General features: G+C 40.2%; 4 protein-coding genes across 4 annotated transcripts; all 4 read left to right on the forward strand.

Moving 5' to 3' along the window:
• Positions 1 to 10563: 10563 nt before the first annotated feature.
• On the forward strand, positions 10564 to 12323 carry LOC135843330 (uncharacterized). Its single transcript, XM_065361171.1, has 2 exons — positions 10564 to 12048; positions 12143 to 12323. The coding sequence occupies exons 1-2, from the start codon at positions 10602 to 10604 to the stop codon at positions 12145 to 12147; spliced, it is 1452 nt and encodes a 483-aa protein (XP_065217243.1). The 5' UTR covers positions 10564 to 10601; the 3' UTR covers positions 12148 to 12323.
• Positions 12324 to 12956: 633 nt separating this feature from the next.
• LOC135843198 (uncharacterized) lies at positions 12957 to 23483 on the forward strand. Its single transcript, XM_065360991.1, has 2 exons — positions 12957 to 15728; positions 22866 to 23483. The coding sequence occupies exons 1-2, from the start codon at positions 12957 to 12959 to the stop codon at positions 23481 to 23483; spliced, it is 3390 nt and encodes a 1129-aa protein (XP_065217063.1).
• A 9872-nt stretch (positions 23484 to 33355) lies between these two features.
• Positions 33356 to 35115, forward strand: LOC135843336 (uncharacterized). Its single transcript, XM_065361183.1, has 2 exons — positions 33356 to 34840; positions 34935 to 35115. The coding sequence occupies exons 1-2, from the start codon at positions 33394 to 33396 to the stop codon at positions 34937 to 34939; spliced, it is 1452 nt and encodes a 483-aa protein (XP_065217255.1). The 5' UTR covers positions 33356 to 33393; the 3' UTR covers positions 34940 to 35115.
• Positions 35116 to 35748: 633 nt separating this feature from the next.
• LOC135843205 (uncharacterized) lies at positions 35749 to 46275 on the forward strand. Its single transcript, XM_065361004.1, has 2 exons — positions 35749 to 38520; positions 45658 to 46275. The coding sequence occupies exons 1-2, from the start codon at positions 35749 to 35751 to the stop codon at positions 46273 to 46275; spliced, it is 3390 nt and encodes a 1129-aa protein (XP_065217076.1).
• Positions 46276 to 71843: the final 25568 nt, after the last annotated feature.

The raw sequence follows: 71843 nt of genomic DNA on the forward strand, positions 1-71843 counted from the left end.
GATGGCCCACATCCCACATCCAACGAACCCTGATGTCCGCAAAAGCGACCTACATCCAATGAACCCTGGTGTCCGCAAAAGCAACCTACATCCAACGAACCTTGGTGTCCGCAAAAGCGACCTACATCCAACGAACCTTGGTGTTCGCAAAAGCGACCTACATCCAACAAACCTTGGTGTCTGCAAAAGTGACCTACATGCAATGAACCCTGGTGTCCGAAAAAGCGGCCTACATCCAACGAACCATGATGTACGCAAAAGTGGCCTACATACAGTAGACCCTAGCCAACACAAAATCCTCACAACCTCAATTCCCTTGTGACCTACAGTTGTGCATCTTGTAGTTCAAGTGTACATACTTTTTCCTAAAATTTCTCTTTTTTTCCAGAAAAAAAAATATACATATATATAGGTATACAGGGTGACCCACCTTGGAGTGTGCTGATTTTTTTTTCTTTTTTTTTCTACAGATAGCACGTGTTTTTTCCTAAAATTTCTCTTTTTATCCAGGAAAAAAAGTATACATATATATTCAGGGTGACCCACCTTGAAGTATGCTGATTTTTTTTTCTTTTTTTTTCTACAGATAGCCGGTGTACAGTTGTAATTCAAATATATTTTGTAACTTTTTTTTTTTGTGTCAGAAAATGTAATTTAGGGTAGTCTCAAAAAAAAGGTAAAAATCATGTACATGGCAAATTTCTCATAAGTTTTTAGCATGAAATTTTATTTTTTGGGGGGGGTCAATTCAATTCAAAGATCATTTCCAACACATCACAAATGTCCTTCGACTTGGCTGTCACATACCATAAAGCGTAATGAACTTCGTTTTTTTAAAGGAGCATTTCAATGTAGCCGTAACCTCAGTTAGCACCGCATGACTGCACTTTGCGCATGAGTGTGGACTTACCATAATGTCCTTCCTCGTGTATGAGTTTATTTTCGTATTTTTTCAGTTTTTTTTACTTTGATGATCATTTTTCTGCAAGATGTTTTTAAAATGTAAGTATTTTTCTATTTTTCACAAAAAATCACGTTTTTTTTCAAATTTTTCAGTCAGGGTTTGCTTGTAACGTGTTGTGTAAGTAGGTATTTTGTATTTCAATACTTTTATGAAAAAAAAATTCAAGGTTTCAATATGGAACAGAATTCGGATGTTTTAATAAGCGATACTTGAAATTTGAAAGGAAACTGTTTTAAATAAAACAGAATCGAGTGTTACAAACACCAAAAACACGAAATGAGTTTCAACTTTTAAACAATAAAAAAGGTATTCAATTTTAAAACATAGGTAGGTACAAGTCCTGTTAAAATTTTTTTTCATTTTTTTCATAAAATTATTGAAATACCTACTTACGCAACACGTTACAAGCAAACCCTGTCTGAAAAATTTGAAAAAAGTGATTTTTTGTGAAAAATAAAAAAATACTTAAGGCCTTTTTATAATGCTACGTTTTTTTCTATGGCAAAAATTTCAAAGTGCTTTTTTTATGGCAAAGTAAAATTTTACTTTGCCATAGCTTCTTTCGATTATTATTAGATGGAAAAACGTGGGGCAAAGTAAAATTAATTTTACTTTAGAGGACTTTGAAATTTTTGCAGTAGAAAAAAACGTACTTAGCATTATAAAAAGGCCTTTACATTTTTTTTTCTTGTATTGTTGTTTTTTTTCATTTGCCATTTTTTCCCAATTTTTTTTTATTTTCTTTCGTCAACTTTTTCACTTTTTTTTCAACTTTTATTTATCATTTTTTTTTTGGACTTTCTTATTCAATTTTTCTTTTTTGGAAACACCTTTTTTTTCTATTTTTATTTTTTTACTTACAATTTTTTTTTCTTTTTTTTTCCTCTTTCAAAAACATAATTTTTTTTCTATTGTTTTTCATTATTTGACAGTTTTTTTTCAAATTTTCTTTTTTTTTTCTTTCTGTAAACTTTTTTTTACATTTTTTCAAATTTTTTTCTTTTCTTTTTAAAATTTCAAATGTTTTTTCCTACTAGTAGAATAAAACGCAACTTTATACACAAAAGCTAGTTGCTTGAGTGATCAAATGCACGTTTTCTTCCCACATTTGCATATAATATGTTATTCAACAAGTAAAACAAAGTGATTTTTGACGATTTTCAATTACTTCCCTCACTCTGCTTGGGAAATAAACCTCAACAACTGTAAAACATCACTTCATTTTACTAGTAGGATAAAATACCATTATTGTCAATTTTTTTCCGATTGAATTTTTTTTTATAAATCTTTTTTTTCTGTGTTTACTTTCAAATGTTTTTTTTTATCAGTTCATTTCTTGTTTCGATTTTTTTTGGAGCTTTTAAATTTTTTTTCAAGTTTTTTTTCAATTTTTTTTTGTTGAGTTTTAAAATTTTTTTTTCAAGTTTGTTTTTTATAACAACTTTTTTTACGATTCTTTTTCCTGAACGGTGGGAGAAAAAATTGGAACCCAATCAAAAACTACCATAAAACAAAAAATTCAGAAGATTTTTTCGTTTTAAGTTTTGAGATTTTTGATTTTTGGAATTTCCCAGAAATTTTCCAGAAGGAAAATTTTTGATTTCTTTGAAGATATGAGAGCCGACAATACACAACTTAATTGTAACTAATAACCTCATACCCACTTAGTTGTACTGGATATCCTATTATGCACTCTCCTGGTTTTAATGGATGTAGTTGTGCATATAATTAATATCTCTCACGATTCGTACACTAGCTCAGTGCAATGATCTTAGGGTCGTATGAATCGCGGACGAGGAATTATTCCTAATTCCCACCGGAATATTTAAATTTATTTATATTTGTCGTGGGGACACGATAAAATACTGTGTGTGTTGAACGAGTCTTTGAAGTCTCGAACGCCAAAATACCATATTTACTTCATACCGTAGAAATACTTACTTTATTCGTGGAAATACTTACTTTTGTCGTAGATGGAATGATTTACCAAGAATAATAATTCGACGATTCGACAATCGTCGATAAATAAGAAAAGAACTCGAGAAATAACTTATATATTATAATTATGCCAAGAATTAAAAGGTGGACATTTTGATACAAAATTGTCCTTTTTGATTTGTGTACTTATCAGAATAACTTATCAGAATAAAGGGATTTTTATTGGGAAAGGGAGAACTTATCAGAATAAAACTTATCAGAATAACTTATCAAAATAAAGGGATTTTTATTGGGAAAGGGAGAACTTATCAGAATAAAACTTATCAGAATAAACTTATCAAAATAACTTATCAGAATAAAGGAAATTTTGGAAAAAAAGGAAAAGAAAAGCCCTAAAGTGCCTACCTCTGTACTAAATTGTCAGAAACCGATACGAGACAGACGAGTGTCACCAATGGTGAGGCTTACATATAGGGAGGTTAAGGATAGACTGAGAAAGCATACGATCCGGCTGTGGCAGAAGGACTGGGACAAATACGACGCTTTTATGAAGACTATGTTTCCTAACATCTCAGATAGGCTACAAGCACCAGACGTTGCATGCAACTATTGGTCCTCCCAAATCCTGACAGGGCATGGCGAGTTTAGGTATTATCTACACACCATTAATCGCACATTCAGTCGAGAATGCCCGTGTGGGTATCTAGAACAGAAAAATGAACACATTGTGTACGATTGTCCTGAATCCTTGTTCATCACTTCTAAGTACGATTTCATCGACCGTACAAATAGGAAGATAGCCATCAGCAAAGAGTTCGACACTTTTGCCAAGGAGCTGATCGAATGGCTAAAAAGATTCAACATGGAGTACGAAGCTCGCCGCCGCCGCATTGCTGGTAATGATGGGTAAACCCCCCTTGTAGGGTTTGCCAGAATCCTTTCTTCACTTCAGGCCACGTGTGTCGCCTGTGGTTTCTCTTGAGTTCCTTCCCTTTTCCCTCAGTGTGATGTATCATCCAGTTGTCTTGCAGGCTGGTGCCTTGGATCGTTGCGCGAAAGAACAAGCATTCTTTTTATCCTGAGGGGGAGACTGGGCAAGAGATCTCTGTAGTGGAGTCACTCTTGGTTGGTGGTCCTTGGCTAGGCACGTTGTGATAGCTGGGACTACCCTTGGTATTCAGAGGGATAGTCTTGTGCTATTCAGCATATAGTTAAGCCCAGGGAACCCAAACTTGACTGATGACCTTACGAAAGTACATCGAACAGCAAAGGTGACGAAACACCGCATAAAAGATCATAGACCGCAAATGAAGTGTTCAGCTTTATTTGTACACATCTCTGATATAAAACCGAATAGATTAAATACAAAAAAGACACACTAATCATTATAAAAAGACACTTGCGATATCGATTGCAAGTGGAAGCTCTGAAATGCATCCGAACCGGAACACCAGTGAAAAAATACTTAACGTTTTGTAACGTCTCTAATGGCGGAGTGGCTCAGCTCGAACTAATCCGACAGAGTGCACTACTTAGTCAGTGCAGCCACTCCGAGGGAACACATCTTCCCTTTAGGTGGAAGCTGCGGGCGCAACCCCTCCTAGTACATTGCCTCGCTTCCATGAACAGCGCAGACAGGAGCAGGAGATGCTGGATCATTGAAGCTTAAACGGCTCTCTGACGACTGATGGGAGGGGGAGGGCCCCTTGCCCCGCTTCCATGAACCCGCAGCTTCTCGATGTTGAATAGCTAGGTCCTTCGGAATCCATCCATCAGCCTCCATCATGCTGAATTTTAAACATCTCTGCTATTTTCACTGCACTAGCAACTTAAAATTATCTTAGATGCGAACAATTTCGAAAAAATAAATTAATAAATTCACATCTTAGTCACTAGGTGCTACATAAATTCACAAACATAAATATTTAACGAAAATAGCATACGGGTCATTCCATGCCAAATCGGCGGATTTTTGCACGAGGGGTCTTCGATTTTTTTCAAAATCAGATCATTTGTAGAGGTCATCAAACGATGACGAATGACGCAAACCGGACATTTTTTCGATTTTTTTTGACGGAGCTGTGGCGCTTCAAAGTTCTCCAAAATGGCCGAAAATGGAAAATTTCAGTTACAAATTGCTCCGGTTGTACGTGGTATAGAATTTTGAACTTTTTTTCAAATTGTAGTACTTTGAGAGGGTAATCGACGAGTGATGTCAAAATCAGTGTTGCCACTTTCAAAAACCTAAAAAAATCGATTTTAAAACTTATAATTTAAATATAACCACGATCTCGGCGAGTAAAAATTCTGAAAAAATTCTCAGTTTTAGTCCTTTTTATGTAGAATAACATATCAAAAAATTAGACTGGCATCTTTTTTCATTTTCGAGAAAAAAAAATTACAAGTTTTACAATTGCTGCAAAAGTACCATCCGAAACCTAAAAAATGAAAATTTTTGCATTTTTGAAATATTTTACCAATGTGTAGACGATAATGTGAAAAAAATCCCCCTCCCCCCAATTTGTCGACAAATTGACGAAAAATGCATTAATTTCACTCTTGAAATAAAAATTTATAGCACGAAAAATGCCAATTCGTTGACAAATGGGGGGAGGGGGATTTTTTTCATATTATCGTCTACACATTGGTAAAATATTTCAAAAATGCAAAAATTTTCATTTTTTAGGTTTCGGATGGTACTTTTGCAGCAATTGTAAAACTTGTAATTTTTTTTTCTCGAAAATGAAAAAAGATGCCAGTCTAATTTTTTGATATGTTATTCTACATAAAAAGGACTAAAACTGAGAATTTTTTCAGAATTTTTACTCGCCGAGATCGTGGTTATATTTAAATTATAAGTTTTAAAATCGATTTTTTTAGGTTTTTGAAAGTGGCAACACTGATTTTGACATCACTCGTCGATTACCCTCTCAAAGTACTACAATTTGAAAAAAAGTTCAAAATTCTATACCACGTACAACCGGAGCAATTTGCAACTGAAATTTTCCATTTTCGGCCATTTTGGAGAACTTTGAAGCGCCACAGCTCCGTCAAAAAAAATCGAAAAAATGTCCGGTTTGCGTCATTCGTCATCGTTTGATGACCTCTACAAATCATCTGATTTTGAAAAAAATCGAAGACCCCTCGTGCAAAAATCCGCCGATTTGGCATGGAATGACCCATACAAAAATTCAACAACATAACAATAAACGTAATTATGTGAGAAATTACAGCAGTCTAACACATTTTTGAAAAAAAACTCTGCTTTTACAAGATATTTCTCACTCAATCTCTCTCACCACATTTCACTCATGTCAAACTCCACTTTCAATAACAATTTAAGAAACATGGTCATCTGAATAAAATTACAACATATCAAGATAATTCATAAATGTCTAAAAAAAACAATAAGTCATAAATAAAGAATTAAAAAAAAAAAAATAAATAAATAAAATGAGATATAAATTCACTATTCCAACCTAGATTACGGCAATTACCAATCTTTTTTAAAAAAATCTCTGCTCTTTCCTGTGTTGTTCTGCCCCACTAAACTGAATTTCACGTAATGTTGGTTGATTCGGCATGTTTTACTCTGCTTATAAATAGCCAATTCTTCATTTTCACATTTAGTAGGATGTGTTATCAGGTACTTCGGAGCAGATAACGTGCAGCTAGGTTGGCTCTATTCTTTTCACCAACGCAGATAAATGCATGCAAACACAATCACGTTGAAATTTATCTGTAGCCTTGTTTTAACTGGCATTCGCTTCTTGCAGCACTAGTAGGTGTGTGATGGAACACACTCGTTTCCATTTTCCAAAATAGATTCAAAACTGCCCCACTATCCAGGCAAAATGGGTTTTCTTTTTCACAGGGCTGCTGTTGTGCCACTGTAACCTGATTTACGATCATTTCAGGTTGCCTGTTGCCCCATTCACGTGATTAACGCTATTTTTCATCTTCTCTGTTTGGTTTTATTTCGACTCAAAAAACCATTTCAAAAATCTTCTTGGGCTGTTGTTTTGCCCCTGCAACATGATTGACGATGATTTTATTTATCTCTGTTGCCCCTGTGGTCTTAACAGCATCAGTTGATTTTTTTATCTCTGTTTGGTTTTATTTTGACTCAAAAAACCATTTCAAAAATCTTCTTGGGCTGTTGTTTTGCCCCAGCAACATGATTTTATTCATCTCTGTTATCAGCAAGCTGACGTCTCCAAATAAAATTCGAAAAACATTGGAACAGGAATCCTTTTTATTTCGTCTCTGTTGTAGTAAGTGCCTCGTGAGTTAGCTTCTAATTAAACATCACACTATTGTCACGGACAGCTGGCTACTCGTTGCTATGCTCACACACAGCTGGGAAGATTTGCGCTATTCCCACTGACAGCTGACCACTCGTTGCTATGCTCCCACACAGCTGGGAAGATTCGCGCTATTCCCACTGACAGCTGGCCACTTGTTGCTATGCTCACACACAGCTGGGAAGATTGGCGCTATTCCCACTGACAGCTGGCCACTCGTTGCTATGCTCACACACAGCTGGGAACATCAAGTTAATTTCACAGACAGCTGGCCATCTCTGATATTTACGAGCTTCAAAGTTACGTGTTCTCTGATTTTATCGCGCATGTTTTGACCTTTTATCGAACCTGAATTTTAAACTTCTCTGTTTGAGCTTGAAGAGCTTTGTCAAACTTATTAATCTCTGCTCAAATTTTCCAAACCAAAGCTTGTCGAACTTGGTAAGAAAGCTCTATTTTTACGCAATTTTTCGGCACATTTTCGCGATTTTTTCGAGAATAAAAATTGTTCAGAAGTTCTAATTACATACGCGATTTTTCAGCCACTCTTTCGCGATTTTTTTCAAAATTAAAATTCACGTACCTGTGATTAAAATGTCCAGATCATTGTCTCATTCCTTGAGGTAAAAATTCGAGAAATTCTTCTGATAAAATTCAGGAAGATTCACAGCCATATTGGAGTTTGTAACTTCTCTATTTCAGGTACATAGTGCAAGCTTTTACAAACTTTCACGCTTGACCTTGAGCTTTGACACGAGCTTGTTCAACTGTGCTCGGATTTTCCAAACCAAAGCTTGTCAAACTTGGTATGAAAGCTCTATTTACGCGACTTTTCGGCACGTTTTCACGAATTTTTTCGATAGTAAAATTGTTTAGAAGGTCTAAATTACATGCACGAATTTTCGGCCACTTTTTCGCGAATTTTTTTCGATATTAAAATTCACATACCTGTGATTGTCTCGTTCACCACTTTGACACATAAAACTGCTTATCTGGTAACACACTCGTTGGTTTCGTATGTTGCTCTGAACTTTTGACCTCGAAAATCCACTTATGACAAGTCTAACTATGCTCGTTTTTTCCAAACTCAAACTTGCACAAGTGTGCACAAAAGCTCAAAATTGGCACTTTTTGATCGGAATTTTTTGCTGCAAATGGTGAGCTGTCCGAGATGTCACAATATTATCACTTTTTAGGGTATCTGAGCTACCACTAAAAAGATTGTCAGGTCGCCAGGTTGACCTTATCCAAGCTGGGTGATTTCTCACTTGAATACTTCTGTCGCCAGGTTGACAGGGTGTTCCAAAAATAATCCCACGAAGACTAAAGATGCCGCTAAAGATGATTAGAGATGATCCCACGATGATTAAAGATGATTCCACGTTTATTAAAGATGATCCCACGTTGACTATAGATGATGAATCGCCGAAGTCGCCAAGTTGACCAAATTTTGACTGGAATTCTGGGGTTTGTAAGACTCTGATGAGTAAAAACTCAGGTTGGAATACACGATTCCGTCTGTACTAGGTACAGTTTGCCTCTCGCGATGGCAGATAGAAAGTAGGCTAGAGGTCGCGTCACACGTGACTTTGCCCTATTTTGTGACACAAAAAGTGCACTGAAAAGCCCTGGGTACAGTTTTTACCACGTTGGGCGCCAAATATGTGATAGCTGGGACTACCCTTGGTATTCAGAGGGATAGTCTTGTGCTATTCAGCATATAGTTAAGCCCAGGGAACCCAAACTTGACTGATGACCTTACGAAAGTACATCGAACAGCAAAGGTGACGAAACACCGCATAAAAGATCATAGACCGCAAATGAAGTGTTCAGCTTTATTTGTACACATCTCTGATATAAAACCGAATAGATTAAATACAAAAAAGACACACTAATCATTATAAAAAGACACTTGCGATATCGATTGCAAGTGGAAGCTCTGAAATGCATCCGAACCGGAACACCAGTGAAAAAATACTTAACGTTTTGTAACGTCTCTAATGGCGGAGTGGCTCAGCTCGAACTAATCCGACAGAGTGCACTACTTAGTCAGTGCAGCCACTCTGAGGGAACACATCTTCCCTTTAGGTGGGAGCTGCGGGCGCAACCCCTCCCGGTACAACGTGACGGTCCATTTACTCCGGTTGGCAGGACTTCCCTTTCATTTCTCTTGTTATTGGTCTGGTCAGTGACCCACGGTGATGGAGCCCTTGGCTGTTCGGGGTCACGTTGGTCAAGTCTTCGTGGCAGTTAGTGGGCATTTGGGTCCACTCTCGGGTTTCGCGATGCTTTTCCAGCGTTCCTGTTCCGGCATGCTGATCTGCGACAGGGGTCATCTGTGCGGTGGGAGTAGTCACTGTCCAAGGCACAGTCCGGTGCCCTAGGGAAGCTTTACCATGTACGAAGTCTCTTGTTGTTTTTATATATGCTTATGCCTTATGCTTTATGTGATATGTACTTAACGATATGTGATCTGCTGCTTAACTGTTCCAGGTAGAACCACACTCCGCTGCAAACCTGCTGTCTGGAGGCAAGACACCGTTCGTCGGTAGCCACCGAGTTTGGCCCGCTGCTGGGTGCCTCTACCACGGGGCAGAATTGAATAAACAAATAATAATAAATGCAAATTCTCGGCACCTTCTCCCGGGGCCGTGGATCCCTTGTGTGAGTTGTCCCGTGTTCGGAATTCTAGAGCAAGTGGGATCAAGCAGGTGTTTTTATTTCGGACCCCCTGCTGATCATTGTTCATCAGTTTATTTGTTACCTGCCGAACCCATTATTTAGTCACGTATTGATCTTATCAGGGTCATAAAATAACCCTTATTTCACTCCATTGTTCTCCCGATCTTTCCAACACCTGCAGGTTAAGGGATTTACGACATTTACTACCTGCTTGGTTAAGGGGTTGGTAGAGGGAGAAGCAGGTGGGATTTTCCCCCTCTACAAACGTCGTTAACCTCCTGAATCAATTTCGAATTTGGGTTCAGTGCGATTAGAACTTTCATTGGGGTAACATCTCAATTAACTATTTTCTTCTCGCACATTTGGGCATTCAGCATTTATTGCTATACATATTCAATATATTTAATCAACTATCTATTGTTTATAATTATTGCTATTAATTATAGCGATTAATTTATTTCATGGTCCTATTCGAGCCGGATATACTGGCACAACGCAAGTATTAAATAAAATTAATTCATACTTGCATAAGGTTATTAATTTGGATAAATTGGTCACACTGCAATGGTGTTAGGTGTTTGAAAGTTTATTAGAGGGCGTTCCTGTTCTCATCAAACTTATTTTGCACACAGGTTGTGCACTTATCAGTCTATTTACGTTTGTAGTGTGATTAACTTGTGAAATACAGTCCTTTAATAAAAGTTTAATTAATTATGGATAGCGATTTAAATAGTGGTGATTTAAATAAAGCAAGTTTGGATGAAGATGATTTGTTGAAATCTCCTCGTGATGAAGTGACATCTCCTTCCTTCCAATCACCAAGGGATCAATCGCCGAATAAAGTGCATTCAAAGGTCCGATCTCCGAGTGATATTACTGAAGAAAGTGTTCACTCAATTCCTTTGGACAAGGTATCGAAAAAGATAGCAAGATGCCTAAGTGAGTTAGATTATTTATATGAGGATTTATTATCAGAGGGCGAGGTAGCGGACACCTTTGATGTTAATGAGGCCGAAGCTGTTATAAAAGCACAGTTGGAATCAATCAAGGCCATCAAGGTTAAATATACTCACGTACATCAGAAGCTACGCTCGTACCTAGATCCTGATAACACCACAGCTTTAGATGAAGCTAATGATAATCGTTTAGTTTTTCTATCCTCATATCGGAAATTCCAGTTTCATTTATTGAGGTTACTCAAGCCTGAAGGAAGTTCAAACCGGTCAGATGTGGAAAAATCCAATTCAGGCTCTAGTTATTTGCATCTTAAATTCCCTAAATTTGACTTGAATAATTTTGATGGAACTGCTGATGAGTGGTTAGATTGGTCTCGGATGTACCTGTCAACAGTGCATAATAAAAACGATATTTCTACACTGGACAAGCACAGGCTTCTACGTTCAAAGCTTACTGGCGAGGCGCAAATACTCATAAAGGCATTTCCCATTGATGAAGGTTCATATAAAGAAGTTTGGGACCTCTTAAATATTACGTACGGAGAGCCAGTGAAGAGTATCACTAAATATTTAAAGGCGCTTGATAATGTGAAGCCAGTTTCCGAGGACGATCCTACTGGCTCATTAAGAAGCCTAATAACGAACTTCCGCGCTAACCATACAGCCATTGACCTCACGTTGAAGGAGCATCCTGAAATTGATGGATTATCGCTCATATTCTCCTACTTGTTCCTTAAAAAAGCTGATCAGGACACCAAAGTGGACTGGCAACGTGAGGTGGCTCGGAAAAAGGAGTATGCTTCCTTTAATGCTTTTTTGGACTACATGAACGAGCGTTGCGGTGCGTTGGAGAGGGGAGCCGATGAACAGGTACCTACAAAGGGAACCAAAAGAGGCCACCAACCACACCCTTCTGGTGTTAAAAAATCGCTTGTAGTTCCGGAGAAAAAAGCGAAAATGAATCGAAAATGTGGCTTTTGTTCCGAGGAGCATGAAAATCATACATGCAAAACCTTCCTAGATATGAACGCGGAAGATCGGCTGCAGTTAGTTAAGAAGAAGGTGCTTTGTTTCCGTTGTTTGCGTCCATTTCAAAAGGGACACAACAAGAAATGCAAATTTTACTGCAAAACCTGCAAGAAAGGGCATAACCCATTATTACACAACTCGTTTGTTAAAAAAGATGACGATTCTACGAATCAAGGTAAGATTTCGTTTCCCTTTCCTTCTACCTCTCCCCAGGTCAATTCTACACCAATGGACGTATCTAATTCTATTTCGGATTTATCTGTTGATAGGTTGAAAGATCGAGCTGATAATGGTATCGGAGATGCGGACGTTGGTGAAAATATTTCTGTGGATGCGGTTAATGTACAGATAAACGTTACGGAGCAGTCTAGTCCAAGTGTGATTGATTTTGTTAAAGATACAAATATTACTTTTTCCTCTGTTGATAATAATAAATATTCTTACACGTTATCTGCGTTATCTCGTATTGATGGATGGGTTTGTACCTTATCAAACACGGAGGTGTATGAATTATTAGCCACAGCTGTTATTGAGATAAATGGTATTCATGTACGTGCGTTATTAGACTCTTGCAGTCAGTTCAATATCATTACTGCTGAAATGGCAAATAGGTTAAATTTGAAACGAGAAAGAAATCGTAATTTGGTTGGAGGGGTAGGAAATTCTACCACCACTTCACTTGGTACAGTTGAAATTTTTATTCAATCATTACACTCGAAATTCAGATGTAAAATTAATTGCATTATTTTGGACGAAATTGTCTCCGAGGTACCCTGTAAATATTTTTCTATTGACCATTGGAAATTGCCCAATAACATTAAATTAGCTGACCCTCTTTTCAATCAACCTCAACCAGTTGATTTATTACTAGGTACAGGGGTATTTTGGAATATTTTGTTACCTGAACATTTCAAGTCTTCTCATCTCTGTCCTAGATATCAAAACACCAAATTTGGGTGGATTGTGACAGGTAATTTTAATGTTATCACTTGCAACGCTGTAAGCAAGTCCTGTCTGGTTAACATTGACTCGTTAGATCGTTTATCTCGAACAATTGAACAACTTTGGTTGATGGATGAGTCAATGAATAAAACGTTATCAGAAGAAGACAGAGACTGCGAAGCTCATTTTGTATCTATGACTACGCGAAATTCAGATGGACGATTTGTGTTACGGTTACCATTAAAAATAGATCGCGAATCATTAGGCCATTCGAAAACCCAAGCTTTGCAGCGTTTACATGGTTTGGAATTGAGGTTTTCTAGGAATAAACAATTTCGTGAAGATTATATTAAGTCTATCAACGACATGATTAGTCAAGGTCAATTGAGGCGAGCGGTGGAAAAGCCTGGTGAAATTAGTTATTATATTCCTCACCATGCAGTAATTAAAGAATCGTCTAGTACTACCAAATTAAGAGTAGTTTTGGACCCTACCATGAAGTCTTCCTCTGGTCTATCTTTGAGCGATTGTTTGATGAAAGGCCCTACAGTGCAAGCTCCTTTAATGAGCATTTTATTCAGATCACATTTCCAACGTTATGTTTTTACATCTGATATTCGTAAAATGTATTTACAATTTTTAAGGCATTCTGATGACATTCCACTTCAAAGAATTCTTTGGCGAGAGTCTCAAAATGATCCGATTATGATCCTAGAGTACACAGTAGTTGTATTTGGGTTTCCTTCTTCACCTTTTGAAGCTACAAGGTGTTTAATTGAATTGGCAAGAAAACATCGCGATCAATTCCCTCTTGCAAGTAAAATTTTAGAGGAAGATACTTACGTTGATGACATTTACACAGGTGCAGATACGGTTGCAGAAGCGATCGAAAAACGGAATCAATTAATTGCTCTGTTAAAATTGGCTTGTCTAGGTTTGAGTAAATGGTGCGCAAATGCGAATGAAATTATTAGTGACGTCATGTCGTCTGACGAAATGTCAAATCTTCCCATTCAACTAGATAAAGAAATTTCTGTAAAAACGTTAGGCCTTATTTGGATACCTCGTGAAGATGTGTATAAAGTTTGGGTAGGCCAAATAGATATTCAAGCTAAATTTACCAAAAAGAAGGTTCTTTCCATTATCTCTTCAATTTATGATCCACTTGGATTTTTAGGTCCAGTTACAGTATCATGTAAAATAATCATGCAATCTTTATGGAGAGATAAACTATCTTGGGATTCTCCTCTTCCTGAGGAAATCAAAAAACAATGGATAAAACTCATTTCTACTCTCCATGAATTAAACAAAATAACGATTCCAAGGCACCTATTTTCAATGTCTGAAAGGTATCAATTTTTAGAATTACACGGTTTTGCGGATGCCTCAAAGGATGCCTATGGAGCAGTGGTTTATTTGAGAGCTGTTTATGAAAATCATTCGGTGGTAAGAGTATTACTTTCAAAATCTAGAGTAGCACCTTTGAAAAAATTTGATATCTCAAGGCTAGAATTGTGTGCTGCTGAGTTATTATCCAGTTTGATGAAAAATGTTCTTGAGATGTTTAGTGATAAATTTACATTCTCGGCAATACGTTTATGGACGGATAATACCATTACTCTTTATTGGATTCGTTCTCCTTCTAGTAAGTGGGAAATTTTTGTCTCTAACAGAGTTAGGCGAATTCAATTATTAACTAAGGAATACACATGGGATTACATAAATACTAAGGAAAATCCTGCAGATCCATTATCGAGAGGTGTAAAACCTCAAGAAATGAAAGATCTTTCCCTTTGGTGGAATGGTCCCCCCTTCCTATCTTCTACCAAACCTATGGATCCCGGTAGTAAATTCAAGTTCACTCAGTCAGTTACGCTAGAGTTAAAACGACCTTCCACAAAATCAAAAAAGGCCCTTGTGTTAATACAGAATAATTCATGGATGGACGAATATGTATCGTTAAATGAGATTGTAAAGGTAACAGGGTATCAATGTAGGTTCTTTTGGAATGCTCATTGGTATGGTCCTCGATTATATGGCCCTTTGCAACTTTTTGAATACAATCATTCGTTATTATTACTCATTAAATTGGTACAAAAAGAAGCTTTTTCTGATGAGATTTTATGTTTCCAGCATAATAAAGCTATTCCTGTGAGAAGTATCATATCAAAACTTTCTCATTTCATGGATGCAATGGGTATTATCCGCGTGGGGGGAAGGCTTCAGAATTCGTCGCTTTCTTTCGACCAATGCCATCCTATTTTGTTACCCTCCTCCTCCCACCATTTAACTCGACTTATTGTCAAAAGAGAGCATGCAAGGACATTACATGGTGGTCCTACAGCTCTGAAAGCCACATTGAGGCGTAAGTACTGGATTATACACATAAACAGTACAGTTCGTAACTGTATTACAAATTGTCGAATTTGCACTCTTGATAAAGCTCATATTCGTACTCAGCTAATGGCTGCGTTACCAAAGGCAAGAGTTACTCCTCAACGACCTTTCACAGTTACTGGCGTTGACTATGCGGGTCCTATAAATTTGTTGGTCAAAAAAAGGCCACATACGACAACAAAGGCTTATATAGCAGTGTTTGTATGTTTTTCAACTAAGGCTATTCATATAGAATTGGTTTCTGATCTTACGAGTGAAGCTTTTATAGCTGCATTCAACAGATTTATCAGCAGACGTGGCCTACCTGCTGAAATGAATTCAGACAATGGGTCCACATTCGTAGGCGCAAAACGAATACTTTCCGAATTAGGCAAAGGCTTAATTGATATGTGGAGTGCCTTATCCTCCTTTTGGACTTCTTCCGGTGTAAATTGGAAATTTATTCCGCCGTATGCCCCACACTTCGGCGGTTTATGGGAAGCAGGAGTAAAATCAGTCAAATCCCATTTAAGTAAGGTAATAGGCGATCGCGAGCTTACGTATGAGCAATATGAAACGACATTAATACAAATTGAAGCGTGTCTAAATTCACGTCCATTATGTCCTGAATCAACTGATCCCAGTGATTTAAATGCTCTTACACCTGGTCATTTTTTGATTGGCGGACCAATAACAGCTCTTCCCAACCCTGACCTTTCCAACGTACCTGTAAATCGTTTAAAATATTGGGAACAGACAAAACAACTTACTCAACAATTCTGGAAACGTTGGCATACCGAATATTTGCAAACCCTCCAAGAAAGAAATAAATGGCGGTTTAAGAAAAACGAGGTCAAAGTTGGCGACCTCGTAGCAATCAATGACGATTCGCTACCCCCTACTCGGTGGTCACTTGGTCGGATTGCGGAGCTTCACCGAGGCCCTGATGGGTTGACACGGGTCGTTTCGGTAAACACCGAGGGGAACAAGTTAATTACAAGAACAATCGGAAAAGTAACCCTCCTTCCCTCACATTCGGATGTGGTAAATGACTAAAAAATATTCCTGCTACACTGGAGCTCACCCGGTTGCATCCTTTCTAAATTGGTACCAAAATTTGTTCGGACTGCACTGGCTCGGTGCCTGAAGAGCTCAAAATTTTTCAATCTTTATTCACAGGTGAGTTTATTAAACTTGGCTTCGACGCGAGCCATTGAAGTCTTCCAGGATTGCAACCACCCTAAACACGTCATTGTAAATAGTTTATAATATAATTAGTTCTTGTTCTTTAGCATTTTTGCTCAATTTGAAATCCTGTTATATATGTAATGTAGAGATGATGTTCTACATCCTCTCCGAGGGGGAGCATGTTCGGAATTCTAGAGCAAGTGGGATCAAGCAGGTGTTTTTATTTCGGACCCCCTGCTGATCATTGTTCATCAGTTTATTTGTTACCTGTCGAACCCATTATTTAGTCACGTATTGATCTTATCAGGGTCATAAAATAACCCTTATTTCACTCCATTGTTCTCCCGATCTTTCCAACACCTGCAGGTTAAGGGATTTACGACATTTACTACCTGCTTGGTTAAGGGGTTGGTAGAGGGAGAAGCAGGTGGGATTTTCCCCCTCTACAAACATCGTTAACCTCCTAAATCAATTTCGAATTTGGGTTCAGTGCGATTAGAACTTTCATTGGGGTAACATCTCAATTAACTATTTTCTTCTCGCACATTTGGGCATTCAGCATTTATTGCTATACATATTCAATATATTTAATCAACTATCTATTGTTTATAATTATTGCTATTAATTATAGCGATTAATTTATTTCATCCCGCGTGAGTTGTGGGTTTCAGGTTTTTGGGCTTGGGACTTTCGGCCATGTTGGGCAGAGTGAGCGCGAGGTAGTCTGAGCGGTAGGTGAGGTTGGTGTTTAGGAGAAATGAGCAGTTTCAAAGTGCAGTATGATAGGGTTACCAAAAAAAAAAAAAAAAGAAAAAAAAAAGACAGACGAGAATCGATAACTTATCCTCAATGGAAACAGTGCTAAGGACATAAAATCATCTATGACGATGAAAATGCCAGAGTCGTGGATGTCTAATCCATTTAGTATCGTAGGTTTCGTATGACCGAATTGCCTACTTAACTTGAACACGAACTGTACTGGATTTAATTCATCTTTTGGATTAAGCTGCAGATTAATCCAAGTAGATGATGATGACGACATCGGAAGTTGTAGTACTTACCAACTAACAACCTGTAACTTGACATTACAGATTCTTGAAGAACGACTCATTGATAGCTAACCGAAGCTATGGCGCTTGTGTGCCGGTTAGCGGATATCATTCCTAGCTATGGCGCTAATAGAACGAATATCAATGATTTCGTCTCGGATCGGCGTATTTATAACCTTCAGTAGTCGAAAATCGTGCAGTAGCTGGGTGGGGTAAGTGGCGCAAGCGTATATCGCGTCTAGCAGCGCTAACGTAGGCGACCGGCGCTTGTATTACGTCATATTCGCGTATATTCGGCGAAAATCGTGAAAAACTTGCTTGTTATTGGTTAATATATCGGAAGTGAAGGTAAACTTGGCACCACCACCGGGAATACGAAGCTATAATCGTGTATAATCGTCGATATTCGATAATCTCGCGATCGCGATTGGTCGTAGGCGCCACCACCACTAAATAGGTTGGGAAAAATGTCGTATTTGGTCACTGACGTCATAAATGGTCATTAAAATAGTCGAATGTTCGTCGCTCAGGGGACAGAAAAATATTCATTCGCCTAAAAAGATCGGAGAAAATCCATTCCATATTGAGATGGAATCATTTTCTCCCACGTAGGTAGACAGAAATACGACGAAATAAATTTCTCCCAGTATATAGGTGATAGAAAAATATAAAATTAGGCTTCTCCCAGCTTAAGTGACAGAAGAAAATTATTTTCTCCCACCAAAGTGGAAGAAATTGCTGTAATTTTCTCCCACTACAAACTACATAATTTTACACCCAGTAGACCCTACAAGCTCCAAAGTGAACTACATCCACAAACCACAGTATCCTCAAAAGCGGCCCAAATCCAGTGGACCCTTATGGCCAAAAATGGTGGTTTACATCAACCAACCCCAACAATCTCTAATGCGGCCTACATCCAGTACACCATGCTGCCACCAGGTGGCCCACATCCATAAACCTATCGTAATTACGAATAATTTCGGAAATTACCAAAAATCATAGATTTATGGTTTTCGAAATTTGGATCTGTGAAAATTTGGAAACGTAGAATAGACTAATCCATATTTTCTTTGTTGTCTGGATATCTTTTCAAGCACTGGGTTGATCAGTTATGGATGTGATTAATTATAAGATGATATCTCTCGCGATCTGGTTGTTAGCTCAGTGAATCTTCAGGGTCGTGATAGATCGCGGACGAATTTGGGGGTTCCCTCCTGGAACATAATTCAGTTATGACGAGTCATAACAGTTTAAATTTAACGTGAGGTCGTATAAGATGAATCCATGATACGATTTGGGCGTAAATCCCCGCTGGAATATAAGGTGAGGCGTGGATTAGTTTTCTGGAACGGCTATAAGATGAAAATTAAATCGATTCTTTGATCGATGTGTCGATTTGATGTCGAAAATGAGTATTCTCGACATGGATATTTATTAGTCGACATATTATTAGATGGAAATACTTTGACGATTCAATGGTCTATATGCACGGGACCATTATATTAACTCGACTTATACACTGGAACTATTATAGAGCGAAATAAATCGAGAACACACAAATAACTTCGAAACACGTTTATATTGGATTGAAACGCATCGCAATACCAATAATCAGTCGCCATTTAAGGGATGAAAATTGAAGGTTATTTGACTTATTATTTCGAGGAAAAAATAGATTTTAGGATACTTAGGTCAATAACACGAGGGTACTTATCAGAATAAACCTAGGACTGTTGGATACACGGGTTGCTTAGGTCAATAAAGGATTCACGGGTTGCTTAGGTCAATAAACTTAGGTCAATAACACGAGGATGCTTAGGTCAATAAGGAAATAATAAGGAACAATTAGGATACGAAACAGAAATAATAAATCGATCTCCACGATAAACTTACAGAAGGCGATCCGAGGTCGATGAGCAATCTCCAACTGTCCCCTAGGGGACGTGAAATACGTAATTATTCAATTACAGACTCTCTTCAGTTCTGGGGGTTATTTCGCTGGTCCATATGAGATGATTATAAGATGAAGGGTCGCCAAGTTGACCTAGACTGGAAACATTACTAGTCCAGAAGTGAAATATTTCTAAGTCGAAAAGGCGACACTTGGAAAAATACGGCATCGAAACGAACTTAGAAAGAACGGCCACTGGGTTGGGAGCAAGTCCCAAGCCCATAAATGAACATCGATCTCATACTTAACACAGGAACCGAACCAGAACTTGCACTTAACCGAACGAACAGTACAGTAGAAGAAACGAAAGAAGAATACGTGAGTGAGTTGTTGCTCGGATCGCTTCTTATAAAATTGTGAATTTTAGGAAAAAGAGAGGGTAAGTTGTGCGCGCGCCATGAATTATGATTGGCTAAGCGTTACCCCCGGAAGTATTAAGGAGCGAATAGGAAGTCGAGAATATGACGTAATATCTAGTCGATTGCATCATCTCGGAAGTAATATTTCCGGAAGTTGCGTCATATTCGATAATAAATAGGTAAAATCGATTAGGTAGGTATACGGGGTGGCAGGTAGGGTCGATCTATAGATGAGTGGTCATTAAAGTCGCATGATTTCAGTGATGGAAAAATTCGACGTCGATCAAATGGGAAAAATACCATGTATTTTTCTCCCACTTATTAGTTGATGGATTGTGTCGTAATATTTCTCCCATTTAGGTGGTAGGAAATCGATATAATTACACACGATGTAGGTCGATTTTTTCTCCCAGTATAGACGCAAGAAAAATGATATTTTTCTCCCAGTATAAGATGGTATAAAATGTTTTCTCCCAGTATAGACGACTGGTTTCTAACAGCTTTCTGTCACTATAAGTGGGAGAAATCAGTTAGTTTTCTCCCAGTATAGGTGACATAAATGTGATCATTTTCTACCATTACAAGACCCTACTGGCACCAAAATGGCCTACATCCAAAAGTTTGTGTGCAATGTTATAAAACACTTTCATCTAAGAGTTGCCTGAACCATCATCAAAGAGAGCAACATCCTGGGGTGCATTCAATTTGCATGTTGAAATCGGGTATACTCGCTTTCATTATGTATAAAGAAACCTTACGATGCGCAAATTATAGTTCTTTTGTTTCAAGAAATTGGAAAATTAATCCGCTAATAATATGCAAATTTCTCTACATGAAATTATTAAAATCGCCATCAGGAGTCTGAACATGGAAAATGAACATGCATCATGTACATTGTCAAGCACATAGATAGGTGTAAAGTTGTGGAGCAAAGCAGTTCTTACCCACAGAATTCCACCCATTTTTGGGTCAGTTATGCAATTCCTAACATTTTTTATAAGATCTGAGAAATCACTCATAAAATATAAATTACGTTCAGGATCAGTAGGTAATATGTTGAACGAATGTTTTTCGTTCGTTGACGTGAAACAAGGTCCACATACGCCTATTCCAGGTGGCACCATTGCAGATTATGGCATCGACCTTCAGTGTGCAGTTTTCAAGCAATGAAATTGCCTCAATTACGAGTTTATGGAGAATATCTCCTTTTGTGGCACCATTGCTTAAAAAACTGCCAATGCATGATACCATTTACCTCGAAAAGGTCGATACAAACTGTCAATAAAAATACGTCAATATTAGTGTTTCTGTAATATTATACTATTTTCATTTTTCTGCCAGGAAGTATGTTGTTTTATTGTAGGTACGTACCTCTTCTATCACTTTCACTCATTTTGAGTGATTTCTTTTTTAAGTTTCAAAAATCTCATTTAAAAATCCATAAACTGGTCACACTTTTTTCAGGTACTTGGAAATAGTGACGATTGATGGCAAAACTAAAATCTTATGATTCCGCAGGTGGTTGTAGGCCTTACGACTTTTTATACGAAGCAAAATGCACTCATATATCCACATGGTCGTATATCTTAAACCCTTGGTGTTTTTTATTTTTGCAGCTTTCAGGATCATGAGTACGGCGTGTTTCCCCGTGTAGGGACGGGTTAAGAATATCCTTATGGTACCCTCTGCCTGTCGTAAAAGGCGACTAAAAGAGGACCAGGCAAGCACGGAGGCCTAGATAGCAGCCCTATCACCGTGATATATCTGGCATGGCTGGTAACTAAGTCAGACGAAAATTAACCTTACTCAAAATACACAAACAACAAGAAACGGATGGAACTAACAAAGACTTCAGAAAAGTATGATATGAGAACATCATCAGAGAAAACAAAAACAATGGCCTTCAAAGGAAAGGAACCAGTAAGAAGCAAGATTGTAATAAACGGAAAAATCATTGAACAGGTCAATAATTTCAAATACCTGGGAAACATGATATCATACCAGGGAGAAGTAGATGTTGGTGGGAAAATTGCAAAGTTCCTGAGAGTCACAGGACTGATAAATAGGACCCTGAGAAGCAGTAAGGTGCGAAAAGAAACAAGATTGAAGGTGTACAATACCCTAGCAATACCAATGATGACTTATGGAAGCGAGGTTTGGGCACTGAAGAAATCTGATAAAAGAAGAATAACGGCAGCTGAGATGAAGTTCATGAGGAGAACGGCAGGGGTGACTCTCAGAGACAGTCCCATCTGAGAAAATAACAGCAGATCTCGGAGTGATGCCAGTCATGAAAAAGATAAAAAAGTATAGGAAAGATTGGAGAAATCATGTCAAAAGGATGGAGGAAACAAGATCACTAAAACAGGTCCTCCAATATACACCAACGGGGAAAAGAAGCCGAGGGAGACCAAGGAGGAAACTCACTGATACCTCAGGCTCATCCTCAACAGGTTCCACACCACAGCAGACAGGCCAATAGGCCTACCGCTTATAAGGAAACGACGATGACGACGAGTACGGTGTGTTGCTGCGAGTCTGGAAATTTGGATATTTGATTCTCGAGTGCTTTAGTTGATTTCTTAGCACATTTTTCACTCAGATTTTTAACTGCATTTTTCAATTTGGTAACCTGTAATAGTAAGTGTAACAAAGTAGATACTTAGTAATGAATTTCTGTTTTTCGGAGATAGGTACCCAACTCAAACGGTAAAATGCTTACTTTATTCAACAGTCGTATGTTCTTCCTCATAAGGAGGCAACTTCCTGTTGCAAGGGAGTTGATACTGCTAGCATAGAGAAAATTGTAACTTCTACATTGGTCAAGGCTGGTATTATTGATCCAAAAGGCAAGCCTAGGACTCAAATTACACAAAATGCTACACAGCAAGCCCCCCCACAGAGTACTGTCCAAAGATCTCAGCCTTCTGGTTACTACAATGCCCAAGGACCACGGTCTAATCCTTATGCTGATACTTCCTACGGGTCCATCCAACCCACGTCCTACGCAGGAGCTGCAGCGTTTGGTGCTTTCCCTCCACTCCCCCCTCCAAGTACTAAGGTAACTGTAAAACCGAAGAGCGATGGGTCAGCGGTAAATGTAATTGCAGATATTCGGTCACAGTTTCCAGACTGTGCGTCTACTGGTGCGAAAAATGTCCGAGTGTTGAGAGGGGGCGCTGTTGAGATTCAAGTGTCATCTCAGAGTGAGGCCCAGAAACTGGTGGAGAATTTGAATGGTGAGAGCTTGGTTGCAAGCATCAGAGATAAGATCAAACCGCAAATCGTTATCCATGGAGTCACACTGGACGTTACAGCGGAAATGGTAGCAGAGGCTATTCATCAGGAGACTGGTACTAGGGCGATTCGTATTTCTGAAGCTAACTATAAAAAGGTCAATGCTAATGAGAAGATGGTGTTTGTTGAGCTGGAACCTTCGGCGTGGCAGCAGCTTACTTCTGCGGGGTATCTGTTGTTGAGCTGGAAGAATTGCAGAGTAGCAGACAACATTCCACTTCAGAAGTGTACCAACTGTCTAAGGATCGGTCATCGTGCCAAGTTCTGTAAGTTTCCAAAGCTCGCGCCAAGGCCAGGTATTTGTTGGAACTGTTCAGAATACAATAGAACAACCAAGAACTATGCTTTAGGTCTTTTGCCGATCGATCACGATACTCATGCTGCTTGCTGTCCGTTATTTAGGAAACATATTATAAATGTGCAGTCTAACATCAATTATGGGTAGTCAGTCTCAGGTTATTGGTACTGATGCTCTGCGTGTCTTGCAAATCAACACGAATCACTCTGTCAAAGGTAATGACACTATGTTTAAGACGGCTGAGCTCGTACATGCCAACGTCATATGTGTTCAAGAGCCGTACATCGTAGATGGCAGAATCCCACTCAGTGGTGTTAGAGGTTGGGTGCAGGTTGTCAGTGGTAGGGCCGCAGTCTTGGTTGATATTCAGATAGGATTTGAACAGCGTTTTGCTAACAATGATGTGATCTGCTTGGATATATCAGGTATTGCTCTTATCAATGTATATATTGCCCCTCCGGCGGATTTCGATTTTATGCCATACATTGTTGTTTTAAATACCTTGTGTAATAAGTGCAACAAAGTTATACTGGTAGGCGACTTCAACTCGAGGATAATTAGCAAATATCCAGCAGACAAAAGGACAACTGAATTAGATGCAATGTTTTCTGCCAACAAATTGATAATCCTTAACGATGGATCGCCAACCTTCTCCAGGGTAAGAATGGTGGATGGGGGTGTGACAGTGCAGGAGTCTTCGCCTGACTTGTCTTTGGTGTCACCAACACTGTTGCAGTGTGTTGGCTCTTGGGAGGTGTTGGAGCAGGAGTCTGCTTCTGATCACCTCAACATCTTCTTTACAGTCTCTTGGAAAATTAATTCTTCTGCAGCCAGCAAACATTATCGAAAAATCAACTATGAAAAATTAGATCAGGCCATTGGGGATGAAAATTTCCCGCTTCTCAAAACTACCTGTTCTGACAATGAGATTGACTTGTATGTTGATCGATTGACAACCCGTCTCATCCAGTTACAGGAAGCATGTACAACTCAACGTCCCAAACCCTTACATCCTTGGTGGAACGATAAGTTGGAAAAAATGAGGACAGCTGTGGGCAATCTGCGCAGCATACTCCGTCGAAAACGTAACAGGGCTTACAAGCAAGTCATTTTGGTTCTATATAAATGTTTGAATAAGCATTACCGCTATACTCTTGACAAGGCTAGGGAAAACTCTTGGAGGATCTTTTGTAGTCCGACCCGCCCGTGGGGACCAGTGTATAACTGGGCCCGCGCAAGGCGTTCTTCTTCTGAGATCCCCGAGTTAGTTGATAGCTTAGGAAACACGTACTCTGGTAGTTTAAAATACAAACATCTCCTTGAATCTAAGTTTCCTAGGGAACCAGGTCGAATTACGGAAGATCAGAACAGGCTCTATGAAGAATTTGTGAACCACATAAGGACACCAGTGGAGTACAACGAGTATGTAACCTATGAATCGTTAAATGGTATAATTCGTAAGTTGAAAAGAAAAAAAGTGGCGGGTGTAGATGGAATTACTACAACTACTGTCAGGTTGCTCTTCTATAATCACTCGTTACTTCTTATGAGATTGTTTGATTGTTGTATTTCTCGTCGGTACTTTCCAAAGGCGTGGAAAGTGGGTAAAGTGGTGTTCATTCCAAAGCCTGGTAAGCCAAGGAATAAGGCTGATGGGTACAGACCCATAACCTTGCTTCCTATTCTGGGGAAAGTGTTTGAGAAGGTGATCAACTACCAATACTGGGAGACAATCGAACAAAAAGGCTTGATAAGTGAGTTCCAATTTGGCTTTCGCAAGGGCAAATCATGCGAGGATGCAATCCATGCTCTTTTACATAACTTGGCAGTGATGAGAAACAAGTTTGCCTTTGTTGCGATTGTTTCATTAGATGTCCAGGCAGCTTTTGACACTGTCTGGTGGCCAATGATAATGAAGGTTCTTGGAGAGCTTGGTTTTCCCCTGGTAATTATCGATCTGTTCCATAGTTATTGTCAAGATAGGGTAGTCAAAGCCGGCTTAGAGGGAGTTTTGGAGGAGCTAATGGTAATGTTAGGATGTCCTCAGGGTTCTATCTCGGGGCCAACTATTTGGTTACTTTTTTACAACCGGATACTTACTATAGCAAGGGAGTATCTCTATATACAAGCATTTGCTGATGATACAGTCTATATTGTGGGTGCGAACTCCCAGGTACAGTTGGATAGCAGAGTGAACGAGGTAATGGAAGAGATAGCGACAATGCTTGAAGAGGGCTTTGTTAAGCTGAATGCTGCCAAGACACAGATTATGGTTTTCTACAAAAAAGCAGACCCAAGTGCTGACCACTTCTTTATACACCGAGGGACGTACTTGGTAGTCTCCAAGCAGATTAAATATTTAGGTGTAATTATAGACAATGATTTGAGTTGGGAGCCCCATATCGACAACATGGTGTCAAAAGCAAAAGCAGTGTCTAATTCTCTTGAGGTTATTATGAGAAACGTCTACGGGTATTCAAATACACTGAGGCGCATAATGTATAGGGGACTGGTTGTGGCCTTCTTCAGTTATTGTGCTTCTGTTTGTCTGAAAAAAATTGCTCAGAAAGGTACCCAAAAGAAATTACTTTCGGCTCAAAGGGGTTTTGCCCTCAGGATAGCTAGGGCCTATCGCACTGCTGCTACTGAAAAAGTCTTGGTTGTCACAGGTATTCCTCCTCTATACTTGGAAGTCATTGAAAATGGTGTAACATATTTCGCTAAGAAAGGTATCCAGACTAGGAAGTATCCATTCAACTATCCAGAGTTATATAAGGTAGAGCCAAAGAAGTTTACATATGTCATGTCACCAAGGGTGAGGCTTACATATAGGGAGGTTAAGGATAGGCTGAGAAAGCATACGATTAGGCTGTGGCAGAAGGACTGGGACAAATACGACGCATTTATGAAGACAATGTTTCCTAATATCTCGGATAGGCTACAAGCACCAGACGTTGCATGCAACTATTGGTCCTCCCAAATCCTGACAGGGCATGGCGAGTTTAGGTATTATCTACACACCATTAATCGCACATTCAGTCGAGAATGCCCGTGTGGGTATCTAGAACAGAAAAATGAACACATTGTGTACGATTGTCCTGAATCCTTGTTCATCACTTCTAAGTACGATTTCATCGACCGTACAAATAGGAAGATAGCCATCAGCAAAGAGTTCGACACTTTTGCCAAGGAGCTGATCGAATGGCTAAAAAGATTCAACATGGAGTACGAAGCTCGCCGCCGCCGCATTGCTGGTAATGATGGGTAAACCCCCCTTGTAGGGTTTGCCAGAATCCTTTCTTCACTTCAGGCCACGTGTGTCGCCTGTGGTTTCTCTTGAGTTCCTTCCCTTTTCCCTCAGTGTGATGTATCATCCAGTTGTCTTGCAGGCTGGTGCCTTGGATCGTTGCGCGAAAGAACAAGCATTCTTTTTATCCTGAGGGGGAGACTGGGCAAGAGATCTCTGTAGTGGAGTCACTCTTGGTTGGTGGTCCTTGGCTAGGCACGTTGTGATAGCTGGGACTACCCTTGGTATTCAGAGGGATAGTCTTGTGCTATTCAGCATATAGTTAAGCCCAGGGAACCCAAACTTGACTGATGACCTTACGAAAGTACATCGAACAGCAAAGGTGACGAAACACCGCATAAAAGATCATAGACCGCAAATGAAGTGTTCAGCTTTATTTGTACACATCTCTGATATAAAACCGAATAGATTAAATACAAAAAAGACACACTAATCATTATAAAAAGACACTTGCGATATCGATTGCAAGTGGAAGCTCTGAAATGCATCCGAACCGGAACACCAGTGAAAAAATACTTAACGTTTTGTAACGTCTCTAATGGCGGAGTGGCTCAGCTCGAACTAATCCGACAGAGTGCACTACTTAGTCAGTGCAGCCACTCCGAGGGAACACATCTTCCCTTTAGGTGGAAGCTGCGGGCGCAACCCCTCCTAGTACATTGCCTCGCTTCCATGAACAGCGCAGACAGGAGCAGGAGATGCTGGATCATTGAAGCTTAAACGGCTCTCTGACGACTGATGGGAGGGGGAGGGCCCCTTGCCCCGCTTCCATGAACCCGCAGCTTCTCGATGTTGAATAGCTAGGTCCTTCGGAATCCATCCATCAGCCTCCATCATGCTGAATTTTAAACATCTCTGCTATTTTCACTGCACTAGCAACTTAAAATTATCTTAGATGCGAACAATTTCGAAAAAATAAATTAATAAATTCACATCTTAGTCACTAGGTGCTACATAAATTCACAAACATAAATATTTAACGAAAATAGCATACGGGTCATTCCATGCCAAATCGGCGGATTTTTGCACGAGGGGTCTTCGATTTTTTTCAAAATCAGATCATTTGTAGAGGTCATCAAACGATGACGAATGACGCAAACCGGACATTTTTTCGATTTTTTTTGACGGAGCTGTGGCGCTTCAAAGTTCTCCAAAATGGCCGAAAATGGAAAATTTCAGTTACAAATTGCTCCGGTTGTACGTGGTATAGAATTTTGAACTTTTTTTCAAATTGTAGTACTTTGAGAGGGTAATCGACGAGTGATGTCAAAATCAGTGTTGCCACTTTCAAAAACCTAAAAAAATCGATTTTAAAACTTATAATTTAAATATAACCACGATCTCGGCGAGTAAAAATTCTGAAAAAATTCTCAGTTTTAGTCCTTTTTATGTAGAATAACATATCAAAAAATTAGACTGGCATCTTTTTTCATTTTCGAGAAAAAAAAATTACAAGTTTTACAATTGCTGCAAAAGTACCATCCGAAACCTAAAAAATGAAAATTTTTGCATTTTTGAAATATTTTACCAATGTGTAGACGATAATGTGAAAAAAATCCCCCTCCCCCCAATTTGTCGACAAATTGACGAAAAATGCATTAATTTCACTCTTGAAATAAAAATTTATAGCACGAAAAATGCCAATTCGTTGACAAATGGGGGGAGGGGGATTTTTTTCATATTATCGTCTACACATTGGTAAAATATTTCAAAAATGCAAAAATTTTCATTTTTTAGGTTTCGGATGGTACTTTTGCAGCAATTGTAAAACTTGTAATTTTTTTTTCTCGAAAATGAAAAAAGATGCCAGTCTAATTTTTTGATATGTTATTCTACATAAAAAGGACTAAAACTGAGAATTTTTTCAGAATTTTTACTCGCCGAGATCGTGGTTATATTTAAATTATAAGTTTTAAAATCGATTTTTTTAGGTTTTTGAAAGTGGCAACACTGATTTTGACATCACTCGTCGATTACCCTCTCAAAGTACTACAATTTGAAAAAAAGTTCAAAATTCTATACCACGTACAACCGGAGCAATTTGCAACTGAAATTTTCCATTTTCGGCCATTTTGGAGAACTTTGAAGCGCCACAGCTCCGTCAAAAAAAATCGAAAAAATGTCCGGTTTGCGTCATTCGTCATCGTTTGATGACCTCTACAAATCATCTGATTTTGAAAAAAATCGAAGACCCCTCGTGCAAAAATCCGCCGATTTGGCATGGAATGACCCATACAAAAATTCAACAACATAACAATAAACGTAATTATGTGAGAAATTACAGCAGTCTAACACATTTTTGAAAAAAAACTCTGCTTTTACAAGATATTTCTCACTCAATCTCTCTCACCACATTTCACTCATGTCAAACTCCACTTTCAATAACAATTTAAGAAACATGGTCATCTGAATAAAATTACAACATATCAAGATAATTCATAAATGTCTAAAAAAAACAATAAGTCATAAATAAAGAATTAAAAAAAAAAAAATAAATAAATAAAATGAGATATAAATTCACTATTCCAACCTAGATTACGGCAATTACCAATCTTTTTTAAAAAAATCTCTGCTCTTTCCTGTGTTGTTCTGCCCCACTAAACTGAATTTCACGTAATGTTGGTTGATTCGGCATGTTTTACTCTGCTTATAAATAGCCAATTCTTCATTTTCACATTTAGTAGGATGTGTTATCAGGTACTTCGGAGCAGATAACGTGCAGCTAGGTTGGCTCTATTCTTTTCACCAACGCAGATAAATGCATGCAAACACAATCACGTTGAAATTTATCTGTAGCCTTGTTTTAACTGGCATTCGCTTCTTGCAGCACTAGTAGGTGTGTGATGGAACACACTCGTTTCCATTTTCCAAAATAGATTCAAAACTGCCCCACTATCCAGGCAAAATGGGTTTTCTTTTTCACAGGGCTGCTGTTGTGCCACTGTAACCTGATTTACGATCATTTCAGGTTGCCTGTTGCCCCATTCACGTGATTAACGCTATTTTTCATCTTCTCTGTTTGGTTTTATTTCGACTCAAAAAACCATTTCAAAAATCTTCTTGGGCTGTTGTTTTGCCCCTGCAACATGATTGACGATGATTTTATTTATCTCTGTTGCCCCTGTGGTCTTAACAGCATCAGTTGATTTTTTTATCTCTGTTTGGTTTTATTTTGACTCAAAAAACCATTTCAAAAATCTTCTTGGGCTGTTGTTTTGCCCCAGCAACATGATTTTATTCATCTCTGTTATCAGCAAGCTGACGTCTCCAAATAAAATTCGAAAAACATTGGAACAGGAATCCTTTTTATTTCGTCTCTGTTGTAGTAAGTGCCTCGTGAGTTAGCTTCTAATTAAACATCACACTATTGTCACGGACAGCTGGCTACTCGTTGCTATGCTCACACACAGCTGGGAAGATTTGCGCTATTCCCACTGACAGCTGACCACTCGTTGCTATGCTCCCACACAGCTGGGAAGATTCGCGCTATTCCCACTGACAGCTGGCCACTTGTTGCTATGCTCACACACAGCTGGGAAGATTGGCGCTATTCCCACTGACAGCTGGCCACTCGTTGCTATGCTCACACACAGCTGGGAACATCAAGTTAATTTCACAGACAGCTGGCCATCTCTGATATTTACGAGCTTCAAAGTTACGTGTTCTCTGATTTTATCGCGCATGTTTTGACCTTTTATCGAACCTGAATTTTAAACTTCTCTGTTTGAGCTTGAAGAGCTTTGTCAAACTTATTAATCTCTGCTCAAATTTTCCAAACCAAAGCTTGTCGAACTTGGTAAGAAAGCTCTATTTTTACGCAATTTTTCGGCACATTTTCGCGATTTTTTCGAGAATAAAAATTGTTCAGAAGTTCTAATTACATACGCGATTTTTCAGCCACTCTTTCGCGATTTTTTTCAAAATTAAAATTCACGTACCTGTGATTAAAATGTCCAGATCATTGTCTCATTCCTTGAGGTAAAAATTCGAGAAATTCTTCTGATAAAATTCAGGAAGATTCACAGCCATATTGGAGTTTGTAACTTCTCTATTTCAGGTACATAGTGCAAGCTTTTACAAACTTTCACGCTTGACCTTGAGCTTTGACACGAGCTTGTTCAACTGTGCTCGGATTTTCCAAACCAAAGCTTGTCAAACTTGGTATGAAAGCTCTATTTACGCGACTTTTCGGCACGTTTTCACGAATTTTTTCGATAGTAAAATTGTTTAGAAGGTCTAAATTACATGCACGAATTTTCGGCCACTTTTTCGCGAATTTTTTTCGATATTAAAATTCACATACCTGTGATTGTCTCGTTCACCACTTTGACACATAAAACTGCTTATCTGGTAACACACTCGTTGGTTTCGTATGTTGCTCTGAACTTTTGACCTCGAAAATCCACTTATGACAAGTCTAACTATGCTCGTTTTTTCCAAACTCAAACTTGCACAAGTGTGCACAAAAGCTCAAAATTGGCACTTTTTGATCGGAATTTTTTGCTGCAAATGGTGAGCTGTCCGAGATGTCACAATATTATCACTTTTTAGGGTATCTGAGCTACCACTAAAAAGATTGTCAGGTCGCCAGGTTGACCTTATCCAAGCTGGGTGATTTCTCACTTGAATACTTCTGTCGCCAGGTTGACAGGGTGTTCCAAAAATAATCCCACGAAGACTAAAGATGCCGCTAAAGATGATTAGAGATGATCCCACGATGATTAAAGATGATTCCACGTTTATTAAAGATGATCCCACGTTGACTATAGATGATGAATCGCCGAAGTCGCCAAGTTGACCAAATTTTGACTGGAATTCTGGGGTTTGTAAGACTCTGATGAGTAAAAACTCAGGTTGGAATACACGATTCCGTCTGTACTAGGTACAGTTTGCCTCTCGCGATGGCAGATAGAAAGTAGGCTAGAGGTCGCGTCACACGTGACTTTGCCCTATTTTGTGACACAAAAAGTGCACTGAAAAGCCCTGGGTACAGTTTTTACCACGTTGGGCGCCAAATATGTGATAGCTGGGACTACCCTTGGTATTCAGAGGGATAGTCTTGTGCTATTCAGCATATAGTTAAGCCCAGGGAACCCAAACTTGACTGATGACCTTACGAAAGTACATCGAACAGCAAAGGTGACGAAACACCGCATAAAAGATCATAGACTGCAAATGAAGTGTTCAGCTTTATTTGTACACATCTCTGATATAAAACCGAATAGATTAAATACAAAAAAGACACACTAATCATTATAAAAAGACACTTGCGATATCGATTGCAAGTGGAAGCTCTGAAATGCATCCGAACCGGAACACCAGTGAAAAAATACTTAACGTTTTGTAACGTCTCTAATGGCGGAGTGGCTCAGCTCGAACTAATCCGACAGAGTGCACTACTTAGTCAGTGCAGCCACTCTGAGGGAACACATCTTCCCTTTAGGTGGGAGCTGCGGGCGCAACCCCTCCCGGTACAACGTGACGGTCCATTTACTCCGGTTGGCAGGACTTCCCTTTCATTTCTCTTGTTATTGGTCTGGTCAGTGACCCACAGTGATGGAGCCCTTGGCTGTTCGGGGTCACGTTGGTCAAGTCTTCGTGGCAGTTAGTGGGCATTTGGGTCCACTCTCGGGTTTCGCGATGCTTTTCCAGCGTTCCTGTTCCGGCATGCTGATCTGCGACAGGGGTCATCTGTGCGGTGGGAGTAGTCACTGTCCAAGGCACAGTCCGGTGCCCTAGGGAAGCTTTACCATGTACGAAGTCTCTTGTTGTTTTTATATATGCTTATGCCTTATGCTTTATGTGATATGTACTTAACGATATGTGATCTGCTGCTTAACTGTTCCAGGTAGAACCACACTCCGCTGCAAACCTGCTGTCTGGAGGCAAGACACCGTTCGTCGGTAGCCACCGAGTTTGGCCCGCTGCTGGGTGCCTCTACCACGGGGCAGAATTGAATAAACAAATAATAATAAATGCAAATTCTCGGCACCTTCTCCCGGGGCCGTGGATCCCTTGTGTGAGTTGTCCCGTGTTCGGAATTCTAGAGCAAGTGGGATCAAGCAGGTGTTTTTATTTCGGACCCCCTGCTGATCATTGTTCATCAGTTTATTTGTTACCTGCCGAACCCATTATTTAGTCACGTATTGATCTTATCAGGGTCATAAAATAACCCTTATTTCACTCCATTGTTCTCCCGATCTTTCCAACACCTGCAGGTTAAGGGATTTACGACATTTACTACCTGCTTGGTTAAGGGGTTGGTAGAGGGAGAAGCAGGTGGGATTTTCCCCCTCTACAAACGTCGTTAACCTCCTGAATCAATTTCGAATTTGGGTTCAGTGCGATTAGAACTTTCATTGGGGTAACATCTCAATTAACTATTTTCTTCTCGCACATTTGGGCATTCAGCATTTATTGCTATACATATTCAATATATTTAATCAACTATCTATTGTTTATAATTATTGCTATTAATTATAGCGATTAATTTATTTCATGGTCCTATTCGAGCCGGATATACTGGCACAACGCAAGTATTAAATAAAATTAATTCATACTTGCATAAGGTTATTAATTTGGATAAATTGGTCACACTGCAATGGTGTTAGGTGTTTGAAAGTTTATTAGAGGGCGTTCCTGTTCTCATCAAACTTATTTTGCACACAGGTTGTGCACTTATCAGTCTATTTACGTTTGTAGTGTGATTAACTTGTGAAATACAGTCCTTTAATAAAAGTTTAATTAATTATGGATAGCGATTTAAATAGTGGTGATTTAAATAAAGCAAGTTTGGATGAAGATGATTTGTTGAAATCTCCTCGTGATGAAGTGACATCTCCTTCCTTCCAATCACCAAGGGATCAATCGCCGAATAAAGTGCATTCAAAGGTCCGATCTCCGAGTGATATTACTGAAGAAAGTGTTCACTCAATTCCTTTGGACAAGGTATCGAAAAAGATAGCAAGATGCCTAAGTGAGTTAGATTATTTATATGAGGATTTATTATCAGAGGGCGAGGTAGCGGACACCTTTGATGTTAATGAGGCCGAAGCTGTTATAAAAGCACAGTTGGAATCAATCAAGGCCATCAAGGTTAAATATACTCACGTACATCAGAAGCTACGCTCGTACCTAGATCCTGATAACACCACAGCTTTAGATGAAGCTAATGATAATCGTTTAGTTTTTCTATCCTCATATCGGAAATTCCAGTTTCATTTATTGAGGTTACTCAAGCCTGAAGGAAGTTCAAACCGGTCAGATGTGGAAAAATCCAATTCAGGCTCTAGTTATTTGCATCTTAAATTCCCTAAATTTGACTTGAATAATTTTGATGGAACTGCTGATGAGTGGTTAGATTGGTCTCGGATGTACCTGTCAACAGTGCATAATAAAAACGATATTTCTACACTGGACAAGCACAGGCTTCTACGTTCAAAGCTTACTGGCGAGGCGCAAATACTCATAAAGGCATTTCCCATTGATGAAGGTTCATATAAAGAAGTTTGGGACCTCTTAAATATTACGTACGGAGAGCCAGTGAAGAGTATCACTAAATATTTAAAGGCGCTTGATAATGTGAAGCCAGTTTCCGAGGACGATCCTACTGGCTCATTAAGAAGCCTAATAACGAACTTCCGCGCTAACCATACAGCCATTGACCTCACGTTGAAGGAGCATCCTGAAATTGATGGATTATCGCTCATATTCTCCTACTTGTTCCTTAAAAAAGCTGATCAGGACACCAAAGTGGACTGGCAACGTGAGGTGGCTCGGAAAAAGGAGTATGCTTCCTTTAATGCTTTTTTGGACTACATGAACGAGCGTTGCGGTGCGTTGGAGAGGGGAGCCGATGAACAGGTACCTACAAAGGGAACCAAAAGAGGCCACCAACCACACCCTTCTGGTGTTAAAAAATCGCTTGTAGTTCCGGAGAAAAAAGCGAAAATGAATCGAAAATGTGGCTTTTGTTCCGAGGAGCATGAAAATCATACATGCAAAACCTTCCTAGATATGAACGCGGAAGATCGGCTGCAGTTAGTTAAGAAGAAGGTGCTTTGTTTCCGTTGTTTGCGTCCATTTCAAAAGGGACACAACAAGAAATGCAAATTTTACTGCAAAACCTGCAAGAAAGGGCATAACCCATTATTACACAACTCGTTTGTTAAAAAAGATGACGATTCTACGAATCAAGGTAAGATTTCGTTTCCCTTTCCTTCTACCTCTCCCCAGGTCAATTCTACACCAATGGACGTATCTAATTCTATTTCGGATTTATCTGTTGATAGGTTGAAAGATCGAGCTGATAATGGTATCGGAGATGCGGACGTTGGTGAAAATATTTCTGTGGATGCGGTTAATGTACAGATAAACGTTACGGAGCAGTCTAGTCCAAGTGTGATTGATTTTGTTAAAGATACAAATATTACTTTTTCCTCTGTTGATAATAATAAATATTCTTACACGTTATCTGCGTTATCTCGTATTGATGGATGGGTTTGTACCTTATCAAACACGGAGGTGTATGAATTATTAGCCACAGCTGTTATTGAGATAAATGGTATTCATGTACGTGCGTTATTAGACTCTTGCAGTCAGTTCAATATCATTACTGCTGAAATGGCAAATAGGTTAAATTTGAAACGAGAAAGAAATCGTAATTTGGTTGGAGGGGTAGGAAATTCTACCACCACTTCACTTGGTACAGTTGAAATTTTTATTCAATCATTACACTCGAAATTCAGATGTAAAATTAATTGCATTATTTTGGACGAAATTGTCTCCGAGGTACCCTGTAAATATTTTTCTATTGACCATTGGAAATTGCCCAATAACATTAAATTAGCTGACCCTCTTTTCAATCAACCTCAACCAGTTGATTTATTACTAGGTACAGGGGTATTTTGGAATATTTTGTTACCTGAACATTTCAAGTCTTCTCATCTCTGTCCTAGATATCAAAACACCAAATTTGGGTGGATTGTGACAGGTAATTTTAATGTTATCACTTGCAACGCTGTAAGCAAGTCCTGTCTGGTTAACATTGACTCGTTAGATCGTTTATCTCGAACAATTGAACAACTTTGGTTGATGGATGAGTCAATGAATAAAACGTTATCAGAAGAAGACAGAGACTGCGAAGCTCATTTTGTATCTATGACTACGCGAAATTCAGATGGACGATTTGTGTTACGGTTACCATTAAAAATAGATCGCGAATCATTAGGCCATTCGAAAACCCAAGCTTTGCAGCGTTTACATGGTTTGGAATTGAGGTTTTCTAGGAATAAACAATTTCGTGAAGATTATATTAAGTCTATCAACGACATGATTAGTCAAGGTCAATTGAGGCGAGCGGTGGAAAAGCCTGGTGAAATTAGTTATTATATTCCTCACCATGCAGTAATTAAAGAATCGTCTAGTACTACCAAATTAAGAGTAGTTTTGGACCCTACCATGAAGTCTTCCTCTGGTCTATCTTTGAGCGATTGTTTGATGAAAGGCCCTACAGTGCAAGCTCCTTTAATGAGCATTTTATTCAGATCACATTTCCAACGTTATGTTTTTACATCTGATATTCGTAAAATGTATTTACAATTTTTAAGGCATTCTGATGACATTCCACTTCAAAGAATTCTTTGGCGAGAGTCTCAAAATGATCCGATTATGATCCTAGAGTACACAGTAGTTGTATTTGGGTTTCCTTCTTCACCTTTTGAAGCTACAAGGTGTTTAATTGAATTGGCAAGAAAACATCGCGATCAATTCCCTCTTGCAAGTAAAATTTTAGAGGAAGATACTTACGTTGATGACATTTACACAGGTGCAGATACGGTTGCAGAAGCGATCGAAAAACGGAATCAATTAATTGCTCTGTTAAAATTGGCTTGTCTAGGTTTGAGTAAATGGTGCGCAAATGCGAATGAAATTATTAGTGACGTCATGTCGTCTGACGAAATGTCAAATCTTCCCATTCAACTAGATAAAGAAATTTCTGTAAAAACGTTAGGCCTTATTTGGATACCTCGTGAAGATGTGTATAAAGTTTGGGTAGGCCAAATAGATATTCAAGCTAAATTTACCAAAAAGAAGGTTCTTTCCATTATCTCTTCAATTTATGATCCACTTGGATTTTTAGGTCCAGTTACAGTATCATGTAAAATAATCATGCAATCTTTATGGAGAGATAAACTATCTTGGGATTCTCCTCTTCCTGAGGAAATCAAAAAACAATGGATAAAACTCATTTCTACTCTCCATGAATTAAACAAAATAACGATTCCAAGGCACCTATTTTCAATGTCTGAAAGGTATCAATTTTTAGAATTACACGGTTTTGCGGATGCCTCAAAGGATGCCTATGGAGCAGTGGTTTATTTGAGAGCTGTTTATGAAAATCATTCGGTGGTAAGAGTATTACTTTCAAAATCTAGAGTAGCACCTTTGAAAAAATTTGATATCTCAAGGCTAGAATTGTGTGCTGCTGAGTTATTATCCAGTTTGATGAAAAATGTTCTTGAGATGTTTAGTGATAAATTTACATTCTCGGCAATACGTTTATGGACGGATAATACCATTACTCTTTATTGGATTCGTTCTCCTTCTAGTAAGTGGGAAATTTTTGTCTCTAACAGAGTTAGGCGAATTCAATTATTAACTAAGGAATACACATGGGATTACATAAATACTAAGGAAAATCCTGCAGATCCATTATCGAGAGGTGTAAAACCTCAAGAAATGAAAGATCTTTCCCTTTGGTGGAATGGTCCCCCCTTCCTATCTTCTACCAAACCTATGGATCCCGGTAGTAAATTCAAGTTCACTCAGTCAGTTACGCTAGAGTTAAAACGACCTTCCACAAAATCAAAAAAGGCCCTTGTGTTAATACAGAATAATTCATGGATGGACGAATATGTATCGTTAAATGAGATTGTAAAGGTAACAGGGTATCAATGTAGGTTCTTTTGGAATGCTCATTGGTATGGTCCTCGATTATATGGCCCTTTGCAACTTTTTGAATACAATCATTCGTTATTATTACTCATTAAATTGGTACAAAAAGAAGCTTTTTCTGATGAGATTTTATGTTTCCAGCATAATAAAGCTATTCCTGTGAGAAGTATCATATCAAAACTTTCTCATTTCATGGATGCAATGGGTATTATCCGCGTGGGGGGAAGGCTTCAGAATTCGTCGCTTTCTTTCGACCAATGCCATCCTATTTTGTTACCCTCCTCCTCCCACCATTTAACTCGACTTATTGTCAAAAGAGAGCATGCAAGGACATTACATGGTGGTCCTACAGCTCTGAAAGCCACATTGAGGCGTAAGTACTGGATTATACACATAAACAGTACAGTTCGTAACTGTATTACAAATTGTCGAATTTGCACTCTTGATAAAGCTCATATTCGTACTCAGCTAATGGCTGCGTTACCAAAGGCAAGAGTTACTCCTCAACGACCTTTCACAGTTACTGGCGTTGACTATGCGGGTCCTATAAATTTGTTGGTCAAAAAAAGGCCACATACGACAACAAAGGCTTATATAGCAGTGTTTGTATGTTTTTCAACTAAGGCTATTCATATAGAATTGGTTTCTGATCTTACGAGTGAAGCTTTTATAGCTGCATTCAACAGATTTATCAGCAGACGTGGCCTACCTGCTGAAATGAATTCAGACAATGGGTCCACATTCGTAGGCGCAAAACGAATACTTTCCGAATTAGGCAAAGGCTTAATTGATATGTGGAGTGCCTTATCCTCCTTTTGGACTTCTTCCGGTGTAAATTGGAAATTTATTCCGCCGTATGCCCCACACTTCGGCGGTTTATGGGAAGCAGGAGTAAAATCAGTCAAATCCCATTTAAGTAAGGTAATAGGCGATCGCGAGCTTACGTATGAGCAATATGAAACGACATTAATACAAATTGAAGCGTGTCTAAATTCACGTCCATTATGTCCTGAATCAACTGATCCCAGTGATTTAAATGCTCTTACACCTGGTCATTTTTTGATTGGCGGACCAATAACAGCTCTTCCCAACCCTGACCTTTCCAACGTACCTGTAAATCGTTTAAAATATTGGGAACAGACAAAACAACTTACTCAACAATTCTGGAAACGTTGGCATACCGAATATTTGCAAACCCTCCAAGAAAGAAATAAATGGCGGTTTAAGAAAAACGAGGTCAAAGTTGGCGACCTCGTAGCAATCAATGACGATTCGCTACCCCCTACTCGGTGGTCACTTGGTCGGATTGCGGAGCTTCACCGAGGCCCTGATGGGTTGACACGGGTCGTTTCGGTAAACACCGAGGGGAACAAGTTAATTACAAGAACAATCGGAAAAGTAACCCTCCTTCCCTCACATTCGGATGTGGTAAATGACTAAAAAATATTCCTGCTACACTGGAGCTCACCCGGTTGCATCCTTTCTAAATTGGTACCAAAATTTGTTCGGACTGCACTGGCTCGGTGCCTGAAGAGCTCAAAATTTTTCAATCTTTATTCACAGGTGAGTTTATTAAACTTGGCTTCGACGCGAGCCATCGAAGTCTTCCAGGATTGCAACCACCCTAAACACGTCATTGTAAATAGTTTATAATATAATTAGTTCTTGTTCTTTAGCATTTTTGCTCAATTTGAAATCCTGTTATATATGTAATGTAGAGATGATGTTCTACATCCTCTCCGAGGGGGAGCATGTTCGGAATTCTAGAGCAAGTGGGATCAAGCAGGTGTTTTTATTTCGGACCCCCTGCTGATCATTGTTCATCAGTTTATTTGTTACCTGTCGAACCCATTATTTAGTCACGTATTGATCTTATCAGGGTCATAAAATAACCCTTATTTCACTCCATTGTTCTCCCGATCTTTCCAACACCTGCAGGTTAAGGGATTTACGACATTTACTACCTGCTTGGTTAAGGGGTTGGTAGAGGGAGAAGCAGGTGGGATTTTCCCCCTCTACAAACATCGTTAACCTCCTAAATCAATTTCGAATTTGGGTTCAGTGCGATTAGAACTTTCATTGGGGTAACATCTCAATTAACTATTTTCTTCTCGCACATTTGGGCATTCAGCATTTATTGCTATACATATTCAATATATTTAATCAACTATCTATTGTTTATAATTATTGCTATTAATTATAGCGATTAATTTATTTCATCCCGCGTGAGTTGTGGGTTTCAGGTTTTTGGGCTTGGGACTTTCGGCCATGTTGGGCAGAGTGAGCGCGAGGTAGTCTGAGCGGTAGGTGAGGTTGGTGTTTAGGAGAAATGAGCAGTTTCAAAGTGCAGTATGATAGGGTTACCAAAAAAAAAAAAAAAAGAAAAAAAAAAGACAGACGAGAATCGATAACTTATCCTCAATGGAAACAGTGCTAAGGACATAAAATCATCTATGACGATGAAAATGCCAGAGTCGTGGATGTCTAATCCATTTAGTATCGTAGGTTTCGTATGACCGAATTGCCTACTTAACTTGAACACGAACTGTACTGGATTTAATTCATCTTTTGGATTAAGCTGCAGATTAATCCAAGTAGATGATGATGACGACATCGGAAGTTGTAGTACTTACCAACTAACAACCTGTAACTTGACATTACAGATTCTTGAAGAACGACTCATTGATAGCTAACCGAAGCTATGGCGCTTGTGTGCCGGTTAGCGGATATCATTCCTAGCTATGGCGCTAATAGAACGAATATCAATGATTTCGTCTCGGATCGGCGTATTTATAACCTTCAGTAGTCGAAAATCGTGCAGTAGCTGGGTGGGGTAAGTGGCGCAAGCGTATATCGCGTCTAGCAGCGCTAACGTAGGCGACCGGCGCTTGTATTACGTCATATTCGCGTATATTCGGCGAAAATCGTGAAAAACTTGCTTGTTATTGGTTAATATATCGGAAGTGAAGGTAAACTTGGCACCACCACCGGGAATACGAAGCTATAATCGTGTATAATCGTCGATATTCGATAATCTCGCGATCGCGATTGGTCGTAGGCGCCACCACCACTAAATAGGTTGGGAAAAATGTCGTATTTGGTCACTGACGTCATAAATGGTCATTAAAATAGTCGAATGTTCGTCGCTCAGGGGACAGAAAAATATTCATTCGCCTAAAAAGATCGGAGAAAATCCATTCCATATTGAGATGGAATCATTTTCTCCCACGTAGGTAGACAGAAATACGACGAAATAAATTTCTCCCAGTATATAGGTGATAGAAAAATATAAAATTAGGCTTCTCCCAGCTTAAGTGACAGAAGAAAATTATTTTCTCCCACCAAAGTGGAAGAAATTGCTGTAATTTTCTCCCACTACAAACTACATAATTTTACACCCAGTAGACCCTACAAGCTCCAAAGTGAACTACATCCACAAACCACAGTATCCTCAAAAGCGGCCCAAATCCAGTGGACCCTTATGGCCAAAAATGGTGGTTTACATCAACCAACCCCAACAATCTCTAATGCGGCCTACATCCAGTACACCATGCTGCCACCAGGTGGCCCACATCCATAAACCTATCGTAATTACGAATAATTTCGGAAATTACCAAAAATCATAGATTTATGGTTTTCGAAATTTGGATCTGTGAAAATTTGGAAACGTAGAATAGACTAATCCATATTTTCTTTGTTGTCTGGATATCTTTTCAAGCACTGGGTTGATCAGTTATGGATGTGATTAATTATAAGATGATATCTCTCGCGATCTGGTTGTTAGCTCAGTGAATCTTCAGGGTCGTGATAGATCGCGGACGAATTTGGGGGTTCCCTCCTGGAACATAATTCAGTTATGACGAGTCATAACAGTTTAAATTTAACGTGAGGTCGTATAAGATGAATCCATGATACGATTTGGGCGTAAATCCCCGCTGGAATATAAGGTGAGGCGTGGATTAGTTTTCTGGAACGGCTATAAGATGAAAATTAAATCGATTCTTTGATCGATGTGTCGATTTGATGTCGAAAATGAGTATTCTCGACATGGATATTTATTAGTCGACATATTATTAGATGGAAATACTTTGACGATTCAATGGTCTATATGCACGGGACCATTATATTAACTCGACTTATACACTGGAACTATTATAGAGCGAAATAAATCGAGAACACACAAATAACTTCGAAACACGTTTATATTGGATTGAAACGCATCGCAATACCAATAATCAGTCGCCATTTAAGGGATGAAAATTGAAGGTTATTTGACTTATTATTTCGAGGAAAAAATAGATTTTAGGATACTTAGGTCAATAACACGAGGGTACTTATCAGAATAAACCTAGGACTGTTGGATACACGGGTTGCTTAGGTCAATAAAGGATTCACGGGTTGCTTAGGTCAATAAACTTAGGTCAATAACACGAGGATGCTTAGGTCAATAAGGAAATAATAAGGAACAATTAGGATACGAAACAGAAATAATAAATCGATCTCCACGATAAACTTACAGAAGGCGATCCGAGGTCGATGAGCAATCTCCAACTGTCCCCTAGGGGACGTGAAATACGTAATTATTCAATTACAGACTCTCTTCAGTTCTGGGGGTTATTTCGCTGGTCCATATGAGATGATTATAAGATGAAGGGTCGCCAAGTTGACCTAGACTGGAAACATTACTAGTCCAGAAGTGAAATATTTCTAAGTCGAAAAGGCGACACTTGGAAAAATACGGCATCGAAACGAACTTAGAAAGAACGGCCACTGGGTTGGGAGCAAGTCCCAAGCCCATAAATGAACATCGATCTCATACTTAACACAGGAACCGAACCAGAACTTGCACTTAACCGAACGAACAGTACAGTAGAAGAAACGAAAGAAGAATACGTGAGTGAGTTGTTGCTCGGATCGCTTCTTATAAAATTGTGAATTTTAGGAAAAAGAGAGGGTAAGTTGTGCGCGCGCCATGAATTATGATTGGCTAAGCGTTACCCCCGGAAGTATTAAGGAGCGAATAGGAAGTCGAGAATATGACGTAATATCTAGTCGATTGCATCATCTCGGAAGTAATATTTCCGGAAGTTGCGTCATATTCGATAATAAATAGGTAAAATCGATTAGGTAGGTATACGGGGTGGCAGGTAGGGTCGATCTATAGATGAGTGGTCATTAAAGTCGCATGATTTCAGTGATGGAAAAATTCGACGTCGATCAAATGGGAAAAATACCATGTATTTTTCTCCCACTTATTAGTTGATGGATTGTGTCGTAATATTTCTCCCATTTAGGTGGTAGGAAATCGATATAATTACACACGATGTAGGTCGATTTTTTCTCCCAGTATAGACGCAAGAAAAATGATATTTTTCTCCCAGTATAAGATGGTATAAAATGTTTTCTCCCAGTATAGACGACTGGTTTCTAACAGCTTTCTGTCACTATAAGTGGGAGAAATCAGTTAGTTTTCTCCCAGTATAGGTGACATAAATGTGATCATTTTCTACCATTACAAGACCCTACTGGCACCAAAATGGCCTACATCCAAAAGTTTGTGTGCAATGTTATAAAACACTTTCATCTAAGAGTTGCCTGAACCATCATCAAAGAGAGCAACATCCTGGGGTGCATTCAATTTGCATGTTGAAATCGGGTATACTCGCTTTCATTATGTATAAAGAAACCTTACGATGCGCAAATTATAGTTCTTTTGTTTCAAGAAATTGGAAAATTAATCCGCTAATAATATGCAAATTTCTCTACATGAAATTATTAAAATCGCCATCAGGAGTCTGAACATGGAAAATGAACATGCATCATGTACATTGTCAAGCACATAGATAGGTGTAAAGTTGTGGAGCAAAGCAGTTCTTACCCACAGAATTCCACCCATTTTTGGGTCAGTTATGCAATTCCTAACATTTTTTATAAGATCTGAGAAATCACTCATAAAATATAAATTACGTTCAGGATCAGTAGGTAATATGTTGAACGAATGTTTTTCGTTCGTTGACGTGAAACAAGGTCCACATACGCCTATTCCAGGTGGCACCATTGCAGATTATGGCATCGACCTTCAGTGTGCAGTTTTCAAGCAATGAAATTGCCTCAATTACGAGTTTATGGAGAATATCTCCTTTTGTGGCACCATTGCTTAAAAAACTGCCAATGCATGATACCATTTACCTCGAAAAGGTCGATACAAACTGTCAATAAAAATACGTCAATATTAGTGTTTCTGTAATATTATACTATTTTCATTTTTCTGCCAGGAAGTATGTTGTTTTATTGTAGGTACGTACCTCTTCTATCACTTTCACTCATTTTGAGTGATTTCTTTTTTAAGTTTCAAAAATCTCATTTAAAAATCCATAAACTGGTCACACTTTTTTCAGGTACTTGGAAATAGTGACGATTGATGGCAAAACTAAAATCTTATGATTCCGCAGGTGGTTGTAGGCCTTACGACTTTTTATACGAAGCAAAATGCACTCATATATCCACATGGTCGTATATCTTAAACCCTTGGTGTTTTTTATTTTTGCAGCTTTCAGGATCATGAGTACGGCGTGTTTCCCCGTGTAGGGACGGGTTAAGAATATCCTTATGGTACCCTCTGCCTGTCGTAAAAGGCGACTAAAAGAGGACCAGGCAAGCACGGAGGCCTAGATAGCAGCCCTATCACCGTGATATATCTGGCATGGCTGGTAACTAAGTCAGACGAAAATTAACCTTACTCAAAATACACAAACAACAAGAAACGGATGGAACTAACAAAGACTTCAGAAAAGTATGATATGAGAACATCATCAGAGAAAACAAAAACAATGGCCTTCAAAGGAAAGGAACCAGTAAGAAGCAAGATTGTAATAAACGGAAAAATCATTGAACAGGTCAATAATTTCAAATACCTGGGAAACATGATATCATACCAGGGAGAAGTAGATGTTGGTGGGAAAATTGCAAAGTTCCTGAGAGTCACAGGACTGATAAATAGGACCCTGAGAAGCAGTAAGGTGCGAAAAGAAACAAGATTGAAGGTGTACAATACCCTAGCAATACCAATGATGACTTATGGAAGCGAGGTTTGGGCACTGAAGAAATCTGATAAAAGAAGAATAACGGCAGCTGAGATGAAGTTCATGAGGAGAACGGCAGGGGTGACTCTCAGAGACAGTCCCATCTGAGAAAATAACAGCAGATCTCGGAGTGATGCCAGTCATGAAAAAGATAAAAAAGTATAGGAAAGATTGGAGAAATCATGTCAAAAGGATGGAGGAAACAAGATCACTAAAACAGGTCCTCCAATATACACCAACGGGGAAAAGAAGCCGAGGGAGACCAAGGAGGAAACTCACTGATACCTCAGGCTCATCCTCAACAGGTTCCACACCACAGCAGACAGGCCAATAGGCCTACCGCTTATAAGGAAACGACGATGACGACGAGTACGGTGTGTTGCTGCGAGTCTGGAAATTTGGATATTTGATTCTCGAGTGCTTTAGTTGATTTCTTAGCACATTTTTCACTCAGATTTTTAACTGCATTTTTCAATTTGGTAACCTGTAATAGTAAGTGTAACAAAGTAGATACTTAGTAATGAATTTCTGTTTTTCGGAGATAGGTACCCAACTCAAACGGTAAAATGCTTACTTTATTCAACAGTCGTATGTTCTTCCTCATAAGGAGGCAACTTCCTGTTGCAAGGGAGTTGATACTGCTAGCATAGAGAAAATTGTAACTTCTACATTGGTCAAGGCTGGTATTATTGATCCAAAAGGCAAGCCTAGGACTCAAATTACACAAAATGCTACACAGCAAGCCCCCCCACAGAGTACTGTCCAAAGATCTCAGCCTTCTGGTTACTACAATGCCCAAGGACCACGGTCTAATCCTTATGCTGATACTTCCTACGGGTCCATCCAACCCACGTCCTACGCAGGAGCTGCAGCGTTTGGTGCTTTCCCTCCACTCCCCCCTCCAAGTACTAAGGTAACTGTAAAACCGAAGAGCGATGGGTCAGCGGTAAATGTAATTGCAGATATTCGGTCACAGTTTCCAGACTGTGCGTCTACTGGTGCGAAAAATGTCCGAGTGTTGAGAGGGGGCGCTGTTGAGATTCAAGTGTCATCTCAGAGTGAGGCCCAGAAACTGGTGGAGAATTTGAATGGTGAGAGCTTGGTTGCAAGCATCAGAGATAAGATCAAACCGCAAATCGTTATCCATGGAGTCACACTGGACGTTACAGCGGAAATGGTAGCAGAGGCTATTCATCAGGAGACTGGTACTAGGGCGATTCGTATTTCTGAAGCTAACTATAAAAAGGTCAATGCTAATGAGAAGATGGTGTTTGTTGAGCTGGAACCTTCGGCGTGGCAGCAGCTTACTTCTGCGGGGTATCTGTTGTTGAGCTGGAAGAATTGCAGAGTAGCAGACAACATTCCACTTCAGAAGTGTACCAACTGTCTAAGGATCGGTCATCGTGCCAAGTTCTGTAAGTTTCCAAAGCTCGCGCCAAGGCCAGGTATTTGTTGGAACTGTTCAGAATACAATAGAACAACCAAGAACTATGCTTTAGGTCTTTTGCCGATCGATCACGATACTCATGCTGCTTGCTGTCCGTTATTTAGGAAACATATTATAAATGTGCAGTCTAACATCAATTATGGGTAGTCAGTCTCAGGTTATTGGTACTGATGCTCTGCGTGTCTTGCAAATCAACACGAATCACTCTGTCAAAGGTAATGACACTATGTTTAAGACGGCTGAGCTCGTACATGCCAACGTCATATGTGTTCAAGAGCCGTACATCGTAGATGGCAGAATCCCACTCAGTGGTGTTAGAGGTTGGGTGCAGGTTGTCAGTGGTAGGGCCGCAGTCTTGGTTGATATTCAGATAGGATTTGAACAGCGTTTTGCTAACAATGATGTGATCTGCTTGGATATATCAGGTATTGCTCTTATCAATGTATATATTGCCCCTCCGGCGGATTTCGATTTTATGCCATACATTGTTGTTTTAAATACCTTGTGTAATAAGTGCAACAAAGTTATACTGGTAGGCGACTTCAACTCGAGGATAATTAGCAAATATCCAGCAGACAAAAGGACAACTGAATTAGATGCAATGTTTTCTGCCAACAAATTGATAATCCTTAACGATGGATCGCCAACCTTCTCCAGGGTAAGAATGGTGGATGGGGGTGTGACAGTGCAGGAGTCTTCGCCTGACTTGTCTTTGGTGTCACCAACACTGTTGCAGTGTGTTGGCTCTTGGGAGGTGTTGGAGCAGGAGTCTGCTTCTGATCACCTCAACATCTTCTTTACAGTCTCTTGGAAAATTAATTCTTCTGCAGCCAGCAAACATTATCGAAAAATCAACTATGAAAAATTAGATCAGGCCATTGGGGATGAAAATTTCCCGCTTCTCAAAACTACCTGTTCTGACAATGAGATTGACTTGTATGTTGATCGATTGACAACCCGTCTCATCCAGTTACAGGAAGCATGTACAACTCAACGTCCCAAACCCTTACATCCTTGGTGGAACGATAAGTTGGAAAAAATGAGGACAGCTGTGGGCAATCTGCGCAGCATACTCCGTCGAAAACGTAACAGGGCTTACAAGCAAGTCATTTTGGTTCTATATAAATGTTTGAATAAGCATTACCGCTATACTCTTGACAAGGCTAGGGAAAACTCTTGGAGGATCTTTTGTAGTCCGACCCGCCCGTGGGGACCAGTGTATAACTGGGCCCGCGCAAGGCGTTCTTCTTCTGAGATCCCCGAGTTAGTTGATAGCTTAGGAAACACGTACTCTGGTAGTTTAAAATACAAACATCTCCTTGAATCTAAGTTTCCTAGGGAACCAGGTCGAATTACGGAAGATCAGAACAGGCTCTATGAAGAATTTGTGAACCACATAAGGACACCAGTGGAGTACAACGAGTATGTAACCTATGAATCGTTAAATGGTATAATTCGTAAGTTGAAAAGAAAAAAAGTGGCGGGTGTAGATGGAATTACTACAACTACTGTCAGGTTGCTCTTCTATAATCACTCGTTACTTCTTATGAGATTGTTTGATTGTTGTATTTCTCGTCGGTACTTTCCAAAGGCGTGGAAAGTGGGTAAAGTGGTGTTCATTCCAAAGCCTGGTAAGCCAAGGAATAAGGCTGATGGGTACAGACCCATAACCTTGCTTCCTATTCTGGGGAAAGTGTTTGAGAAGGTGATCAACTACCAATACTGGGAGACAATCGAACAAAAAGGCTTGATAAGTGAGTTCCAATTTGGCTTTCGCAAGGGCAAATCATGCGAGGATGCAATCCATGCTCTTTTACATAACTTGGCAGTGATGAGAAACAAGTTTGCCTTTGTTGCGATTGTTTCATTAGATGTCCAGGCAGCTTTTGACACTGTCTGGTGGCCAATGATAATGAAGGTTCTTGGAGAGCTTGGTTTTCCCCTGGTAATTATCGATCTGTTCCATAGTTATTGTCAAGATAGGGTAGTCAAAGCCGGCTTAGAGGGAGTTTTGGAGGAGCTAATGGTAATGTTAGGATGTCCTCAGGGTTCTATCTCGGGGCCAACTATTTGGTTACTTTTTTACAACCGGATACTTACTATAGCAAGGGAGTATCTCTATATACAAGCATTTGCTGATGATACAGTCTATATTGTGGGTGCGAACTCCCAGGTACAGTTGGATAGCAGAGTGAACGAGGTAATGGAAGAGATAGCGACAATGCTTGAAGAGGGCTTTGTTAAGCTGAATGCTGCCAAGACACAGATTATGGTTTTCTACAAAAAAGCAGACCCAAGTGCTGACCACTTCTTTATACACCGAGGGACGTACTTGGTAGTCTCCAAGCAGATTAAATATTTAGGTGTAATTATAGACAATGATTTGAGTTGGGAGCCCCATATCGACAACATGGTGTCAAAAGCAAAAGCAGTGTCTAATTCTCTTGAGGTTATTATGAGAAACGTCTACGGGTATTCAAATACACTGAGGCGCATAATGTATAGGGGACTGGTTGTGGCCTTCTTCAGTTATTGTGCTTCTGTTTGTCTGAAAAAAATTGCTCAGAAAGGTACCCAAAAGAAATTACTTTCGGCTCAAAGGGGTTTTGCCCTCAGGATAGCTAGGGCCTATCGCACTGCTGCTACTGAAAAAGTCTTGGTTGTCACAGGTATTCCTCCTCTATACTTGGAAGTCATTGAAAATGGTGTAACATATTTCGCTAAGAAAGGTATCCAGACTAGGAAGTATCCATTCAACTATCCAGAGTTATATAAGGTAGAGCCAAAGAAGTTTACATATGTCATGTCACCAAGGGTGAGGCTTACATATAGGGAGGTTAAGGATAGGCTGAGAAAGCATACGATTAGGCTGTGGCAGAAGGACTGGGACAAATACGACGCATTTATGAAGACAATGTTTCCTAATATCTCGGATAGGCTACAAGCACCAGACGTTGCATGCAACTATTGGTCCTCCCAAATCCTGACAGGGCATGGCGAGTTTAGGTATTATCTACACACCATTAATCGCACATTCAGTCAAGAATGCCCGTGTGGGGGTCCAGAACAGAAAAATGAACACATCGTGTACGACTGTCCGGAATCCTTGTTTATCACTTCTAAGTACGATTTCATCGACCGTACAAATAGGAAGATAGCCATCAGCAAAGAATTTGACCCATTTGCCAAGGAGCTGATTGAATGGCTAAAAAGATTCAACTTGGAGTACGAAGCTCGCCGCCGTCGTATCGCTGAAAGTGATGGGCAAAGACTACCTGATTACGACAGTGACTAGTCTCAATTAGGGTACTGGGGAGGGGGCTGAGACCCCAGGCTGGCGAACTTTCGGGTTACGCAAGGCTTGGCTGTACTTGGTCCTCTTCCTAGTTAGGGAACCACCCAACAACAATCTATCGTTGTTGGCTTTAGTCCGTCCTTTCTTCAAATTCTTATGGACCATCCTTTACTGTCTAGTGGTTTTCACACTGGGTGTGAAGGGTGAAACGCATAATTGAGAAAACGGTTACGACCCTAGTACCTTTCCGAAGGAGGAGACCTGGTCCGAGTAGACCTGTAATGGGGCGGCTCGTCTTGGTGTGCCTTGTTTGGTGTGCGTAGTGCTGGATCACTGAGTGTGTCAACATCCATTCCTTCATTCTATCTCTCCGGGCAGCGGGCCTGGTCCCTTGGCTTCTGGTGTTATTCGGGGTTACGCATCGTCAAACCAGTGTGTCAGTCGACAGAGTCTGTCTTCGGGTTTCACACTGTTTGCTGTTCGCGTCCTGATGGCATGCGGATACGCAACAGAGGTCACTGCGGATTGGGACTCGTCGCTGTCCAAGGCTCATAGGCGGCCATTGCGGGGTTTAGGGAAGTCTCTCATTCTTGAAGCCTCTTGTTGTTTTAGGTGAAGCCTCTCTGCCTCTTGTTGTTTCTAAGTCTCTCGTTGTTTTTGAAGTCTCTAGTTGTCTTTGAAGCTTTTGTTGTTTTTGAAGTCTCTTGTTGTTTTTGTAAATATGTTATACATTACGTTATGTTTACATTATGTTATATGTTATGTTTATGTGCTAAATACTCAATCTGCTGTTGGAACTGTTCCAGGTAGAACCACACTCCGCTGTAAACCTTGCTGTCTGGAGGCAAGACACCGTTCATCGGTAGCCACCGAGTTTGGCCCGCTGCTGGGTGCCTCTACCAAGGGGCAGAAAATAAAAATAAATAAATAAATAAATTGAAATTCTCGGCACCTTCTCCCGGGGCCGAGGATCCCTTGTGCGAGTTGTCCCGCATGAGTTGTGGTTTTCAGGTTTTTGGGCTTGGGACTTTCGGCCATGTTGGGTGAAGTGAGCATGAGGTGGTCTGAGCGGCTGGTGAGGTTGGTGTTTAGGAGAAACGAGCAGTTTTGAAGTGCAGTATGATAGGAAAACTACAAAAAAAAAAAAAAAAAAAAAAAAAAAAAAAGGAGTCTCACTTTATTCGTTTTTGTTGTTTTTTTTGGCCAGAGGAGGAGGAGGAGGAGGAGGAGGAGGAGGAGGAGGAGGAGGAGGAGGAGGAGGAGGAGGAGGAGGAGGAGGAGGAGGAGGAGGAGGAGGAGGAGGAGGAGGAGGAGGAGGAGGAGGAGGAGGAGGAGGAGGAGGAGGAGGAGGAGGAGGAGGAGGAGGAGGAGGAGGAGGAGGAGGAGGAGGAGGAGGAGGAGGAGGAGGAGGAGGAGGAGGAGGAGGAGGAGGAGGAGGAGGAGGAGGAGGAGGAGGAGGAGGAGGAGGAGGAGGAGGAGGAGGAGGAGGAGGAGGAGGAGGAGGAGGAGGAGGAGGAGGAGGAGGAGGAGGAGGAGGAGGAGGAGGAGGAGGAGGAGGAGGAGGAGGAGGAGGAGGAGGAGGAGGAGGAGGAGGAGGAGGAGGAGGAGGAGGAGGAGGAGGAGGAGGAGGAGGAGGAGGAGGAGGAGGAGGAGGAGGAGGAGGAGGAGGAGGAGGAGGAGGAGGAGGAGGAGGAGGAGGAGGAGGAGGAGGAGGAGGAGGAGGAGGAGGAGGAGGAGGAGGAGGAGGAGGAGGAGGAGGAGGAGGAGGAGGAGGAGGAGGAGGAGGAGGAGGAGGAGGAGGAGGAGGAGGAGGAGGAGGAGGAGGAGGAGGAGGAGGAGGAGGAGGAGGAGGAGGAGGAGGAGGAGGAGGAGGAGGAGGAGGAGGAGGAGGAGGAGGAGGAGGAGGAGGAGGAGGAGGAGGAGGAGGAGGAGGAGGAGGAGGAGGAGGAGGAGGAGGAGGAGGAGGAGGAGGAGGAGGAGGAGAAGAAGAAGAAGAAGGCACATCAAGTTGAAGAGAATTTTGTGGTATTGGTTCGCCATTTATTTTTTGTTTTACCGGAGGTTTTCGTTTTTTCAGCGTTGTGCTCAGGTAGCTTGGCCCCGGAAATTTGGTTGGGATAGCATCATTTCGTAATTTGGGCCTCTCTCTCACAATATGATCAACTCTACCAGAACGCAGATGGATTTTCTCGTAACGTATTATTAAACAATCTTCGAAATGTTCCTCACACACTTTATCACCCTTTTTTAATCCAGCTCTCAAAATTTTCGGGCTCCATGTTTCAAACATTTTCTCATCCTATAATAGGTATTAAATTTAAAGAAAAGAAAACGTGAGTAGGTAAAAAGCATCACTAGGGCTAGGATTTTGATGTGCTAAAAAACTAAAAATATGCGTAATAAATATGCACTATAAAACCCCATCATCAGGGGTATCAAAATACAGGATTTTTGAAGTACTATAAAAACAGCAATTTGTTCAACTTTTTTTTACTAATTAATAAAATGACTTTAACATTAATAATACGAATTAATGAATAAAAAATCAATGAAATAATAATCAAAAACTAGATCAAAAGACTACAAAAAAATGGTGGTAAATTTTAAAAAAATCGCAGATGAAAATATATATTTTTTTCATTTTTGAAGCTTGAAAAAACCAACGTTTTTTCCCCTCAAATATGTATAAACAAAATTACGGAGATTTATCAAACATTTGTTAATGGTAGTGATTTTTGACCAGTTTTAGTAAAAAAAAATTTCAGCCATTTTTTGACGAAAATATGCATTTTTACGCATTTATGGTCGAAATATGCAAAATATGCGCAATAAACTTTTGCATACGGATTCAGAATCTCACGAATCGCAAAGATAACTTGGATATGCGTTATCTAGTGTTATTACATCTAGGTAGTGCATAAGTGAATCAACCATGTCACAGTAATGAGAATTTTTGAAACTCTCACTGCTTCAAAATAATTGTTTTTCAGTGTTTTCATATTTTCCAAATTACAATAGGTATTTCAGAATAATTTATAAGCTTGTATTGCTTCTAAATTAAGAAATTTCTAGTTGTTTTTCGTAAATTTACAAAATTTCAAATCAATTTCCCGAATTCCCCATCGCTACAATTTCATAAAGTTTTCAATAAATTTTCAGAATTTTGCATTGCTGCTGAGTTAGGAAATTTGCAATCAATTTTTAGAATTCACATTGCCTCTAAAAAGTCAAATTTTGAATAATTTTTCAGAATTCTTATTGTCTTTAAATTAAAAAATTTCAAATTCAATTTTCAAGTTCATATTGTCCACAAATTGTAAAACGTTTACTCAATTTTTGAAATTTACATTGCCTCCGATTTTTCAGGTACCAATAGTAAAAATCATTTTGTTTTAATAATTTTTACTTAATCATGATAATAAAAAGTACATGTTTCAATTATACAAAAATTAGTTTAATTTCTCATTTTGAAGTAATTTTTAAATTATAAGTAAAAAGTTAAAAATTATTCATGTCAAGGTAATTCTTACTATAAGGTGCACCGGGGCAAGTCAGAATGATTTTTCGCAATTTCAACTTCGACCAGCTGTTACTCCCCTTCTAATGAACCAATATGGATCAAATTTATTATGTAGGTTCCCATAAGGGTTCTTAACCTATGGTAAAAATTTGAGCGTGATTGACACAGTAGCTTTTGCTCAGTGAAATAAAATATAAACTGTCCTGACTTACCCCAATTGGGGGAAGTCAGAACAGGCTAAACTTTGCAGAGACGTAGATCACAAACCGAGTGTCCTAGAAAAATTGCATAAAAACAAAATTGTAGAGAATTTAATTCTCTTTGAGATCACTCTCATCAGATTTTCACTAGGACGCACGGTTCGTCCGCTATATGCGAAAAACTAAGAAATAGAAAGTCTGTATTTTAGACCAAATTCAAAATAAGTTCAAAACAACAACAAAATACAATTGAACCAAAGACATCTAAAATGAAACTGAATCGCGAAAATTTTTATGCCGTGATGAAGTAGGGGTAGTACCCTTAAGTCACCTTTAGTGGCACTTCGCCAGATACAAACCTCTAGGCGCTAGAGCAAGTTTTCTAACTTACCCCGAATTCCAACTTCCCCCAGTGCACCTTACTTATGGCTATAGGTAGACAAAAAATTAATGAAATGAATTTTTAGTTAGCAAATGATAATGATATCATAATTCATAACTCAATTTCAGCATTATTTTTACCCCATAGGTAACTCCAAAGCATTTACCTATCCAATTTTCCTACAAAAAATCTGTCACCTACCTACTTACCTCACGGGGATTCGAACCTGGGTCCCTAAATTTCCTATTCCTACCTACATGCCCTAACCACTCAGCCACAATTCACTACGAGGGTTAGGGCATTGAAATAATAAGGTGCACCGGGGCAAGTCAGAATGATTTTTCGCAATTTCAACTTTGACCAGCTGTTACTCCCCTTCTAATGAACCAAAATGGATCAAATTTATTATGTAGGTTCCTATAAGGGTTCTTAACCTATGGTAAAAATTTGAGCGCGATTGACACAGTAGCTTTCACTCAGTGGAATAAAATATAAACTGTCCTGACTTACCCCAATTGGGGAAAGTCAGAACAGGCTAAACTTTGCAGAAGCGTAGATCACAAACCGAGCGTCCTAGAAAAATTGCATAGACACAAAATTGTAGAGAATTTAATTCTCTTTGAGATCACTCTCATCAGATTTTCACTAGGACACACGGTTCGTCCGCTATATGCGAAAAACTAAGAAATAGAAAGTCTGTATTTTAGACCAAATTCAAAATAAGTTCAAAACAACAACAAAATACAATTGAACCAAAGACATCTAAAATAAAACTGAATCGCGAAAATTTTTATGCAGTGATGAAGTAGGGGTAGTACCCTCAAGTCACCTTTAGTGGCACTTCGTCAGATATAAACCTCTAGGCGCTAGAGCAAGTTTTCCAACTTACCCCAAATTCCAACTTCTCCCAGTGCACCTTACATATATTTGTTTGGTAAACGCCCCACCAAACCACTCCCACTTGGAATTTACAGCTAACAGATGAGGGGTGTAACGGGGTACAATGAGACAGTTGATTTGAAAAGCGGAGATGGAATAGACTGGGGGTATAGCAGGGTACAATGAGTGGCAGGTGTTCTACAAGTCCCCTTTTCCCTTTTTTAGGATTTAATGCATTAAAATAATGAACTAAAATTGCAATTACTCAGCAATTACCCATCCGAATTGAATGAAAATGAATCTATACCCTCCGCCTGAATGATTCTCAAATGGTGTCCAATAGGTACAAAAAACGCTTGGATAGCTTAAGAGAACATTCATTGCAATTGAAATTTCAATTTCTCAAAGCGAAACCAATTGCGATTGGTGGAGTAGCCAGAGTCGCAGCCAGTCACGAAACACACAGAGTTGACCATAATAAAATTGTTTGATTAAAGGTATACACTTTAAATTAGTTTTCAACACAGCAAAAAGTTGTTAAAATGCTTGAATTTTTGAAAAATTGTGCTCTATAATCGAAAGTAAGAACTTCACGAGCAGGAGATGACAACGTTCACAAATTAAAGACACTCACTGAAGAACTAAGGGATGACTGAGAATACCTACTTATTCAACTTCTTGCAAACGATTTTTATGACTCAGTCTCTTGGCTGATTTTTAAAAATTCTTAGAATTTCATCCAGATGATTTTAGGTGAATGTAATGAGAAGAAAAGTAAAAAAAGGTCACAGAGGTTATTAGAAAACAAAAGTCTGATTTTCGAAAGGAAAAAATGCAAATTCTGGTTTATACTGGTGCATTGTGTACAATTCTGTTTTATTGCTGTCACGTACAGAAATGCGAGTAGGAAATGTATAAAAAAACATCACGAAAAATTCCACAACAAAAAGTACCGATATGTGGTTTGATTGATAAACATAACGGTACATTCGCACGTTCAAGGGCGAGGTGGATAGCCCAGGCATAGCGCCTGGCGCTAATGAACGATTAGTCGCGAAATAATTAAATTAGAAGAAACAACTATCCGCCTCCTCATAACGAGAATAGAATATGATAAAATTGAATCGTGTACTTATATTGTGTTGAGAATTAAGAAATCGTCTATGCTATCTGTTTCAATCGGATTACTGATATGTGTCGGATATATTAATTGGTTAATATTTATTCTGTTTCGAGTGCAATTTAAATATATGATTATTTGGTGATCTGGATATTCGTGTTGGCGTTTGTATTACGTATCTTATTCGTCTCGTATTTGGTTCGAAGGGGCGAAGCTACATTGCCTTATTCATACTAAGGCATACAGTTGGTAATTAATCACCTACAAATTGACACATGTGTCTGGTGTTGAGGAGTGTTTTGAAAAGGCCAAGAAATAGCAGTGAGCATTTCTCCGAAAATGCCACAAAAAACTCGAACTAAACCTGTTGCTGTATTGTGTACTGTGAGCGAAAACATAACGCGTACCTATTGAAAATCTATCAAGCATTCCTAAACGTCATTTTTTGTAAAATTTGAAAGAAAACGTCTTTCTTTTTCGGTGTGCCAAAGGTAACTTAAATAGTTTTAAATTATTGTACAATTTCATTATGAAAATGGTTCATTTACTCGTGATAAATTTTACCTACCTGGCACATGCATTTTTTGGACAAAAAAGCTGTTGGTCGCCAATCGAAGAAAACTTGGCTAGGGAAGTTTTTTGGGACGGGAAATTCATTTCCAGCTTCATCTTTTCACCAGAGTGCGCCATTCTCTCCAAAACAGCTTTATTTGACCTAAGAAAAACAGCAGTTCTGAAAAGAGAAACAGCAGTTCTGAAAAGAAAAACAGCAGTTCTGAAAAGAAAAACGGCAGTTCTGAAAAGAAAAACAGCAGTTCTGAAAAGAAAAACAGCAGTTGAAAAGAATGACAGCAGTTCTGAAAAGAAAAACAGCAGTCATGAAAAGAGAAGCAGCAGTTCTGAAAAGAAAAACAGCAGTTCTGAAAAGAAAAACAGCAGTTCTGGAAAAAAAACAGCAGTCATGAAAAGAAAAACAGAAGTTCTGAAAAGAAAAACAGCAGTTGAAAAGAAAAACAGCAGTTGAAAAGAGAAGCAGCAGTTCTGAAAAGAAAAACAGCAGTTCTGAAAAGAAAAACAGCCGTTCTGAAAAGAAAAACAGCAGTTCTGAAAAGAAAAACAGTAGTTGAAAAGGGAAAAAAACAGTTCTGAAAAGAAAAACAGCAGTACTGAAAAGAAAAACAGCAGTTCTGAAAAGAAAAACAGCAGTTCTGAAAAGAAAAACAGCAGTTCTGAAAAGAAAAACAGCAGTTCTGAAAAGAAACGCAGCAGTTGAACAGAAAAACAGCAGTTGAAAAGAAAAACAGCAGTTCTGAAAAGAAAAACATCAGTTCTGAAAAGAAAAACTGCAGTTCTGAAAAGAAAACCAGCAGTTCTGAAAAGAAAAACAGCGGTCATGAAAAGAAAAACAGCAGTTGGAAAGAGAAGCAGCAGTTGAAAAGAAAAACAGCAGTTGAAAAGAAAAACAGTAGTTGAAAAGAAAAAAAAACAGTTCTGAAAAGAAAAACAGCAGTACTGAAAAGAAAAACAGCAGTTCTGAAAAGAAAAACAGCAGTTCTGAAAAGAAAACCAGCAGTCATGAAAAGAAAAACAGCAGTTCTGAAAAGAAAAACATCAGTTCTGAAAAGAAAAACAGCAGTTCTGAAAAGAAAAACAGCAGTTGAAAAGAAAGACAGCAGTTCTGAAAAGAAAAACAGCAGTTGAAAAGAGAAGCAGCAGTTCTGAAAAGAAAAACAGCAGTTCTGAAAAGAAAAACAGCAGTCATGAAAAGAAAAACAGCAGTTCTGAAAAGAAAAACAGCAGTTGAAAAGAAAAACAGCAGTTGAAAAGAGAAGCAGCAGTTCTGAAAAGAAAAACAGCAGTTCTGAAAAGAAAAACAGCAGTTCTGAAAAGAAAAACAGCAGTTCTGAAAAGAAACACAGCAGTTGAACAGAAAAACAGCAGTTGAAAAGAAAAACAGCAGTTCTGAAAAGAAAAACATCAGTTCTGAAAAGAAAAACAGCAGTTCTGAAAAAAACAGCAGTTCTGAAAAGAAAAACAGCAGTTCTGAAAAGAAAAACAGCAGTTGAAAAGAAAGACAGCAGTTCTGAAAAGAAAAACAGCGGTCATGAAAAGAAAAACAGCAGTTGAAAAGAGAAGCAGCAGTTGAAAAGAAAAACAGCAGTTGAAAAGAAAAACAGCAGTTGAAAAGAAAAACAGCAGTTCTGAAAAGAAAAACAGCAGTTGAACAGAAAAACAGCAGTTGAAAAGAAAAACTGCAGTTCTGAACAGAAAAACGGCAGTTCTGAAAAGAAAAACAGCAGTTGAAAAGAAAGACAGCAGTTCTGAAAAGAAAAACAGCAGTTGAAAAGTGAAGCAGCAGTTCTGAAAAGAAAAACAGCAGTTCTGAAAAGAAAAACAGCACTTCTGAAAAGAAAAACAGCAGTTGAACAGAAAAACAGCTGTTGAAAAGAAAAACAGCAGTTTTGAAAAGAAAAACAGCAGTTCTGAAAAGAAAAACTGCAGTTCTGAAAAGAAAACCAGCAGTTCTGAAAAGAAAAACAGCGGTCATGAAAAGAAAAACAGCAGTTGGAAAGAGAAGCAGCAGTTGAAAAGAAAAACAGCAGTTGAAAAGAAAAACAGTAGTTGAAAAGAAAAAAAAACAGTTCTGAAAAGAAAAACAGCAGTACTGAAAAGAAAAACAGCAGTTCTGAAAAGAAAAACAGCAGTTCTGAAAAGAAAACCAGCAGTCATGAAAAGAAAAACAGCAGTTCTGAAAAGAAAAACATCAGTTCTGAAAAGAAAAACAGCAGTTCTGAAAAGAAAAACAGCAGTTGAAAAGAAAGACAGCAGTTCTGAAAAGAAAAACAGCAGTTGAACAGAAAAACAGCTGTTGAAAAGAAAAACAGCAGTTCTGAAAAGAAAAACAGCAGTTCTGAAAAGAAAAACTGCAGTTCTGAAAAGAAAACCAGCAGTCATGAAAAGAAAAACGGCAGTTCTGAAAAGAAAAACATCAGTTCTGAAAAGAAAAACAGCAGTTCTGAAAAGAAAAACAGCAGTTGAAAAGAAAAACAGCAGTTGAAAAGAAAAACAGTAGTTGAAAAGAAAAACAGCAGTTCTGAAAAGAAAAACAGCAGTTCTGAAAAGAAAAACAGCAGTTGAAAAGAAAGACAGCAGTTCTGAAAAGAAAAACAGCGGTCATGAAAAGAAAAACAGCAGTTGAAAAGAGAAGCAGCAGTTGAAAAGAAAAACAGCAGTTGAAAAGAAAAACAGTAGTTGAAAAGAAAAAAAAACAGTTCCGAAAAAAAAAACAGCAGTACTGAAAAGAAAAACAGCAGTTCTGAAAAGAAAAACAGCAGTTCTGAAAAGAAAAACAGCAGTTCTGAAAAGAAAAACAGCAGTTGAACAGAAAAACAGCAGTTGAAAAGAAAAACTGCAGTTCTGAACAGAAAAACGGCAGTTCTGAAAAGAAAAACAGCAGTTGAAAAGAAAGACAGCAGTTCTGAAAAGAAAAACAGCAGTTGAAAAGAGAAGCAGCAGTTCTGAAAAGAAAAACAGCAGTTCTGAAAAGAAAAACAGCAGTCATGAAAAGAAAAACAGCAGTTCTGAAAAGAAAAACAGCAGTTCTGAAAAGAAAAACAGCAGTTCTGAAAAGAAAAACGGCAGTTCTGAAAAGAAAAACATCAGTCCTGAAAAGAAAACCAGCAGTTGAAAAGAAAAACTGCAGTTCTGAAAAGAAAAACAGCAGTTGAAAAGAGAAACAGCAGTTCTGAAAAGAAAAACAGCAGTTATGAAAAGAAAAACAGCAGTTGAAAAGAAAAACGGGGTCCCCGCTGGGTCGCCCAATTTTCAGCTCTATTCGCAACAACAAGTTTTTTTCCCCATAAAATGCATGAACTAACATAGTCAGGTTGCCGCGGGTCGCTGCGGGTCACCGCGGGTCGCCGCAGGTTCGCTGCGGGGTCGCCGCGGGTCGCCGCAGGGTCGCCGCGAGTCGCCGCGGGTTGCTTGCGATTCATTTGAATAATATTTAATGAATTTTACTGGAACATGAACGAATTGATCTGTATGAGAGTTCAGCTCGAGACCGATTCATTCATTTGAGTAATTCTTGTAGAATCGTTTACAAATAAATTGAATGAAAATTTTACGCTTTTTTTTTTTTTTTTTTTTATCTCCAAATCAAAAATTCATGCACCAATTTTGACGTCAAATTTGGAATCAGCGACTGAACAGAGTCCGTTCAGAGTCCGTAATTCACTCTCTATGTTCAATACACTCTCTATGTTCAATTCACTCTCTATGTTCAATTCACTCTCTATGGTCCGTTCAGAGTCTGCTCAGAGTCTTTTCAGGGTCTGTTCAGGGTCTGTTCAGAGTCTGTTCAGAGTCTGTTCAGGGTCTGTTCAGAGTCTGTTCAGAGTCTGTTCAGAGTCTGTTCAGAGTCTGTTCAGAGTCTGTGCAGAGTCTGTTTAGACTCCGTTCAGAGTCTGTTCGGAGTACATTCAGACTCCGTTCAGAGTCTGTTCGGAGTCTGTTCGGAGTCAGTTCAGAGTCAGTTCGGAGTCAGTTCGGAGTCTGTTCGGAGTCTGTTCAGAGTCTGTTCAGAGTCTGTTCGGAGTCTGTTCGGAGTCCAATCAGACTCCATTCCGAGTCTGTTCGGAGTCTGTTCGGAGTCCATTCAGACTCCGTTCGGAGTCTGTTCGGAGTCTGTTCGGAGTCTGTTCAGAGTCTGTTCAGAGTCTGTTCAGAGTCTGTTCAGAGTCCGTTCAGTGTCTGTTCGGAGTCTGTTTGGACTCCATTCAGACTCCGTTCAGAGTCCGTTCAGAGTCCGTTCAGAGTCTGTTTGGAGTCTGTTCAGAGTCTGTTCGGAGTCTGTTCGGAGTCCATTCGGACTCCGTTCGGAGTCAGTTCGGAGTCTGTTCGGAGTCTGTTCAGAGTCTGTTCAGAGTCTGTTTGGACTCCATTCAGACTCCGTTCAGAGTCTGTTCGGAGTCTGTTCGGAGTCTGTTCAGAGTCTGTTCAGAGTCTGTTCAGAGTCCGTTCAGAGTCTGTTCAGAGTCTGTTCAGAGTCTGTGCAGAGTCTGTTCAGAGTCTGTTCAGAGTCTGTTCAGAGTCTGTTCAGAGTCTGTGCAGAGTCTGTGCAGAGTCTGTTCAGAGTCTGTGAGTCCATTCAGAGTCCGTTCAGAGTCTGTTCAGAGTCCGTTCAGAGTCTGTTCAGAGTCTGTTCAGAGTCTGTTCAGAGTCTGTTCAGAGTCTGTTCAGAGTCTGTTCAGAGTCTGTTCAGAGTCCGTTCAGAGTCCGTTCAGAGTCCGTTCAGAGTCTGTTCAGAGTCTGTTCAGAGTCCGTTCAGAGTCTGTTCAGAGTCTGTTCAGAGTCTGTTCAGAGTCTGTTCAGAGTCTGTTCAGAGTTTTTGTCCCAATAAAACGCCATTTTCGAGAGAATGGTGCACTGTGGTGAAAATCTGACGCCGGAAATGAATTCGCTGTCCCAAAAACCCCCATAGCCCAATTTTCAGCTCTATTCGCAACAACAAGTTTTTTTCCCCATAAAATGCATGAACTAACATAGTCAGGTTGCCGCGGGTCGCCGCGGGTCACAGCGGGTCGCCGCAGGTTCGCTGCGGGGTCGCCGCGGGTCGCCGCAGGGTCGCCGCGAGTCGCCGCGGGTTGCTTGCGATTCATTTGAATAATATTTAATGAATTTTACTGGAACATGAACGAATTGATCTGTATGAGAGTTCAGCTCGAGACCGATTCATTCATTTGAGTAATTCTTGTAGAATCGTTTACAAATAAATTGAATGAAAATTTTACGCTTTTTTTTTTTTTTTTTTATCTCCAAATCAAAAATTCATGCACCAATTTTGACGTCAAATTTGGAATCAGCGACTGAACAGAGTCCGTTCAGAGTCCGTAATTCACTCTCTATGTTCAATACACTCTCTATGTTCAATTCACTCTCTATGTTCAATTCACTCTCTATGGTCCGTTCAGAGTCTGCTCAGAGTCTTTTCAGGGTCTGTTCAGGGTCTGTTCAGAGTCTGTTCAGAGTCTGTTCAGGGTCTGTTCAGAGTCTGTTCAGAGTCTGTTCAGAGTCTGTTCAGAGTCTGTTCAGAGTCTGTTCAGAGTCTGTTCAGAGTCTGTGCAGAGTCTGTTCAGACTCCGTTCAGAGTCTATTCGGAGTACATTCAGACTCCGTTCAGAGTCTTTTCAGGGTCTGTTCAGGGTCAGTTCAGAGTCAGTTCGGAGTCTGTTCGGAGTCTGTTCAGAGTCTGTTCAGAGTCTGTTCGGAGTCTGTTCGGAGTCCAATCAGACTCCATTCGGAGTCTGTTCGGAGTCTGTTCGGAGTCCATTCAGACTCTGTTCAGAGTCTGTTCAGAGTCTGTTCAGAGTCTGTTCAGAGTCTGTTCAGAGTCTGTTCAGAGTTTTTGTCCCAATAAAACGCCATTTTCGAGAGAATGGTGCACTGTGGTGAAAATCTGACGCCGGAAATGAATTCGCTGTCCCAAAAACCCCCATAGCCCAATTTTCAGCTCTATTCGCAACAACAAGTTTTTTTCCCCAAAAAATGCATGAACTAACATAGTCAGGTCGCCGCGGGTCGCCGTGGGTCGCCGCGGGTCGCCGCGGGTCGCCGCAGGGTCGCCGCGAGGTCGCCGCGGGTCGCCGCCGGGTCGCCGCGGGTTGCTTGCGATTCATTTGAATAATATTTAATGAATTTTACTGGAACATGAACGAATTGATCTGTATGAGAGTTCAGCTCGAGACCGATTCATTCATTTGAGTAATTCTTGTAGAATCGTTTACAAATAAATTGAATGAAAATTTTACGCTTTTTTTTTTTTTTTTTTTATCTCCAAATCAAAAATTCATGCACCAATTTTGACGTCAAATTTGGAATCAGCGACTGAACAGAGTCCGTTCAGAGTCTGTAATTCACTCTCTATGTTCAATTCACTCTCCATGTTCAATTCATTCTCTATGTTCAATACACTCTCTATGTTCAATTCTCTCTCTATGTTCAATTCACTCTCTATGGTCCGTTCAGAGTCTGCTCAGAGTCTTTTCAGGGTCTGTTCAGGGTCTGTTCAGAGTCTGTTCAGAGTCTGTTAAGAGTCTGTTCAGAGTCTGTTCAGAGTCTGTTCAGAGTCTGTTCAGAGTCTGTTCAGAGTCTGATTGGACTCCATTCAGACTCCGTTCGGAGTCTGTTTGGAGTCTGTTCGGAGTCTTTTCGGAGTCTGTTCGGAGTCTGTTCGGAGTCTGTTCGGAGTCTGTTCGGAGTCTGTTCGGAGTCTGTTCGGAGCCTGTTCAGAGTCTGTTCAGAGTCTGTTCAGAGTCTGTTCGGAGTCTGTTCGGAGTCCAATCAGACTCCATTCCGAGTCTGTTCGGAGTCTGTTCGGAGTCCATTCGGACTCCGTTCGGAGTCAGTTCGGAGTCTGTTCAGAGTCTGTTCAGAGTCTGTTCAGAGTCTGTTCAGAGTCTGTTTGGACTCCATTCAGACTCCGTTCAGAGTCTGTTCGGAGTCTGTTCGGAGTCTGTTCAGAGTCTGTTCAGAGACTGTTCAGAGTCTGTTCAGAGTGAGTCCGTTCAGAGTCTGTTCAGAGTCTGTTCAGAGTCTGTTCAGAGTCTGTTCAGAGTCTGTTCAGAGTCTGTTCAGAGTCTGTGCAGAGTCTGTGCAGAGTCTGTTCAGAGTCTGTGAGTCCGTTCAGAGTCCGTTCAGAGTCTGTTCAGAGTCCGTTCAGAGTCTGTTCAGAGTCTGTTCAGAGTCTGTTCAGAGTCTGTTCAGAGTCTGTTCAGAGTCTGTTCAGAGTCTGTTCAGAGTCTGTTCAGAGTCTGTTCAGAGTCCGTTCAGAGTCCGTTCAGAGTCTGTTCAGAGTCTGTTCAGAGTCTGTTCAGAGTCCGTTCAGAGTCTGTTCAGAGTCTGTTCAGAGTCTGTTCAGAGTCTGTTCAGAGTCTGTTCAGAGTCTGTTCAGAGTTTTTGTCCCAATAAAACGCCATTTTCGAGAGAATGGTGCACTGTGGTGAAAATCTGACGCCGGAAATGAATTCGCTGTCCCAAAAACCCCCATAGCCCAATTTTCAGCTCTATTCGCAACAACAAGTTTTTTTCCCCATAAAATGCATGAACTAACATAGTCAGGTTGCCGCGGGTCGCCGCGGGTCACAGCGGGTCGCCGCAGGTTCGCTGCGGGGTCGCCGCGGGTCGCCGCAGGGTCGCCGCGAGTCGCCGCGGGTTGCTTGCGATTCATTTGAATAATATTTAATGAATTTTACTGGAACATGAACGAATTGATCTGTATGAGAGTTCAGCTCGAGACCGATTCATTCATTTGAGTAATTCTTGTAGAATCGTTTACAAATAAATTGAATGAAAATTTTACGCTTTTTTTTTTTTTTTTTTATCTCCAAATCAAAAATTCATGCACCAATTTTGACGTCAAATTTGGAATCAGCGACTGAACAGAGTCCGTTCAGAGTCTGTAATTCACTCTCTATGTTCAATTCACTCTCCATGTTCAATTCATTCTCTATGTTCAATACACTCTCTATGTTCAATTCTCTCTCTATGTTCAATTCACTCTCTATGGTCCGTTCAGAGTCTGCTCAGAGTCTTTTCAGGGTCTGTTCAGGGAAGAGTCTGTTCAGAGTCTGTTCAGAGTCTGTTCAGAGTCTGTTCAGAGTCTGTTCAGAGTCTGATTGGACTCCATTCAGACTCCGTTCAGAGTCTGTTTGGAGTCTGTTCGGACTCTTTTCGGAGTCTGTTCGGAGTCTGTTCAGAGTCTGTTCAGAGTCTGTTCAGAGTCTGTTTGGACTCCATTCAGACTACGTTCAGAGTCTGTTCAGAGTCTGTTCGGAGTCTGTTCGGAGTCTGTTCGGAGTCTGTTCGGAATCTGTTCGGAGTCTGTTCGGAGTCTGTTCGGAGTCTGTTCGGAGTCTGTTCAGAGTCTGTTCAGAGTCTGTTCAGAGTCTGTTCAGAGTCTGTTCAGAGTCTGTTCAGAGTCTGTTCAGAGTCTGTTCAGAGTCTGTTCAGAGTCTGTTCAGAGTCTGTTCAGAGTCTGTTCAGAGTCTGTTCAGAGTCTGTTCAGAGTCTGTTCAGAGTCTGTTCAGAGTCTGTTCAGAGTCTGTTCAGAGTCTGTGCAGAGTCTGTTCAGACTCCGTTCAGAGTGTGTTCGGAGTCCATTCAGACTCCGTTCAGAGTCTGTTCAGAGTCTGTTCAGAGTCTGTTTGGAGTCTGTTCGGAGTCTGTTCGGAATCTGTTTAGAGTCTGTTCAGAGTCTGTTCAGAGTCTGATTGGACTCCATTCAGACTCCGTTCGGAGTCTGTTTGGAGTCTTTTCGGAGTCTGTTCGGAGTCTGTTCGGAGTCTGTTCGGAGTCTGTTCGGAGTCTGTTCGGAGTCTGTTCGGAGTCTGTTCGGAGTCTGTTCGGAGCCTGTTCGGAGCCTGTTCGGAGTCTGTTTGGAGTCCGTTCAGAGTCCGTTCAGAGTCTGTTCGGAGTCTGTTATTCGGACTCCGTATCTGACGCCGGAAATGAATTCGCTGTCCCAAAAACCCCCATAGCCCAATTTTCAGCTCTATTCGCAACAACAAGTTTTTTTCCCCATAAAATGCATGAACTAACATAGTCAGGTTGCCGCGGGTCGCCGCGGGTCACAGCGGGTCGCCGCAGGTTCGCTGCGGGGTCGCCGCGGGTCGCCGCAGGGTCGCCGCGAGTCGCCGCGGGTTGCTTGCGATTCATTTGAATAATATTTAATGAATTTTACTGGAACATGAACGAATTGATCTGTATGAGAGTTCAGCTCGAGACCGATTCATTCATTTGAGTAATTCTTGTAGAATCGTTTACAAATAAATTGAATGAAAATTTTACGCTTTTTTTTTTTTTTTTTTTTTATCTCCAAATCAAAAATTCATGCACCAATTTTGACGTCAAATTTGGAATCAGCGACTGAACAGAGTCCGTTCAGAGTCTGTAATTCACTCTCTATGTTCAATTCACTCTCCATGTTCAATTCATTCTCTATGTTCAATACACTCTCTATGTTCAATTCTCTCTCTATGTTCAATTCACTCTCTATGGTCCGTTCAGAGTCTGCTCAGAGTCTTTTCAGGGTCTGTTCAGGGTCTGTTCAGAGTCTGTTCAGAGTCTTTTAAGAGTCTGTTCAGAGTCTGTTCAGAGTCTGTTCAGAGTCTGTCCAGAGTCTGATTGGACTCCATTCAGACTCCGTTCGGAGTCTGTTTGGAGTCTGTTCAGAGTCTTTTCGGAGTCTGTTCGGAGTCTGTTCAGAGTCTGTTCAGAGTCTGTTCAGAGTCTGTTTGGACTCCATTCAGACTACGTTCAGAGTCTGATTGGACTCCATTCAGACTCCGTTCGGAGTCTGTTCGGAGTCTGTTCGGAGTCTTTTCGGAGTCTGTTCGGAGTCTGTTCAGAGTCTGTTCAGAGTCTGTTCAGAGTCTGTTTGGACTCCATTCAGACTACGTTCAGAGTCTGTTCAGAGTCTGTTCGGAGTCTGTTCGGAGTCTGTTCGGAATCTGTTCGGAGTCTGTTCGGAGTCTGTTCGGAGTCTGTTCGGAGTCTGTTCGGAGTCTGTTCAGAGTCTGTTCAGAGTCTGTTCAGAGTCTGTTCGGAGTCTGTTCAGAGTCTGTTCAGAGTCTGTTCAGAGTCTGTTCAGAGTCTGTTCAGAGTCTGTTCAGAGTCTGTTCAGAGTCTGTTCAGAGTCTGTTCAGAGTCTGTTCAGAGTCTGTTCAGAGTCTGTTCAGAGTCTGTTCAGAGTCTGTTCAGAGTCTGTTCAGAGTCTGTTCAGAGTCTGTTCAGAGTCTGTTCAGAGTCTGTTCAGAGTCTGTTCAGAGTCTGTTCAGAGTCTGTTCAGAGTCTGTGCAGAGTCTGTTCAGACTCCGTTCAGAGTCTGTTCAGAGTCTGTTCAGACTCCGTTCAGAGTCTGTTCGGAGTCCATTCAGACTCCGTTCAGAGTCCGTTCAGAGTCTGTTCAGAGTCTGTTTGGAGTCTGTTCGGAGTCTGTTTGGAGTCTGTTCGGAGTCCGTTCGGACTCCGTTCGGAGTCAGTTCGGAGTCAGTTCGGAGTCTGTTCGGAATCTGTTTAGAGTCTGTTCAGAGTCTGTTCAGAGTCTGATTGGACTCCATTCAGACTCCGTTCGGAGTCTGTTTGGAGTCTTTTCGGAGTCTGTTCGGAGTCTGTTCGGAGTCTGTTCGGAGTCTGTTCGGAGTCTGTTCGGAGTCTGTTCGGAGTCTGTTCGGAGTCTGTTCGGAGTCTGTTCGGAGCCTGTTCGGAGCCTGTTCGGAGTCTGTTCGGAGTCCGTTCAGAGTCCGTTCAGAGTCCGTTCAGAGTCTGTTCGGAGTCTGTTATTCGGACTCCGTATCTGACGCCGGAAATGAATTCGCTGTCCCAAAAACCCCCATAGCCCAATTTTCAGCTCTATTCGCAACAACAAGTTTTTTTCCCCATAAAATGCATGAACTAACATAGTCAGGTTGCCGCGGGTCGCCGCGGGTCGCCGCGGGTTGCTTGCGATTCATTTGAATAATATTTAATGAATTTTACTGGAACATGAACGAATTGATCTGTATGAGAGTTCAGCTCGAGACCGATTCATTGATTTGAGTAATTCTTGTAGAATCGTTTACAAATAAATTAAATGAAAATTTTACGCTTTTATTTTTTTTTCATATCTCCAAATCAAAAATTCATGCATCAATTTTGACGTCAAATTCGGAATCAGCGACTGAAAATTGGTAAGAATCAGTCATGAAAATGCAAAATTCAAACACTTTTTTCTAGGTCAAATTTTGTCCCAATAAAACGCCATTTTCGAGAGAATGGTGCACTGTGGTGAAAATCTGACGCCGGAAATTAATTCGCTGTCCCAAAAACCCCCATAGCCCAATTTTCAGCTCTATTCGCAACAACAAGTTTTTTTCCCCATAAAATGCATGAACTAACATAGTCAGGTTGCCGCGGGTCGCCGCGGGTCACCGCGGGTCGCCGCAGGTTCGCTGCGGGGTCGCCGCGGGTCGCCGCAGGGTCGCCGCGAGTCGCCGCGGGTTGCTTGCGATTCATTTGAATAATATTTAATGAATTTTACTGGAACATGAACGAATTGATCTGTATGAGAGTTCAGCTCGAGACCGATTCATTCATTTGAGTAATTCTTGTAGAATCGTTTACAAATAAATTGAATGAAAATTTTACGCTTTTTTTTTTTTTTTTTTATCTCCAAATCAAAAATTCATGCACCAATTTTGACGTCAAATTTGGAATCAGCGACTGAACAGAGTCCGTTCAGAGTCCGTAATTCACTCTCCATGTTCAATTCATTCTCTATGTTCAATACACTCTCTATGTTCAATTCTCTCTCTATGTTCAATTCACTCTCTATGGTCCGTTCAGAGTCTGCTCAGAGTCTTTTCAGGGTCTGTTCAGGGTCTGTTCAGAGTCTGTTCAGAGTCTGTTCAGAGTCTGTTAAGAGTCTGTTCAGAGTCTGTTCAGAGTCTGTTCAGAGTCTGTTCAGAGTCTGTTCAGAGTCTGTTCAGAGTCTGTTCAGAGTCTGTTCAGAGTCTGTTCAGAGTCTGTTCAGAGTCTGATTGGACTCCATTCAGACTCCGTTCGGAGTCTGTTTGGAGTCTGTTTGGAGTCTTTTCAGAGTCTGTTCGGAGTCTGTTCGGAGTCTGTTCGGAGTCTGTTCGGAGTCTGTTCGGAGTCTGTTCGGAGTCTGTTCGGAGTCTGTTCGGAGTCTGTTCGGAGTCTGTTCGGAGCCTGTTCGGAGCCTGTTCGGAGCCTGTTCGGAGTCCGTTCAGAGTCCGTTCAGAGTCTGTTCGGAGTCTGTTATTCGGACTCCGTATCTGACGCCGGAAATGAATTCGCTGTCCCAAAAACCCCCATAGCCCAATTTTCAGCTCTATTCGCAACAACAAGTTTTTTTCCCCATAAAATGCATGAACTAACATAGTCAGGTTGCCGCGGGTCGCCGCGGGTCGCCGCGGGTTGCTTGCGATTCATTTGAATAATATTTAATGAATTTTACTGGAACATGAACGAATTGATCTGTATGAGAGTTCAGCTCGAGACCGATTCATTGATTTGAGTAATTCTTGTAGAATCGTTTACAAATAAATTAAATGAAAATTTTACGCTTTTATTTTTTTTTCATATCTCCAAATCAAAAATTCATGCATCAATTTTGACGTCAAATTCGGAATCAGCGACTGAAAATTGGTAAGAATCAGTCATGAAAATGCAAAATTCAAACACTTTTTTCTAGGTCAAATTTTGTCCCAATAAAACGCCATTTTCGAGAGAATGGTGCACTGTGGTGAAAATCTGACGCCGGAAATTAATTCGCTGTCCCAAAAACCCCCATAGCCCAATTTTCAGCTCTATTCGCAACAACAAGTTTTTTTCCCCATAAAATGCATGAACTAACATAGTCAGGTTGCCGCGGGTTGCCGCGGGTCACCGCGGGTCGCCGCAGGTTCGCTGCGGGGTCGCCGCGGGTCGCCGCAGGGTCGCCGCGAGTCGCCGCGGGTTGCTTGCGATTCATTTGAATAATATTTAATGAATTTTACTGGAACATGAACGAATTGATCTGTATGAGAGTTCAGCTCGAGACCGATTCATTCATTTGAGTAATTCTTGTAGAATCGTTTACAAATAAATTGAATGAAAATTTTACGCTTTTTTTTTTTTTTTTTTATCTCCAAATCAAAAATTCATGCACCAATTTTGACGTCAAATTTGGAATCAGCGACTGAACAGAGTCCGTTCAGAGTCCGTAATTCACTCTCCATGTTCAATTCATTCTCTATGTTCAATACACTCTCTATGTTCAATTCTCTCTCTATGTTCAATTCACTCTCTATGGTCCGTTCAGAGTCTGCTCAGAGTCTTTTCAGGGTCTGTTCAGGGTCTGTTCAGAGTCTGTTCAGAGTCTGTTCAGAGTCTGTTAAGAGTCTGTTCAGAGTCTGTTCAGAGTCTGTTCAGAGTCTGTTCAGAGTCTGTTCAGAGTCTGTTCAGAGTCTGTTCAGAGTCTGTTCAGAGTCTGTTCAGAGTCTGTTCAGAGTCTGATTGGACTCCATTCAGACTCCGTTCGGAGTCTGTTTGGAGTCTGTTCGGAGTCTTTTCAGAGTCTGTTCGGAGTCTGTTCGGAGTCTGTTCGGAGTCTGTTCGGAGTCTGTTCGGAGTCTGTTCGGAGTCTGTTCGGAGTCTGTTCGGAGCCTGTTCGGAGCCTGTTCGGAGCCTGTTCGGAGTCCGTTCAGAGTCCGTTCAGAGTCTGTTCGGAGTCTGTTATTCGGACTCCGTATCTGACGCCGGAAATGAATTCGCTGTCCCAAAAACCCCCATAGCCCAATTTTCAGCTCTATTCGCAACAACAAGTTTTTTTCCCCATAAAATGCATGAACTAACATAGTCAGGTTGCCGCGGGTCGCCGCGGGTCGCCGCGGGTTGCTTGCGATTCATTTGAATAATATTTAATGAATTTTACTGGAACATGAACGAATTGATCTGTATGAGAGTTCAGCTCGAGACCGATTCATTCATTTGAGTAATTCTTGTAGAATCGTTTACAAATAAATTGAATGAAAATTTTACGCTTTTTTTTTTTTTTTTTTTATCTCCAAATCAAAAATTCATGCACCAATTTTGACGTCAAATTTGGAATCAGCGACTGAACAGAGTCCGTTCAGAGTCTGTAATTCACTCTCTATGTTCAATTCACTCTCCATGTTCAATTCATTCTCTATGTTCAATACACTCTCTATGTTCAATTCTCTCTCTATGTTCAATTCACTCTCTATGGTCCGTTCAGAGTCTGCTCAGAGTCTTTTCAGGGTCTGTTCAGGGTCTGTTCAGAGTCTGTTCAGAGTCTGTTAAGAGTCTGTTAAGAGTCTGTTCAGAGTCTGTTCAGAGTCTGTTCAGAGTCTGTTCAGAGTCTGTTCAGAGTCTGTTCAGAGTCTGTTCAGAGTCTGTTCAGAGTCTGTTCAGAGTCTGTTCAGAGTCTGTTCAGAGTCTGTTCAGAGTCTGTTCAGAGTCTGTTCAGAGTCTGTTCAGAGTCTGTTCAGAGTCTGTTCAGAGTCTGTTCAGAGTCTGTTCAGAGTCTGTTCAGAGTCTGTTCAGAGTCTGTGCAGAGTCTGTTCAGACTCCGTTCAGAGTCTGTTCAGAGTCTGTTCAGACTCCGTTCAGAGTCTGTTCGGAGTCCATTCAGACTCCGTTCAGAGTCCGTTCAGAGTCTGTTCAGAGTCTGTTTGGAGTCTGTTCGGAGTCTGTTTGGAGTCTGTTCGGAGTCCGTTCGGACTCCGTTCGGAGTCAGTTCGGAGTCAGTTCGGAGTCTGTTCGGAATCTGTTTAGAGTCTGTTCAGAGTCTGTTCAGAGTCTGATTGGACTCCATTCAGACTCCGTTCGGAGTCTGTTTGGAGTCTTTTCGGAGTCTGTTCGGAGTCTGTTCGGAGTCTGTTCGGAGTCTGTTCGGAGTCTGTTCGGAGTCTGTTCGGAGTCTGTTCGGAGTCTGTTCGGAGTCTGTTCGGAGCCTGTTCGGAGCCTGTTCGGAGTCTGTTCGGAGTCCGTTCAGAGTCCGTTCAGAGTCCGTTCAGAGTCTGTTCGGAGTCTGTTATTCGGACTCCGTATCTGACGCCGGAAATGAATTCGCTGTCCCAAAAACCCCCATAGCCCAATTTTCAGCTCTATTCGCAACAACAAGTTTTTTTCCCCATAAAATGCATGAACTAACATAGTCAGGTTGCCGCGGGTCGCCGCGGGTCGCCGCGGGTTGCTTGCGATTCATTTGAATAATATTTAATGAATTTTACTGGAACATGAACGAATTGATCTGTATGAGAGTTCAGCTCGAGACCGATTCATTGATTTGAGTAATTCTTGTAGAATCGTTTACAAATAAATTAAATGAAAATTTTACGCTTTTATTTTTTTTTCATATCTCCAAATCAAAAATTCATGCATCAATTTTGACGTCAAATTCGGAATCAGCGACTGAAAATTGGTAAGAATCAGTCATGAAAATGCAAAATTCAAACACTTTTTTCTAGGTCAAATTTTGTCCCAATAAAACGCCATTTTCGAGAGAATGGTGCACTGTGGTGAAAATCTGACGCCGGAAATTAATTCGCTGTCCCAAAAACCCCCATAGCCCAATTTTCAGCTCTATTCGCAACAACAAGTTTTTTTCCCCATAAAATGCATGAACTAACATAGTCAGGTTGCCGCGGGTCGCCGCGGGTCACCGCGGGTCGCCGCAGGTTCGCTGCGGGGTCGCCGCGGGTCGCCGCAGGGTCGCCGCGAGTCGCCGCGGGTTGCTTGCGATTCATTTGAATAAT

Source organism: Planococcus citri, chromosome 1 (genome assembly GCF_950023065.1).
Source record: "Planococcus citri chromosome 1, ihPlaCitr1.1, whole genome shotgun sequence".
In the NCBI taxonomy this organism is placed as follows: Eukaryota; Metazoa; Arthropoda; class Insecta; order Hemiptera; family Pseudococcidae; genus Planococcus; species Planococcus citri.

Coding starts and splice junctions, on each gene's coding strand:
- LOC135843198 (XM_065360991.1), top strand. CDS start 12,957: ATGAATAAAACGTTATCAGAAGAAGACAGAGACTGCGAAGCTCATTTT. Junction 15,729..22,865: donor TCAAATCCCATTTAAGTAAG/GTAATAGGCGAT, acceptor ATTCGGTCACAG/TTTCCAGACTGTGCGTCTAC.
- LOC135843205 (XM_065361004.1), top strand. CDS start 35,749: ATGAATAAAACGTTATCAGAAGAAGACAGAGACTGCGAAGCTCATTTT. Junction 38,521..45,657: donor TCAAATCCCATTTAAGTAAG/GTAATAGGCGAT, acceptor ATTCGGTCACAG/TTTCCAGACTGTGCGTCTAC.
- LOC135843330 (XM_065361171.1), top strand. CDS start 10,602: ATGGATAGCGATTTAAATAGTGGTGATTTAAATAAAGCAAGTTTGGAT.
- LOC135843336 (XM_065361183.1), top strand. CDS start 33,394: ATGGATAGCGATTTAAATAGTGGTGATTTAAATAAAGCAAGTTTGGAT.